This window comes from Myotis lucifugus, unplaced genomic scaffold (assembly GCF_000147115.1).
Source record: "Myotis lucifugus unplaced genomic scaffold, Myoluc2.0 scaffold_30, whole genome shotgun sequence".
NCBI lineage: Eukaryota > Metazoa > Chordata > Mammalia > Chiroptera > Vespertilionidae > Myotis > Myotis lucifugus.
Genome location: NW_005871078.1, coordinates 6,559,254 through 6,621,712, shown reverse-complemented (window position 1 = coordinate 6,621,712; position 62,459 = coordinate 6,559,254). Strand labels below are relative to the sequence as shown.

At 40.8% G+C, this 62,459-nt stretch overlaps 1 protein-coding gene and 1 pseudogene across 2 annotated transcripts; one reads left to right on the top strand and one right to left on the bottom strand.

Annotated features, from left to right (window-relative positions):
- Positions 1-7,718: 7,718 nt before the first annotated feature.
- KIAA1551 (KIAA1551 ortholog) lies at positions 7,719-44,696 on the top strand. 2 transcript variants are annotated; one of them, XM_014454041.2, is made up of 8 exons: positions 7,719-7,786; positions 9,655-9,739; positions 12,653-12,712; positions 28,248-28,308; positions 31,957-36,946; positions 38,012-38,095; positions 38,213-41,193; positions 43,969-44,090. In XM_014454041.2, the coding sequence occupies exons 5-7, from the start codon at positions 32,017-32,019 to the stop codon at positions 40,591-40,593; spliced, it is 7,395 nt and encodes a 2,464-aa protein (XP_014309527.1). In that variant the 5' UTR covers positions 7,719-7,786; positions 9,655-9,739; positions 12,653-12,712; positions 28,248-28,308; positions 31,957-32,016; the 3' UTR covers positions 40,594-41,193; positions 43,969-44,090. The 2 variants fall into 2 exon arrangements, with proteins under 2 accessions (XP_014309527.1, XP_023608077.1); XM_023752309.1 differs by lacking the exon at positions 38,213-41,193 and having other exon boundaries at positions 43,969-44,696.
- On the bottom strand, positions 20,315-20,660 carry LOC111825531 (annotated as a pseudogene).
- Positions 44,697-62,459: the final 17,763 nt, after the last annotated feature.

Sequence of the window (62,459 nt, the reverse complement as noted above, 5' to 3'; positions counted from 1 at the left end):
TCTTGCTCAGAGGTCAGACGGAAAGAAATCTGCTTGGAAAGTCATCTTAGGATGTTCACCTCAGCCTAATTTGACTATATGCCTAGTAAATTGGAGCGGCTTTTGGAGGGACCTGTTATCTACTCATTGTCTTGTCCCATTGTTTTTGGGTTGCCTAGCAAGGATTTGCCTGCCATGGTTGCTCCACTCTCCCTCTACCTGTGAATTGCCCATTTTCACTTCTGAAATCTAAAACCTCTCCCCCCTACCCTTTTCTCCTTTGTCCAAAATATCATCTATATCCAATGTTGCCTCACTGTCTTTGGAATTTTCATGCTGACGAGAATTCCCTAAGGGCATGTATTTCAATTTTGATTTTCTCCTATTAATCTGTGTCTGTTAATTTGATTATTAGCCCAGCCAGAAGAGCTTTGCATGTGGGAGGAAAAGTATTATTATGACATAATAAATTACCGTGAACTGAACTTAAACAACACACTAATTGTAGGGAGCGGATATAGGGTTAAGCCTCAGACTGACCTGTTGGCAAAGCCACAGGCAAGTCCCAGCTTAGAGGGCATAGCCTGCTTAGCATAATTAGGCTTGACCTTATGACGATCCCTAGATCTTATCTGGGAAGCTAATGGGCTGTGGGAGGTGCAGCAAGTGCTGCCAAAACAAGTGAAACTCACAAGAACATTGTAACTATGGTGACTACACCTTGTTTACCTCTGGTTATATAATAAAGGCTCAGCTTGCTGTCTGGATATCCCTCTGTGGCCTCAGCCAGGCACAGGAGATCCACCTAGACCAGTGATGGCGAACCTATGACACACGAACTCATTTTTTTGGTTGATTTTTCTTTGTTAAATGGCATTTAAATATATAAAATAAATATCAAAAATATAAATCTTTGTTTTACTATGGTTGCAAATATCAAAAATTTCTATATGTGACACGGCACCAGAGTTAAGTTAGGGTTTTCCAAAATGCTGACACGCTGAGCTCAAAAGGTTCGCCATCACTGACCTAGACCCAGCTTATTCTCTTTGTCTGTCTTTTCTACATCCTTTGCCACCCCTCCTCAGGCTCACCGAACCCTTGGTTGTGCTGGCCTGGCACAACTAATTATTTTCCAACTCATTCAGGTTGTTGGCAGAATTCATTTCCTTCTCCTGCTTCCATGTGGCCCCTCCACTGAGTTGAGTCCTTCTCATGCTTTCAATCTCAGACCCGCCTTCCTACATCTCTTTGGCCTCCTTTTGTATCTCCCTCTTCTGCTTTTTAAGTTTTTTTAAAAATTATTTTTATTTACTTTTTGCCGGAAGCCGGTCCACGCTTGCTGCTTGACACAGTTGCTGCAGGGAAGAAACATCTGCACAGCTTATGTTTCAAGGGACCTGGTGTATATGGCATATGTTTGCTCCCCCTCTTAGTGCTATGTGTTTTCAACAGGACCACCTCCCCAAGAAAGATTGTTTTCCCAGGTGAGGATTTTTCCCTGGAGTTAGGGATTAACAGGACTAAGGAAGAGAATAAATCAGTGAAACCCCCTAGTGTTACAGAAATACTATGTAGTACTTATGAAGAACTTGGACTAAGACTGTTGGCAATAAATTTGGGACTTGTTGGGCTCACATCCCCAGGTGCCAGAAGCCGGTCCATCCTTGCTGCTTGACACAGTCGCTGCAGCAAAGAAACATCTGCACAGCATATGTTTCAAGGGACCTGGCATATATAGCATACTGTTCTTAATATGTTTGCTCCCCTTAGTGCTATGTGTTTTAACCAACGTCACCTCTCCGAGAAAGGTTGTTTCCCCAGGTGGGGATTTTTCCCTGAGGTTAGGGAGGGGATACAACCCCTTAACTAAGTGCCCGGCGGGTAATTAATCACTTTAACTACAAACAATCACGCTTAAGCTACATAATCTTTACTCCCTGGAATGGAGATAAGGAACACCCTAACCTTTGCAATAGAAATTGACAGGATTAAAATCAACTGGTATAAATACAGATGTAACAAGACAATAACTCACAGAACCTGGCTGGAGATCCTGGCTAGAACCTGGATAGAGAACCTGGCTAGGCTGCTGATCAACTGAATGCTGTCTCTGTGTCATTCCTTCTTCGCCGACTCTGTCCACACCTTTGGGAACCCCTGGACCTGCTGGGGCTGGACCCCAACAGCCAAGGGTCTGCCCACCAGGGAAAGCACCAAAGCCTATACCCCTGGAGATCCACTGACACAGGGCAGTCCCAGGGAAGGCAAGCAGCAAAGCTGGGAGGACATAACCTTTATTGGGTAGGAGAATCTCCTTCAGTCACTTCCTTGTAGCTTATCAGTAGAGCAGCGACCTTGGAATAGCCCTTATAATGGAACACAGAGATTAACCAAGACAAGATTAAAATCAACAGAACTAGATAGAGACAGGATTTTTGGTAAAGGTCAGATAAGAAACTAGAAATGAAACAAGGAACTGTAGAAGGTTACCCAAAACATACCATGATGTGATTATAGAGGCATGCTTATAGGATCAAATGGTATAAATACAGATGTAACAGGACAATAAAGAGAGAACCTGGCTATGCTGATCATCTGAACGCTGTCACCTTGTCATTCCTTCTTTGCCAACTCCGTCCACACCTTTGGGAACCCCTGGACCTGTTGGGGCTGGACCCCAACAATTTTTGAGAGAGGGAGGGAGAGAAAAATATCTGTGTGAGAAAAATACGTTGATCAGTTGCCTCCTGCATGTGCCCTGCTAGCAGGGTTGAAGCCTGCAACTCAGGTATGTGCCCTTGACTGGGAATTGAACCCTTAATCGTGCTCTAACCACTTAGGAACACCATATGTGCCCTGGTTTGATTGAACCGGAAACCTTGGTGCATTCAGATGATACTCCAACCAACCTTGAGCCACCCAGCCAGTTTGGAATATACTGTTTCCTTCAATTATGAGTGTTGGCAACAAAGGCACAGTAACATAGCAGTATTAATAGTAAAATTTTCACCATAATATCACAGGTACAGTGGGGCCTTGACTTATGAGTTTAATTCGTTCCGTGACGGAGCTCGTAACTCAAATTACTCCTATGTCAAATCACTGTGACATTAAAGTGACTGAGTGAGACACGTGATGCTGGGCTGATGTTGTGGCGTTCACTGTGCCGTTCGCTGCGCCAACTAGCGGTGGGGTATCTGAAGCTGGCTCGTAACCCAAATTTTAGCTCGCAACTCAAAGCAAAAAATCGGCGGAGAGACGGCTCGTATCTTGAAAAACTCATTAGTCGGGACACTCATAAGTCAAGGCCCCACTGTATTCTTATATTATCACTAGAGACCCGATGCACGAAATTCGTGCAAGAGTAGGCCTTCCTTCCCCTGGCTGCCGGTACCAGCTTCCTTCTGGCACCCAGGACCTGGGCTTCCCTTCAGCCTCTGGCAGGCATCTGGAACCTGGGCGTCCCTCAAAGTCCTGGCTTCATCAGGAAAGTTGTCCAGAAGGACGTCTGGTCTAATTAGCATATTATGCTTTTATTGTCTTACGCTGAAATTCCTTTATCTTTCTTCATTTGTTAGGATTTGGAATGTAGTCATGGCAGTAACTTAAATTGATCCATGCAAAGGATATAACCCTGAGATAATTTTTCTTTTCAATTTTTTAAAATTTATTGATTTGAGAGAGAGGGAGGGAGAGAGAAAGAGATAAATCGATTTGTTGTTCCACTTATTTAGTATGCATTCATCAGTTGTTTCTTGTGTGGACGAAAGGGGTCACATGCTAACCTAACAAGCTCAGGGAAGGCCTGCATGGCGGTGGTCTTGCAAACTCAGAGACCTAAAAGTAACCACAAAGGATGGTCTGAAGTTTAACTTTAACTAAAAGCAGTTATGGTGGGTAGTTACCTCCTAGGCCAATATCTTCATTGACAAGGTCAACCTTTACCTTAACTGAGCCTATCTTTCTTTTTGCATCTATAACCCTTGAAATGTCTGGGTAACTTGTAACTTCCCTTTTTCCAGACCCCTTGGGGTCCTTCATTGTTATTATTATCATGTTAATTGTTGACTGTTGACTATCCTGCACCCACCTAAGTATGTGTCCATCATTTTAGTTTTTATCCAATCCCAGAATTCCCCCGCCCCCGCCCTTTGCTTTCTACCACCTCTCTAAACTATCATCAATGGATTTCATGTAACCTACCTATGTCCCCTCCTTTGATTGCAATGTATAAAAATAGATGAAAACTTGACATTCTCTGGAGCATTATCTCAATCTGTTGAGGTTCTGCTTCCCAGCAATTGTCGACAGTTTGGCTCAAATAAACTTACAAAAATTCTTTACAGGTTTTAATGTTACTACATTAACACTTGTATGTTCCCTGGTCAGGGCTAGTTTCATTTTTCTAATGCCACAAATCTCTTTGACAGTTTGGTGGAGCCAATAGACTCCTTCTTAGAACGATGCTTTGAAATGCTTAAAATAAAATACATAAGATTACAAAGGAAGTTAATTCAATGTGAAAGTTATCCAAAAAAATTTAATAAATTATTTCTTAACACAATAAGATCTAGCAGCAGATCTAACAACTGTGATTTTGAAACTGATGGACATAAATGATAGTTCTAGTTTATCTTCATTAACTATAATGATGAAAGCATAATATGCTAATTAGACCGGACTTCCTTCTGGACGACCTTCCTGAGAATCATGAACCTCCTGGTTCATGGATCAATGCTCAACCACTGAGTCACACCAGCCAGGAGAGCTATCTAATCTTTTAGGGGAATCTCTCCCCAGCCAGACCAGATAGGTAACAAAGTTCTTTGTTTGACAGAGTTGTAAATATCAGAAGAAAAGACTATGTAAAGCCCAGCCCTTGATTAAGCTTACTTTCAGGTGTGCCCTCCCTTTGCAAGTCTCCTTCCTTAGTGACTTCTCAGGGCTGCTATATGGATGGATTTTTGATACAAGAATGTTGGAAGCATGTAGATAATTTTTATAAGAGCTTATTTGAGACAAAGAACTGACATGCTGGAAAGCAAGATCTCAAGTGCTCTGGAGAATGACAGCTTTGCAGTTCTTTTTAAGCATTTGGAATTAAGGGGAGGGACTGTAAGATTACAAGAAGGTAGGAGAAAGCCTGGAGGGAAATCTCTGTGATTGGATTATAGGATAGTTTACAAAATCATGTGTCCCTTAAGGGTGGTTGCCTGAAGGTCTGGAAAAAAAGATTACTTTTGGCATTTCAAAGGTGTGTTAACCTCGCTGCGCAAGAACAATGGGCAGGGCTTGCTTAAGGAAAAGATAAACATTTTATAGACCTGGGGGATGACTGTCCGCAATGACCTGCCCAGTTAGGAATTTACGATCAGATCACGCTTTGAGATTACTTTCAGTCACTGAATATGTCAGATTTACTACATAGCTCCCTTTCCATTCACAAACCTTTTATTTTTAATCTTTATTGCTGAAAGTATTATATATGTCCCTTTATTTTTCCCATTGACCTCTTTTAGTTCCCCCACCCGCACCCCACCCCACCCCCTTCACCACCCTATTGCATAAATGCATACCAGTTCTTTGGTTGATCTCTTCCCACACACCTCCCCTCCCCCACCTTCCCTCTGAGATTCCACAATCTGTTGGATGCTTCTGTCTCTATTTTGTTCATCAGTTTATTTTGTTCATTAGATTCCACATATGAGTAAGATCATGTGATACTTGTGACAAATCTCAGTTGTATGTTAGGATTGGTGAAAAGATCAAACACTTTTGGGGAATCAGACAGGCTTTATTTATCTAAAGGAGACAGGAGAAAGTCAGTGCAAACACAGACAAGGATGCACTGCAGAGAGATCATTCATTTCATCCCAAATAGACTTGAAGCTTCCTGGGCATTAATCTTGCTGGGCATTAAACCTTCCTGAAGCTGTAAAGGAGCGGGGTTTCTATCAGACTTTCTGGCAACAAAACTCCCTCTCCCTTGGGTTCATTGCTGCTTGCTGACCCTTGTGGCTTAGGTTCTGGAAAACCTCCTATCTGATCTGCTCTAGGTTGTGTATTAACTTATATAACTATCTCCACGATCCTATTAGGTAAGTATTAGTGTTATGCTTGTTTTACAGATGGGAAAACTGGGCAGAGACAGGTTAAATGATTTTCCCCAAGGTTGTATGTCTACTGAGTAAGCAGAGCCAAGAATTGAACCTCAAGGGCAAAGGAATATCCTGCTCTCCCTAGGGCAAGAACTATACACCTCTGCCACGTCTCATTTTTAAGTCACTCAGACAGGATCCCCTTGTTTATTTCCTCCTATAAAAACCCTCCTATAAAAAAAGGCCTTAAAAAAAGAGGAAAATAAAAATAAAGATCTATTCCCCCCCCCCCCTTTTTTTTGAGAAGGTTCCTCTGCATTAATGGATGTTCTCCCTACTGCAATAGGCTAAAAACAAACAAACAACACAAACCCTTAGGCTTCACTTGGTGCACTTTCTTTCACATGCTTGATAGAAAGTTTGCCGACCTCATAACGGACTCACTGGTCCTGAGACCAGCAGCAACAGTGGACCTAATGAATTGGTGATTCCACAGGTGGTGCTTGTTATAGTCATCATTATGGTACTTAACGTTAGGACCTTAGAATGTAAGACTTAAAGCATGTAACCCTGTGTGGACTGTTATAGTAATTATTATAGTACCTAATGTTAGATATAGGAATACTGTGTGAGACCCAGGATTGCACCCTTGTAACCCCACTAGTACTGGTAAACAACCTATCTGATGGGAACGCCCAAAGCCTGTACACACCCATAGATTAACAGACCCCGGGGGGGATCCACACATGGCAGCCGCTGATAACACACACACCAACGAAGACCACGTCTACAGAGGGGTATATAACCAGACAGTCTGATCAACTCAGCAGCACATAGCTCTCCTGTCGACAGAGCCTGAGGACCTGTGTGTGCTCACAGCTCGGTTCCCAGCACGAGACTCTGCCCAATTAACTGTCCATCCACGAAAGGAGCCAGCTGCCAACGGCGCCCTCTACCCCTTTGTGTGTATCAGCCAGCGAGCATCGCTGGGTGGATCCTTCCCAGCGTCTGAGACCCATCAGGAACTGGTAAATAAACCCCCTGTGTGCTTGCATCTAACCTGTTTGTGTGTAATTTCTGCGGCTCGGCTCAGATCTCGGTGCTGTCTCTGTGAAAGTGTCTGACCAGAAGGTACTGTATTGGCACAAGCCTCAACCGGATGGTCCAGACCACCTGTGCATGTCCCACTTAGGAGCAGCACCTGAAGCTATTTGGGACACTTAGGCTTTACTTGGTGCACTTTCTTTCACATGCTTGATAGAAAGTTTGCCGACCTCATAACGGACTCACTGGTCCTGAGATCCGCAGCAACAGACCTTATGAGCTGGTGATTCCACAGGTGGTGCTCTTTGATCCCTTTTTAACCAACAAGCCGCCACGGACGATTCTGATTCACATTAAAGGGAGCGAACCTTGGCTGGAGACGTTTACACCACTGGAAGCGCGGCTACGCTTTGCAAACTTCCGCGAGATCCACTGGAGGGCGGGGCTGGCGGCGGCGGCGGGGTATCCGGGCGGCACTAGGACCGCGGAGGCGCCGGCCTCGCAGCCGCCTTGGTTCTCCTTCGGGGCGGAGCCCAGCTGTTCCGGGAGCCCCGGCCCGTGCTGGACCCGCCCCTGGAGGCGGGCCGAGTTGACTTAAAAAGTCCGGCACCCGGGAGGCCGGCTCGTCTCTCCTCTTACCCCGGCTGGCGCCGAGCTGGTCGGTAAGTGTGGGACCGCGTCGCCCGCTGTCCCTCGCTCACCTTCCCGGGTCGCCGGCCGGGCAGTGGGCCCCGGGAGTTCAGGTGCCCGCGGCAGGGAGCGGGGCGCGCGCCCGGTCCGCCGAGCGCTTTTGTTCCGAGGCCGTGACGAGCCGCGCGGCTGAGGGCGCTGCTGGGGCGGCTCCCGGTTGGGAGGGTCCCGCCGCCCGGGCCGGCCGCCCGCCCGGCCCGCTGACCTGCTCGCGGTGCCCGCGCGGCTGGGCCAGGCCCGCCTCGCGGAAGCCCGAGGGCGCCGCCTCCGCCGTTGGAGGCCGCCGGGGAGCGCCCGCGGAACACGCGTTTGGTTCAACTGCAGGGAGGTGGCTTAGGTGGGGAGTGTAAGGGCAGCTTCTGTTTTTAATTCTTTCCCGTCGGCTGGGGTGAAAAAAAAAAATCTTTGTTTTGCGCTTCGTATCTGTAACTAGACCGTTTCCTTCCGCCCCGCCCCCATTATTAAGCGGTTCCTCCCGAAACAAACGACCCACTGGCACGCCGAGTGGCCGGGGACGCCCGATGCCGGGGATGTTTTCGCTCCTCGTAGTCCTTGGCTCCTGGAGGCGTTTTCAAGTGCACAAGTGCACACTGAGCTCGCTCGGGGGGTGTGGAGGGACGCGGGGTCCCTCGGCACCGGCCCGGAGGGTCCCGAGCTCCGCAGCCAGCTTTCGGGGAGTCGCTCCAGTGAGCATTTATTCGTAATACTTGCAGCGCCTGCCTGCACTGTAAAGAGAACAGGGGATGCTGCAGGAGCTTCGAGCGCATTTTTAAATATACTTTATTGATTTTTTACAGAGAGGAAGGGAGAGGGATAGAGTGTTAGAAACATCAATGAGAGAGAAACATGGATCAGCTGCCTCCTGCACACCCTCCACTGGGGATGTGCCCGCAACCAAGGGACATGCCCTTGACCGGAATCGAACCTGGGACCTTTCAGTCCGCAGGCCCATGCTCTATCCACTGAGCCAAACCGGTTAGGGCTGGAGTGCATTTTAATCGGTCGGGTTGCAGACCTTAATGTGAGCTGTAAATTTAAATTTTATTCAGTATTAACATGCACGAGTGTTTAGGTTTCAGTTACTTACGTATTTTTTCCCCCTTCTACTGTTGGATTCTTTTATTAATCTAATTAAAGAAAATGGTTAAGGTAAAGAACTTTTTTTAAAATTTCACTCGAGGACATATATTTTTATTGATTTTGGAGAGAGTGAGACATCGATGTGTATGTAACATCCTTTGGTTGCCTCGCATACCCCAACCGGGAATGGAACCCGTAACCTCGGTCTGTGCCTTGACCAGGAATGAACCCCGAGTCTTTGGTGTCATGGGGTACACACCAACTAACTGAGCCATCCGGCCAAAGTACTTTTGCTTGGGAATGAAAGGACAGTAGACCTGGAAGAAGGGTACATGAATTCTAACTTGAAAAGTGAGCAGCAATTTAGGCCAGACCTAGGTGGGGTTTTTTTTGTTTGTTTTTGTGTTTGTGTGTTTTAAATGCATTTTTATTGATTTTTCAGAGAGGGAGAGGGAGAGAGATTCAGAAACACCAGTGATGAGAATCAGTGATTGGTTGTCCTGATCCTGGTTCATGGGTCTATGCTGAACCACTGGGCCACACCTGTGGGGCCTGACCTAGTTAGTATTTGTTTCTTTGCACACTTCAAAATTCAAGAAAATTAGTATGCTTTTCGTGCAACTTTAAGTAACAGAGCTTTGCACAGCAGTGTTATCAAGGGAGCAGATGGGCATGTATTTTTATTGTAAATTTAATATAAGTAAAGGTGATATATAAATTTTATATTGAGTAATTATATAGTAGTTTCTTGCTGTCCCAGGATCAAAAAAGTAAACATTGTGGAGGGACACCGACATGTTTGGAGAGAAATGGGAACACATACAATGAAAGAGTAACATTGAAAGGTAAGTATTTTACTTCTAAGTAGCCTAATATATCTGCTGTGGGACAAAATTATTAATTAAATGAATCTGCATTGGCTAAAAATTAAACTAGTACACAATGGATTTGATGACAAAACTTAGAAATAATGTGGTTAGCTTAGCATTGAGTGAGTTATTCATCTTTGCAAGATATGGAAGAGATTCTTTTTTTCCCCAATATATTTCTATTGATTTCAGAGAGGAAGGGAGAGGGAGAAGGGAGATAGAAACATCAATGATAAGACTGCCTCCTGCACGCCCCCTATTGGGGATCCAGCCTGCAACCCAGGCATGTGCCTTGACCTCCTGGTTCATAGGTCCATGCCCAGCCTCTTGTTCAAATTTTTATCTCTTTTTATTCATCTTCAAGAAGACCAACATTTCATGTAATACTGCTTGGTGGTGATAAACTACTTTAGCTTTTTCTTGATTGTGAAGCTCCTTATCTGACTTGAAATTCTAAATGATAGCTTTCTTGGGTATAGTAATCTTGCTTCTAGGTCCTTGCTATTCATCACTGAATAGTTCTTGCCACTCCTCTTTGACCTGAAAGTTTTTGTTGAGAAATCAGCTGACAGTCATATGGGCGCTCAATTGTAGGTAACTAATTCCCTAGTAGGTAACTAAGCTCCCTTGCTGTTTTTTTTAAAATATATTTTTATTGATTTCAAAGAGGAAGGGAGAGGAAGAGAGAGATAGCATATCAATGATGATGAGAGAATCGTTGATCGACTGCCTCCTGCATGCCCCCTCTTGGGAATCGAGCCTGCAACCCAGGTATGTGCCCTTGACCGGAATTGAACCTGGGACACTTGAAGTCTGAAGGCCGGAGCTCTATCCATTGATCCAATCCTGCCAGGTCTCCCTTGCTGTTTTTTTAAGATTCCTTCTTTGTATTAAACCGTTGGCATTTTAATTTTGATGTGCTGCTCTGTTTCTTACTTGGTTGCTTTTATTTATTATTTCTGGCACATGGTGTTGAAGACGTCACAACTTTGGGTGAGCCATTCTATGAGATACCAACCAATAAAGCCAAAGTGATCATCTCCTGGGCTTTCATCTTATAAAATTCAAGAGTGATTGATGATTAAGCCCTGACCGGTTTTGCTCAGTGGATAGAGTATCGGCCTGTGGACTCAAGGGTCCCAGGTTCGATTCCAGTCAAGGGCATGTATCTTGGTTGCGGGCACATCCCCAGTGGGGAGTGTGCAGGAGGCAGCTGATCGATGTTTCTCTCTCATCGATGTTTCTAACAATATCTCTCTCCCTTCCTCTCTGTAAAAAATCAATAAAATATATATTAAAAAAAAAGAGTGATGATTAAAACCACAGTGTTTGCAGTTACACTGCTGAGCTTCAGATCTTGGCTTTACTGAGAGTAAAAGTAACCTTGAGAAGATATTTAACTTTTTTGTCTCAGTTATCTGGTCTGTAAAATGAGGATAACAGTAGTAACTACCTCTTGGATTGTTGTCATAATACACACGCACTTGGAACAGCTCCTAACATGGTAATTGCTTAATAAATTTTAGCTGTTGCCATGTTAGAGGAAATACATTTTATGGCCTAAGACAATATACTAGATATTACACAAAATTCAGTTTGCTAATTTAAGCTCTACATGAACTTACCCAGCTTTGAAGTTTTCACTATCGATTCTATTGTAGGTTCTGTTTTTATAAGGAAGTACCAGAAACAACTCTTGTTTTTACCTGCAGGCCTTTTTGAAATCATGAATGCCTCCATTAAATTCTCCACCTAGGGCTAATTTGCTCCAAAACTGTACTTTTCTATATTTTCTATATTACTTCCCTGAAGTGCTGGAAGCTCCATATCCTTTATATATTTTTTTAAAATATATTTTATTGATTTTTTTACAGAGAGGCAGGGAGAGAGATAGAGAGTTAGAAACATCGATGAGAGAGAAACATCTATCAGCTGCCTCCTGCACATCTCCCACTGGGGATGTGCCCGAAACCCAGGTACATGCCCTTGACCGGAATCGAACCTGGGACCCTTCAGTCCGCAGGCCGACGCTCTATCCACTGAGCCAAACCGGTTTCGGCATATATTCTTTATATTATTACGGTTTTGGACACAATAGTAACATAAATATCTAGAGAATTGATCTAACCTGTTTTAAAAGGCTTTTATAAAGGTGAATTTCAAGACTTTTTTTTTGTCTATCTAGGTTTTTTTTGCCACACCCCTCATCCCCCACTGGAGGCATACTGTGTGAAAGAGACATAGAAAACAATATGAGATAGAGACAATAATTTACCAACCTTGTTTATAGAAATGCAAGTTAAAATTTACTTTGTGCTTGGCCTGTGTGGCTCAGTGGTTGAGTCATGCGTTTGGTTTCCGGTCAGGGCACATGTCCAGGTTGTTGGCTTGATCCACAGTGGGAGGTGTGCAGGAGGCACCCTATCAAGAATTCTCATTGATGTTTCTATCCTCTCCCTCTTCCTTCCTCTATCAGAAATCAATTAAAAAAATTACAAAAGTTTTAAAACATTTACTTTGTAATAAGCCTTGTAAAGAAAGACAAAATCATGTGGACCTTGAAGAATTCTAAATGCTTTGTTGGGAGGCAGCTCTGTAGCTGTTTATTCTTAATATCCTAAGTGTCCTTGTAAATTGAAAAGCAAGTGAGACATTTGTTAATAGTTAATATTGATTGCAGATTTAATGAGAGTCACTATGGTTCTTAAATTACAAGACTTTATTTGTAAATAAAGTTTTTAGCTTGTGATTAAAGTTGCAAACTGTTATAAGGAATTATGGTATTGTTAAATTTTAAGAGAGAAATCATAAATAGATTACTGTGTTTTTTTAAGCCCCCAAAGAAATGTATTGGATCATAATTTAAAGATTATGTAACTTGACCTTCAGGTATGGCCTCATCCTGCATCTCTGAATTGAGCTTGGCTTCAGCATTGACTTCGTTCTCAGGTACAGTTCCCTTCACTATGTGGCCCCAGTATCTCTAGGCATTTATCTGTCAATGAGTGTCCAAACATAGAAAAATTTTATAAGTTTATTTGAGGCTAACAGGACATGCATGGAAGCAAGACCTCAACAGACTAAGAAAATGCTGTGGAGAATGTTAATTATGCAGTTGTTTTTATGCATTTGTAAGAAAAAAGGATTACATGAAATTAATTGGCTGTCCATTACAGAGGCTGGAGAAAGCAAGGAGGGGATCATTGGATAAAAAGTAAAATGGAGAGATACATACATTGCTGGGTACAGGATGTTAACATTTTACAATAAGTAGGGATGATATATAGGTGATAAGATCTTGTGCTCCCTCCAGGTTAGTTCCCCTGGTAGGGGACTGGCAAAATTACTCTGGCATTTCAAAGGTGTGTTGCCCTAGGTGCACAAGAACAATGGACAGGGCTTGCTTAAGGGAAAGATACCTTTTACTGAGGGAGCGTTAAGCCTGGAGTAACTACCCACCATGGCCTGCCCAGTTAGAAATTTTTTATTTTATTTTTTAAATTTATCTTTATTGTTGAAAGTATTTTGTCCTCTTCCCCCGCACCTCCCCCCCGCTTTCTCCCCAGGTCTTCACGAAACTATTGTCTGTCCATGGGCTATCCATATACTAGATAGGAATTTGATGAGATTATCCTGTGAGGTTGTGTTGGTCACTGAGCTTGTTAGGTTTATTTCATCAACCTGCTTTTGTTCACATATCCAATCAATTTCAACTTGCCTTGATCCTGCCCTCTGTCTGCTTGCTCCACCAAAAATTCAAATTCCATTGGCTCTCATTGGGGCATGTGTATGTCTGTTGCTAGTAACAAGAAAATGCTGTATGTATTTTTGTTTTTGTAAAGTAGCTTAGAGATAGAATTCATATACCACGATCATATCCAATTAACCCATTTACAGTGTACAGTGGTTTTAGGTATATTCACATATATGAATATCATATAAATGAAATCCTGTGGTCTTTTATTCTCTTCTCTGACCTAGAACAGTATTTTCAGGCTTTACCCATGTTGACATATATATGTACATCATTCCTTTATATTGCTAAAGAATGCTACATTGTGTAGATAATGCCAAATTTTGTTTTTATCCTTTCATGTTAATAGACATTGTGTTGTTTCTACATTTTCGCTACTATGAGTAATACTGCTGTGAGTATTAATGTACAAGTGTTAGTATAGACATTTTTGGGCCTTGGGTATGTATACCTAGGACTGGAATTGCTCTGTCACATGGTAACATTTGAAAGTTTTTATTTTTATTATTTTTTTAATTAAATCTTTATTGTTCAGATTATTACAGTTGTTCCTCTTTTTTTTCCCCCCATAGCTCTCCTCCACCCAGTTGCAACCCCACCCTCTGCCCTTACCCCTCCCACTGTCCTCATCCATAGGTGTACAGTTTTTGTCCAGTCTCTTCCTGCACCCCCACACCCCTTTCCCCCCAAGATTATCAGTCCACTCCCTTTCCATGCCCCTGGTTCTATTCTATTCACTAGTTTACTCTGTTCAGATTTTTTATTCACTTGATTTTTAGATTCACTTGTTGATAGATATGTATTTGCTGTTCATAATTTTTATCTTTACCTTTTTCTTCTTCTTCCTCTTCTTAAAGAATAGCATTTCATATAATGCTGGTTTGGTGGTGATGAACTCCTTTAGCTTTTTCTTATATGTGAAGCTCTTTATCTGACCTTCTATTCTGAATGATAGCTTTGCTGGATAAAGTAATCTTGGTTGTAGGTTCTTGGTATTCAGCACTTTGAATATTTCTTGCCACTCTCTTCTGGCCTGCATAGTTTCTGTTGAGAAATCAGCTGACAGTCGTATGGGTACTCCCTTGTAGGTAACTGACTTTTTTTCTCTTGCTGCTTTTAAGATTCTCTCTTTGTCTTTTGCTCTTGGCATATTAATTATGATGTGTCTTGGTGTGGTCCTCTTTGGATTCCTTTTGTTTGGGGTACTCTATGCTTTCTGGACTTGTGGGGAGCTGATATAGGGTTAAGCCTCGGACTGACCTGTGGGCAAAGTCATAAACAATTCCCAGCTTAGAGAGCACAGTCCTCTTAGCATAATTAGGCTTGACCTTATGACGCTCCCTAGATCTTACTGGGGAAGCTAATGGGCTGAGGGAAGTGCAACAAGAACAAAAACAAGTGAAACTTACAACAGTGTAAACAAGTGAAACTTACAAGAACTGTGTAACTATGGAAACCACTACCTTGTTTACCGCTCACTATAAAATAAAGGCTCAGCTTGCCTTGGGATCTTTTTTCTGTGGCCTCAGCCAGGCACAGGGAAGATCCACGGAGACTAAGAAAAGCTAGAGAGTTCTGAACGCTGTCTCTGTGTAAAACCTTCTTCGCCGACTCCGTCCACACCTTTGGGACCCCCTGGACCCCCTGGGGCTGGACCCCAGCATGGACTTGCAAGTCTATTTCTTTCACGAGGTAGGGGAAGTTTTCTGTCATTATTTCTTTATTTTTTTTATTTTATTTTTAAAAAAAATATATTTTATTGATTTTTTACAGAGAGGAAGGGAGAGGGATAGAGAGTTAGAAACATCGATGAGAGAGATCGATCAGCTGCCTCCTGCACGCCCCCCACTGGGGATGTGCCCGCAACCAAGGTACATGCCTTTGACCGGAATCGAACCTGGGACCCTTCAGTCCGCAGGCCGATGCTCTATCCACTGAGCCAAACCGGTTCGGCAATTATTTCTTTAAATAGGTTTTCAATATCTTGCCCTCTCTCTTCTTCTGGCACCCCTATAATTCTGATGTTGGTAAGCTTGAAGTTGTCCCAGAGGCTCCTTACACTATCTTCATATTTTTGGATTCTTTTTTCTTTTCCAGTTGGGTATTTTTTTTTTTTTCTTTTTTTTTTTCTTTTTTTTTTTTTTTTAATATATTTTATTGATTTTTCACAGAGAGGAAGGGAGCGGAGATAGAGAGAGTTAGAAACATCGATGAGAGAGAAACATCGATCAGCTGCCTCCTGCACATCCCCCACCGGGGATGTGCCCGCAACCCAGGTACATGCCCTTGACCGGAATCGAACCTGGGACCTCTCAGTCCGCAGGCCGATGCTCTATCCACTGAGCCAAACCGGTTCGGCAATTACTCTTTAAATAGGTTTCAATATTCTTGCCCTCCTCTCTTTTTTCTGGCACCCCTATATTCTGATGTTGTACCGCTTGAGTTGTCCCAGAGGCTCCTTACACTATCTTCATATTTTTGGATTCTTTTTTCTTTTTCAGTTGGGTATTTTTTGTTTTTTCGTATTTCAAATCTTTGACTTGATTCTTGGGATCCTCTTGTCTGCTGTTGGATCTCTCTGTATTATTCTTTATTTCAGTCAGTGTATGCTTAACTTCTAGTTGGTCTTTTTTCATATCCTCCAGGGTCTCACTAAATTTATCGGCTGTTTCCAGAAAATTCGTCAAAAACCTTATAACCATGGTGTTGAACTCTATATACAGTTGTTTGCTTTCCTCCATTTCTGTCATTTGTGACCTGTTCCTTTGTCTCCGCATTTTTCATGCTTCACTGTGTTGGTAGAGTGGCTTTGTGTGCTAGGTGTCCTATAGGGACCAGTGGCTCAGCCTCCCCAATTACCTGAGGTGGACACTCTTGGTGCACCCCTTTGTGGGCTTTGTGCACAGTCTTGTTGTAGTTAAGCCTTGATTGTTGTAGGTATCACTGGGAGGAATTGAGCTCCAGGCCAATGGGCTGTGAGAATCAGCTGTGTCTATGGTGGGAGAACTTCTGTGCTGAAGACACCCTTCTGGGGCAAGACTTGCTTTAGTGGGGCTTTGGTGCTCACTGAGTCTGCCCCCTGAGTGTGTCCCTTATGGATCCGAGGAGTTGTAATCTGGATGGTCCCACTCTGACCACTGGGCACACTGGCTCTTGGATCTAAGGAGGTGCTAATTTAGCCTCTGCCTGAGGCTACCCAACCCGAGCTGCGAAGAGTCTGCAGATTCCCCTTCCTTTTTTGGGATTTGGAGGTGCCCAGATGAGGCCCAGCTGTGAAGCAATGCATGCTGCTGTAGGGCCTTGGGCCTTGGGCCTTCTCTTGGAAGTTCTGGGTCTGTCTGGCCCAGCTGCAATTTGTTAGGTAATTTTCAGATTGCAAAGGGCCAGGGCATTCGTATGCAAAAGCCTCTGCCCCAGCCTGGGTGGGGCGGGGTCTCAGGGAATCAACAGGGCGGAGCTAGCAGCTATGGCTGATTTTCAGCCCTGCCCTAAGGGGCCCTGTGTCTCAGTGTCCTGGTAATCACTCCAAGCACCTTTGAGAGGAAGCCACCCTGAAGTTCCCAGATCTGCCCGCTGCCAGACAGTCCAGTTTCTCCCCGTATGTGTCTGGGTCCCCAGAGACTCACCCGGAATTGGAGTTCCGAGCAGTTGGGGGCTTGTGACTCCCTCCCAATTTAGAAAGACAGCCAAGTCCTCAGTTGCCAGCCCTTGCCATGTCTGCCTCCTTGCCTCTGCACTTACCCAGCTCCTCTGAGTCTCAGTGTGCTTTTCTCTTTCCTTCTAGTTGTAGAATTTCCACTCCGCTAGCCTTCCTGTAGTTCTGGATGATGTCCGTTTTGTCTTTTAGTTGTATTTTTGAATTTGTGGGAGGCAGCAATTTCCAGTGCTTACCTATGCCGCCATCTTGGTTTCTCATCGAAAGTTTTTATTTTCAAATAAATAAAATTTATATGTGTGGAGAGCAGCTATTAAGGTGTTCTTGTGGCAAAGCCACATACAAGTCCCTGCTTGGAGGGCAAGGTCCTCCCAGCACAGTTACAGCCAAAGGCTATGGTTGTACGGAAGCTTGACCTTATAGTCCGACCTAGTAGTCCTAGGTAGCTTAGGGATGTGGGCTGTGGGAGGTACAGCAAGTACTGCCAAAACAAAGCTTGATAGAGAGTTCAGAGAATTGAAATAATAGGAAAGAAGCAGATTTGAAACTCGAAAGAGAACATTGTAAATATCTTGACCACTCCCTTGTTTTCATTTGTGTGATCGGACTATAAAATAATTCTGTTTACAGGCGGGGTCACTGTGTCCTCATCCAGGCACAGTGATCCACCTGGCCCCAACTATATTCTCTTGACTATTTTCTTTAATCCTTCACCCCCCCTCCTCAAGTTCACCATTGGCCATGCTGGACTCGGTTCAATATGAAAGTTTTTAAGTTTTATTTTTAAATCTTCCCTGAGGGTATTTTTTCCATTTGACCTTTTGAGAAACTGCCAGCCTATTATTCAAAGGAGGTGAGCCACTTATATTCTCGGTAGCAAAGCATGAGTTCCATCCAGTTTGCCCACATCCATATCAACACTTGTGTTTTTAATTATAGCCATCATAGTGAGCAAGAAGTGGTACCCCATTGTGAGTTTTTATTGCACTTTCCTGATGATTCATGACTATCATTTTATTTAGCTATTTGTGTATCTGTTTTGGAAAAAAGTGGCTATCCAAAACCTTTATAGACTTTATGTTCTTTAAAAAATATGTTTTTATTGATTTCAGAGAGGAAGGTAGAGGGAGAAATAGAAACATCAATGATGAGAATCATTTATTGGCTGCCTCCTGCATGCTCCTACTGAGGATCAAGCCCCAAACCTGGGCATGTGCCCTCACCTTGAGTCAAACTGTGACCTCCTGTTTCATGGGTTCACGCACATGACCTCCTGGTTCATAGTTTGAAGATCCACACCTGTGGGGCAATACTTTATGGAATTTAAATTTGAGTTGTCTTTGTGTTGTTGAATTGTAAGAATTTGTATATTCTGAATTCTAGTTTCTTACTGGTGACCATAAATCTGAAGTTTTTATTTGGTTTCTATTTCATTGATTAATGTCTCTTCTATGTCAGTACCACATGGTCTTATTTACTGTAGTTTTGTATTATTAAAATTAAGCCAAATAAATTTGAAGATCTGATGTTGAACAATCCCATCTAGTAAATACAGAGGTACTGCAGAAGTAGTAGAAAATTAATATAGTATTACATTTCAACATAATTGAAAAATTAAATAAAAATAGGTGGAAATGGAAGGATTTTATAGGAAACTGTTTGGGGCAGAAAAAAAATTTTTTGAAAAAATTTTTATGGACAGTAAAACATAAGTCCCCCTTTTTCCCCGATTTACCCCTTTAGCCCCCCCCCCCCCCCCCCCCCCCCCCATCAGGCCGTCATCTTGGGGCATGAAATTATTAACAAAAGAAGGAAGGATTGTTTCAGACAAGGTCACCTGACTTGGGTATTTTCAGACAGATTATCTCACTAATTTGTAATTACTTCCCCCAGGGGCTGAAACTGCCATTAAGACTTGATTTGCTGTCTGGGGGCAAGTGGGTTAACATTAGCCTTTTGATTCTTTTTGGCAATACTAATCAGTTTTTAAGTTGAGAAGTATGAGTCCTCCACTTTTATTCTTTTTCAAATTGAATGTTTAGATCAGGTTTTTAATTTCTGCAAAGAAATCTGGGATTTGGGTAAGGATTGCATAATTTGGAGAGTTGCTACCTTAACAGTATTAAATCCTCCTATGAATGTGGATTTTTCTCTCCAGTTATTAGCTCTTTGATTTCTTTTATTAATGTTTTATAATATTCAGAGTATAAAGTTTTTACTTTTAAGTTTGTTTGAAAGTTTTTATTTTTAAATTCTCCCCTGAGGATATTTTTTTTCTATTGATTTCTAGAGAGCTTAGAAGAGGAGGGAGGGGGAAGAGACAGAGAGAGACATTGTAAGAGAGATACAGATTTGTTGTCTCCCACATATGACAGGTCGGGTGAGGATCTAGCCTGGGGAATCTGCACCTGAGGTATGTGCCCTTGACTGGGAATTGAACCCTAAACCCTTGGGTCCACAGTCTGATGCTCCAACTATTGAGCCAAACCAGCCAGGGGAAAAGTTTTTTATTTTATTTTTTAATTTAAATCTTTAAAGAAAAGAAAAAAGTAGTGTAAGCAAGAAAGTAGCACAAAAATACAGAGTTGCATAAAAGACTGGTGATTGCTGCTGAGAAACTAAAGCCAGAGGATGTGGATTTGGGGAACACACACTCATTTACAAAGAGAGTGGCCTGAAGGTCAAAGGACCGGGCTCTTTAGAACTGGGGCCACACCCCAAACACCAATGTGAGGGGAAGCTATGATGAACTCCACCTGCTTCTCCCAAGAGAGTCTGTCCAATGAGAGTGAGCCTGGGATAAGTGCATTAATACGATAAGTGACTGGAGAGCACCCAAAGTCTTAGCATCGCTCCAGACCTCCCTGAGGCCTAGTTCACAACCTGGCCTCCCTTCGCTGTGCAGTTACTGAACATTGCTACTTAACTGCCCTGGCCTGGAATCCTGATTTCCTCCATTATGTTGTCACCATTCTATTGCCAACTCAAGGATGCCAGTGCCTTTTGGCCCCATTTGTGGTACTCTCTCTCAGGACCCACTCTACTAGTTTGGCTAAAAACACAAAACAAAACCTCTCAGCTCTATTCGACTCCTGATCAGTTGAGTTCTCCCTGTTTTCCTAAATGAATATCTCAGAGCTCTTCATTTCCTTTTCTGATTGACACTCTTCAGTTCTTCCAGTTCCTTCATTTGGGATTTGGCAGTGGTCTCAGAACTTGTCAAGCAGGACATCTACGTCCACCTGCAAGAGATTGTTCCTCTTCCGGAGGCATTGAATCTCCCTCTGGTCCACACTTCCACTAATCCCAGTCTCTGCTACCCAGTGGCCATTTCCACACTTCAGGCTTTCTCCCGTCAGGTTCACAATGGGGCTTCTATAGTCGAGGCCCATCTCTACCTCACTTGTTTGTCTATGCAGGTTGGAGAGAGAGGCAGATTTCCAAGGGGGAGTCTTCTTTGGACTGGACGTATTCCCAAAGAGAGGCATCTTTGGCCAGAATGCTTACAGCTTGGTGGTGGACGGGACAGTAGTGGGGACCAAGATGTTGAGGACGTTTTAAGCTTTGCTATCATGCCATCCAAGACACAGTGGAAGGTGCCCTGGCATTGTTTCTGCTGATCTGTCTCAGGAGCCGCGTTTCAGGTTTTTTTAAATTAATGTTACTTTAAATGGAATGTTTTCTAGATACATTTGGCTTTTGTATATTGAGCTTGTATTAGACAACCTGGACAAGCTAATTTTATTAGTTGTATTAGTTTTTTTTTATTGGATTCGTAAACAGTTTTCTTAAAATGCAAGATGTCTTCTACAAGGAGAGATAGTTTTCCTTTTTTGTTTCTAGTCTGGATGTCTTTTGCTTTTCCTTTTCCGTCTAACTGCCCTGGTACAGTATTGATACTAGAACCGGTGAGTGCGAATTCTTTCCTGGTCTTGTCTCAAGGAATTGAAGAATGAAGCAAGGACTAGAGGAGTTCAGGCAAGGCAGGAGTTTATTGTAGGTAAACACAAGCTCTCCACTTGGGAAGGGGACCCAAATGGATTGCCATTAAAGCATTCTGCACTTTCCCCTTATCCTACCTAATAGAGCAATACGCAAATTGTCTTTGCGATAAAGATGGCGGTGCCCACAACCAATAAGGAGGGAATATGCAAATTGATGTGACGAGGCAGAAGGCGGCTCTGGCTGGAGCCATGGCAGAAAGGTGCCTCCAGGCCGAAGTGAAGGCGGTGTGCAGCCAGGGGAAGGAAGGGCAGCCAGGGGAAGGAAGGCCTATTCTGCGTTGGGCCTCTAGTATCTGATAAAGGCCCTTTCTTTGTGTGGCTCTCTGATTGGTTTCTGGCCCTTTTTGCAACATTTCATTTTGCACTTGCAAGAAAAAAATCCTTGTCACAAAACATTCAGTTTTCCTGGAAAACGTTTTGTGGTTTCAGCTCCAGCTGTCACGTCCATGCCTCCTCCTTCTACCCCTAATTCTTTCTTGCCTAATCCTGCTTCAAACTCCTCTATGAATAGAAGTGGCAAGAGCAGACATCATTGTCTCGTTCCTTTCTTATAGGGGAAGCATTCAGTCTTTCACCATTAATTATGAAAGCTGTGGTTTTGTAGATACCTCTTATCAAGTTGAGGTGTCTCCTAACATGTTGCTCTCCCTAGATTTCCTTCTATGTCTACTTTCTGTTTTTATCATGAAAGGTGTTGGATTTTAAGATGCATTAAATGTCATTCACATTAGATGTTGACTTCACTTGCTGTGCTGATCATGTGTGTGTGTTTTCCTTGGTTAGTGTAACAAAAAAAGGTTTACCAATTTAATTGATTTTTTCAAAGACTTAACTTGTGGTTTTGAACCTTTTCTCTATTTTTGTGTTATTTTGGTGAAACTTTATGACATAATATAGACCCAATAGGAAAAAAATATGCACAGGCAAATTCCAGAGATCAGGTGTCTGCTTCCAGCTTCTTCCTGCATAAGAATTACATGGGCATACTCTTTCTGCAGCTGTAAATTACATGGACTCAAGAAGAAAACTCTTCAGGATCCTAAAGAACATTAGTTTATGTAGGTTACAGCAATAGTTACTACATTAGAAACTAAAACTGAGGAAATTTTAAAGTACAATAAAACCTTACATGTTTATATAAATCTTTTCCAAAAATAATAGTGAAAAGAGTAGCACTGTCTTATATTTTTGCAAATCTCTTTAATGCCACATGTAGTTGTGGTTAAAATAGTTGAAAGGTGTTTATTGAGTGATAGAAAATCCTCTCAGGTAGGTGATTGTTTCATTATGGTCCTAAAGATTCACTGCCACGCTATTTTATCAGCTTTCACCTTTTTTTTATTCTACATGACCATGTCATTGGACAAAGTGTGTTGTGGCTAGGGTGACTTAGAGCATGGGATCAGTTAGTTTCACAATTGAGTGATTGCCATCCTTTCTCACCCAGCAAAACTTGCATAGCTCCCAAGTTTGTTAGGGAAGGAAGACAATAGACCCGGGAGAGGGGAGGGTGAGAGGCTCAACCATTAATCTAATTTCCCCAAGATTGTCACCATCCTCAACATAACTGCTGGCCAATGGGAGATCTTAATCCAAGGACACTTAGAAACTTTCAGCAGATGCTGACTTTGGGAGTGAATGTCCTTGGGAGTTGTGTCCTTGGGCAAAGCCCTGAATACCTCATCCTATTAGTCATGGATTTCCTGTGGTTCCTGATTAAGGGAAAGCTGAACACTCTTGTATGTATTAACTAGGCGATAATTATGGCTCTGCATTTAACTGATTGCTGGATCTGTCATCCCTTAATTGGTCCTGCTGACAAGAAAGTGTATTCTGTCCTATAGGTCTCTTCTGGTACTTGAGGTCCCCTTGCATCATTAATCTCACCATTCAGTTTTATGAAGTCTGAATATTAACCCATCCCAATAAAATGCCTGTATTGTGGTTCTTGCTACCCTCTTAACAGAACCAGGACAACTAGAATGTGATTGATAGTGATGGGGTAACTAACAGGGAATAACAGTTTTATCAGGTTTCTCTTCAGTGGCATTTCAGCCTGTTTTATGGGAACTGATCACTTTTATGGAAAGAATTTTTCTATGTCAGGAGGCACAAAATTAGCTCACTCATTTTAATAGGTGATACTTAACATTCCTAATACAGTTTGTATCCTAACAGAATACTGCATCTTATGTAGCTTATACTTGGCTGCTAAACACAAATCTGTTACTTGGAGTTGTCAGAGATTTTTAGAGGTTTGAGACCACCAACCCTCTAATGCAGCGGTTCTCAACCTATGGGTCGAGACCCCTTTGGGGGTCGAATGACCCTTTCACAGGGGTCGCCTAAGACCATCGGAAAACACATATAACTATATATTGTTTTTGTGATTAATCACTATGCTTTAATTATGTTCAGTTTGTAACAATGAAAATACATTCTGCATATCAGATATTTACATTACAATTCGTAACAGTAGCAAAATTACAGTTATGAAGTAGCAACAAAAATAATTTTACGGTTGGGGGTCACCACAACATGAGGAACTGTATTAAAGGGTTGAGGCATTAGAAAGGTTGAGAACCACTGCTCTAATGGATCGTGTTTTTTTGAGTTGGGTACCTAAAGTGAGTTATTAGGCAGAACTCCAAGGAAGGTTAACTGATTCCCTCACGTATATTCTTATCTTTAATTCCCACTTCAGGAAATAACACAACTAGAAAAGGTGGGAAACTACAATTGACCCTTGAACAACATGGGTTTAAACTGAAGACCCATTTATACATTGATTTACTTTTCAACAAATAAAGTAGTATAACTTTGTAAGAATACAGTATGTCATACGTATGACATACAAAGTGTGTTATTAGTAAGGCTTTTCAGTCAACAGTAGACTAGGTAAGGTTTTGGAGTCAAAAGTTATACTTGGATTTTCCGTTTTAGGGGGTGGAGGTGGAATGGGGGTAGTCAGTGCCTCTAACCCCTGGTTGTTCAAGGGTTATCTAAAGTGAAAACTTTGTTACAGAATGGTAGTTGCATTGCTCTGCTAGCTAGTGATGATGGGATATAGTAATTTCAAATATCCCATGCTATACCTGGATTATAGGTATAATCAGGAAAAAGAGAGCAGTTTACTTCCCACTCCTGTTTTTTATGTGGCTCTCACTGGTGAACCAGCATGGTACCTGGGACATACTTAGGTAGCAGGGAGTCTGGTTGTGGGCTGACCTACAAAAAAGGCCTGGTCTTCCTGCTCAGAGTCGCAGTCTAGTCACTCAGCCTGGTGTTGCCTAAGAGAAAGTACGAAATTAGAGTATTTGAGTGGCCTGAGAGTCTGAAGAGAGCATTTAGCTAGATAGATAAAAGATTGGAGAATAGAGGTGTAGGCGAATGGCTTCACCACGTTGCTCTGATGACTTTGCCTTCCCACGCGCTGCACAGTTCATCTCCGTCTGACCCACACTTTGGCAGGGCACCCTGCAAGTCCTCCCAGAACAAATGTTGATACGCAGCCTTATGAGAAATAGCCACAGTGTTGTGTCTTTTGTGCCTGCCTAATTTCAGTTGAGCACAGGATTTTACCACCCTTGCCCTGGGGGGTGTAGCTGCAAGGCTATACAATGACTACAGGTGGCTCCTCTAAAGCCTGTGTTCTCATGGACCTCAGTATGACCTTGTAGGACTGGGAACACCGCTACTAGTTTTGCTGTTTCAGTAAGTAATAAACTGCATGTGAATCCCTTTGGTCTTTCTCCTTTCTATGTGGCAATATGGAGAACCACGAGCTTTACAGCTGTGATAGTAGGACTTCTAGCCCTGCTGAGCATGGTGCTACTGCTTAGGGAAGACTGCTTAACTTCCTTTGTTATGACAATTAAGTGTGATAATGTATTTAGAGCATTCAGGAAAGTTCTTGGCATAAAGTAAGTTCTCAAATGTTAGCTGTTAGTATTAATGAAGTTGTTTTATAAATAATAGTGTTGTATTATAAATATTGTAAAATTTAGAATACTCTAGTCCTCAAAGCCTATTTCAAGGACTGGTAACCTAACTTCTCTGATGATTGAGGATACAGAAACTCAGAGCTACAACAGGTTCAATAAATCATAATACTTCTGGAATTCCTGAAAAGTGGCTCTTACACTTAGAATGTTGGTGTTTGTGGTTTTAGTGAATTGTTTTTAATAGAGGTTTTCAAATATAGCTTTTTTCCAATACAAATCAGTTTTTCAATGAAAAATGCTGGTTTTCCTTAATTTAAGCACATCAGTAGGCACTCTCCAAATAAACTTTGGCTTGTGGAAGTTAGAAAGACATAATAAAAAATTTCAATTAAAAATGCTAAAACAGCCTGGCCTGCATGACTCAGTGGTTGAGCGTCGACCTATAAGCCAGGAGGTCATGGTATGATTCCTGGTCAGAGCACATTTGCTGGGGTTGCCGGCTGGATCCATAATGTGGGGCATGCAGGAACCTATCAATAACTCTCTTTCATCTTTGATGTTTCTATCACTCTCTCCCATTTTCTCTTTGAAATCAATTAAAAAAAAACTTGTTTTAATGCCAAGACAGATTTTCTGTTGCTTTCCTTTTCAGTTGAGAAGTCGTCTATCATGTTAAATGTGTGTGTGTATGTACATACTTTTTTTTTAAAGAAGGTATTGTAATACAATTGAAATCACGATTGGCATAGATGTGAAGAAGGGAGATGCAGGACTGTTTCCCATCTATAAATTAAAATAAGGACTTCTCTTAAATTTGGTTTTCAGCAACTACAGATGTTTATTCATTCATTGAAGCCTGCTAAATATTGTCTAAATATGTATCTTTGTATTTGTGTTACCCTGAGTCAGACTCTTTATGCCTTCCATCTTAGCTATAACTTATTTTTTGCTGTGTAATTTTTATAATAAGGCTGACCTAGAAATAAAGGAAGCTGCTGACAGTTTTTCAATTGAACCACATCCTTTTTTTTTTTTTTTATTTTTTTTTGGTATAGTGGTAGAGAGAGGGAAAGACATAGAAACATTGATGTGAGAGAAACATATCGATTGGTTGCCTCCAGCACAAGCCCCAACCAGGGTCCTGGTCCTGGGCCTGAGAGGAGTCTGCAATTAAGGTACTTACCCTTGACCGGAATAGAACCTGGGATCTTTTGGTCTGCAGGCCGTGACACTATCCACTGAGCCAAATCTGCTAGGTCATAAGTCTTTATTTATTCAAATTCTTTATTGTTTAAAGTATTACACGAATCTTCTTTTCCCCCCATTGACCTCTCCCGGCTGCTCCCACCCCCCAGCACATGTCCTCACTCCCTACTGTCTGTGTCCATTGATTATGCTCATTATCATGCATACAAGTCCTTGATCTCTTACCCTCTTACCCGCCACCTTCCCTCATAGGTTGGACAGTATGTTTGATGTTTTTCTACCTCTGGTTCTATTTTTGTTCATCAGTTTATGTTCATTATATTCCACAAATGAATGAGATCATGTGATACTTACCTTTCTCTGACTGGCTTATTTCGCTTAGCATAATGCTCTTCATTTCCGTCCATGCTGTTGCAAATGGTAAGAATTCCTTCTTTTTACAGCAGTGTAGTATTCCATTGTATAAAAGTACCACAGTAATCACCAGTCATTTGCTGATGGGCCACTTAGGCTGTTTCCAAATCTTAGCTATGGTAAATTATGCTGCTATGAACATAGGGGTGCATACTAGGTGTATCAGTTAATAATGCAGATTTTGTAATAAAAGAAAACATGATAATTTCAAGAGAAACATCCAAAGTGCTTTATTCAAAGTAATGTCCATTGCTGGCTACACATTTCCCCCATCTTTCAGGTAATTTGTGGATAATGTCCCAATAGAACGTTTCTTGTTTTGTGGCAAACCATTCAGAGACCCAATTTTCCACTTCTTCATATGTTTTCAAGTGCTACTCAGAAAGTGCATGTGCCATCGATCAGAACAAGTGATAATCTGAAGGAGCAAGATCTGGTGATTACCGCGGATGGGTTAAATACTTCCCAGGCAATATCTTTTAACGTGTCTTTAACTGGTTTTGAAGTGTGTGATGGTGCGTTACCATGAAGCAAAATTACTTTGCCATGTCTTCTGGCATATTCTGGTCTTGACAGGGTACCTCAGGCTGTGTCATCTGTTTGGATCTAGCCCAAATGGGGGTGGGGCTGGCTGGGTCTGGGTCTTGTGGGATTTTGAGGTGCACGTGGGTGGGCGGGGACTTGACTCTGGTTCCCGTGACACGCCCCAGACTGTGACAGGAGGAAGATTTTTATATACATTTTACTAATTTTCTTTCATCTCTGACACTTCTATTATAGAGAAAGGGCAAACAGCAATATTAAAACATTACAAAAGACAGGAAGGAAGAGGGAAGGAGGAGGAGCAGCAAAAGATAGATTTTGAAATTGTTCTAGGCTGGGAACCAATCAGAGCGGCATAGACAAAGACCAGCTTTTAGCAGATAGAAGGGGGAAGAGCAGAATGCTTTAATGGCAACCTAAATTTGGGTCCCTTCCCTGAGTGGGGGATCGGGGAAGGCCCTGTGTTTGCTTGCAATAAAGTTCTGCCTTGCTTGAACTCCTCTGGTCCATGGCTTCATTTTTCAATTCTGTGAGATGTGGCCTCAGGAAGAATTCTTACTTGCGGGTTCCGTTATCATTGACTGATGTTCTGAATAAGAGAAGCATCTGTGTAGTTTGGAACGTATGGTACTAGGGAGGAGAGGAAAGGTCTCAGTCAGTAAAATTATTTTATTTTTTAAATATATATTCTTATTGATTTTAGAGAGGGAGGGAGAGGGAGATAGAAACATCAATGATGAGAGAGAATCGTTGATTGGCTGCCTCCTGCACATTTGCTACTGGGGATTGAGCCCACAACTAGGCATGTTCTCTTGACTGGAATTGAACCTGGGACATTGTGTCCACAGGCCAACACTGTACTCATTCAGCCAAACCAATTAGAGCCAATGTTAAGTTTCATCTTTAGGTTCATGAAGTAAAATTTGTCTGCTGGCTTAAGTGATTTCTTTTTTGTTTTCTCCAGAAAACGGGCTGCTCCTTTGTAGAGGAGATTCATATGTTCAGTCATAGCTGGCGTTTTCCAGGTGAGTGTCACTGTTTAACAGGTAAGGGTTTGATAAGGGATGCAGGCAAGGTGGAGATTTTCATGCAAAATGATTTCTTTTTCCAAGAGAAATTAAAACAATAGACTGGAAATCTGTCTCTGGTAAAGTTCATTTTTTGCATTTCCATGTAAAAGGTATAAGACTAAGTACATTGTATTTATTCAAAAGTAGAGACTGCAATAAAAAAAATCAGAAAACAGAACACCTTCCCTCTAATTTCAGGGATGCTTTTGCAGCCCTTGGGGGATGTCCACTTGCCAGCGGGGAGCAGACCTAAGCTGCAGTCTGAGGAGGCAGGAGAGGCTCCCACCACCACTGCTGTACTGGCAGCCATCAGCCTGGGTTGTGCCTGAGCAGAGCTCCCCCATGTGGGAGCGCACTGACCACCAGAGGGCAGCTCCTGCAATTGAGGGTCTGCCCCCTAGTGTTCAGTGTGTGTCATAGTGACCAGTCATTCCCAGTCTTTCTGCTGTTAGGGTCAGTTTGCATATTACCCTTTTACTATATAGGATAGAGGCCTGGTGCACGGGTGGGGGCCGGATAGTTTGCTCTGAAGGGTGTCCCGGATCAGGGTGGGGGTCCCGCTTGGGTGCCTGGCCAGCCTGGGTGAGGGGCTGATGGCTGTTTTCAGGCTGGCTACACCCCTTTTAGGGTGGGGGTCCCCACTGGGGTGCCTGGCCAGTCTGGGTATAAGGGGATGAGGGCCGTTTTTAGGCTAGCTGGCGACTGAAGCTCTCAGCCTCTCCTTTTTTCTTTTTATTTTTTATTCTGGGTTCTATAATTGAAACTTTGTTGCTGTCACTGCTCTGAGGCCACGGCCTTCTGAAAGCAGGTATCTGAGGTTTGTTTAGCTTCTATAATTGAAACTTATTGCTTTCAGAGCTCAGAGCCAGGCTGCAGCAGGCAGGGAACGTTTGCTTCCTCCATCACTGGAGCAAGCAAATCTCCTGCTTGCTTCAGCTGTGTGGCTGCCAGCCGCCATCTTGGTTGGAAGTTAATTTGCATATTGCCCTGATTAGCCAATGGGAAGTGTAGCGAAGGTATGGTTAATTATGTTTGTCTATTATTAGATAGGATATTTATAATTTTAATGTTGTTTAGTGATAGCCTTCTTCTCTAATATTGTGTTGTCTTTTTTTCATGATCAGTGTTAGAGCTGAAGCTTTTAATGATTTTGGTTTTTTTTTTAAAGAATCTGAGTTTGTTGAATCTCTGTATTTTTGTTTGTTTTTTTGTTTATTTTACTGTATTTCATTTCTATGGTTCAATTTATTTTTCTCAGTTCTTTTGATGTCCCGATTATTTCTCACTTTCTTTTTTCTAGTATGTTTAATGCTATAAATTATCTTCTGGTCTTTTTAAAAAACAATCTTTATTTCTGAAAGTATTACTTAGGGTTCCCCATTAACTTCTTCCAGCCCCTTCCCTTCCCCTTACCCCTCTCCCAGTATTCAGGTCTTACGTGAACATTGGGATGATAGAGTATTATGAACTAAATTGTGTTCCCACACTCCCAGCCCTAACATCCAATGTGATAGTATTTGGACTTGGGCCTTTTAGGGATGTAATTAAATTTAAATGAGGTCATAAGAGTAGGTCCTTAATCCAAAAGGAGTGGTGTCATTGTAAGTAGAATAAGAGACGCCAGATTCATTCTCTCTCTCCCCTCAAGTGTATCAAGCTTTCTTTATTTCTCAATTATTTTGCAATTTGTAGTTACCTTTGCTCCATAATTTCTTGGTCATTTCCAGTGAATTAATCTAAATCATTTTTAATCCTTTGAAATTTGAGATTTATTTGTTGCATAACCATATGATCAATATTGACAAAAATTCATGTGCACTTCAAAAGAATGTATATTCTGAAGTTGTTGGGTATACTATTAACACCTTTCATACTTCATAGAAATCTCTTAAGACATATGCCAGGGACCGCATGTTTTCAGGCAAACTGCACGTTATTTAAATCATCATAATGCACTTTAGGTGCAGTTACAATCGGCCCGAGTTTACACGTTTCCCGCACTCCACCGCAAATCTATATGAACCGAGTTAAAGACGGCTCCCGCGGAGTACGCGCAATTCACGCGAGCCGACTTAACTCGTTTCCCGCACTCCAAGTGTTAACACCTTTCATACTTCATAGAAATCTCTTAAGACATATGCCAGGGACCACATGTTTTCAGGCAAACTGCACGTTATTTAAATCATCATAATGCACTTTAGGTGTCGTTTTTTCAATAATTATAACATTTTTATTTACAAAAACAATTAAACAATTAAAGTGCCTAGTACTTTTTTAACATATTGTACTGCGTAAAACATTTTCCTTTATGAAGAGGGACCAAACAAAATTTACATAAGTATCTAGATTCGCTTCTTTTCCCATGGGTGTGAGAGAAAACTCGAGCGGTCCTTAACAGATGGCACGCGAAACACGAGAAAACTCGTGAGCAGTACGAAAGGTGTTAATAAGGTTGTTTAATTTTATTTTACCTGTCTTTTTCCTATTATGTAGTTTGGTTATGATGGAGCCTCTTCAATATGTAATGCAATAAAGGAAAGTGCAAAAAATTTATGAGGTACACCTGTATTTGGTTGATATATAAATGAAGACTCATTATTTAAACAAATGGAATCCTACCAAACTGTCCACAATTTGCCTGATTTTCATTACTGTACACCTAGGATATCTTATTATTTCACTAACATATCTATCTCATTGTCTAGGTAAGATTCTACTTCATGGTTGCACCACCATTTAACCAGTCCTCTATTAGTTTTTTATTTTTTTAAATATGTTTTTATTGATTTTTCTAGAGAGGGGAAGGGAGAAAAGGGGGGGGGGGAGAGAGAAACATCAAGGGGTTGCCTCCCTTCTGCACCCCTCATTAAATACGTTGTGAAGATTCCACAAGAATCAAACCTGCAACCTGATTATGACTCAGGCACACCAGCAAGGGCTTTGTATTAGTGTTTTTTTATTGTATCAAAATTTTCTGAAAGAGGAGGTGTTACAGCTGATATTCCCTTATGGTGTATAGAAAGTAGTGTTCATATAGATTTGCGGTGGAGTGCGGGAAACGTGTAAACTCGGGCCAATTGTAACTGCGTATTACCAAATATTTGTTTGTAATCCACCCTTTTGGTGGATGGAACAAAACCAAAAGACAGAGCCATCTTATATTTTGGCGGGAAATTCACCCGCACTCCAAGTGTTAGTGTTTTTTTATTGTATCAAAATTTTCTGAAAGAGGAGGTGTTACAGCTGATATTCCCTTATGGTGTATAGAAAGTAGTGATAGATAGTAACATTTTTTGTCATTTTAAAATAGTGAATATGAATACTTAGAATAAAGAGATACTTAATAAAAATAAAATCAGAAAGTAATCGCCACTTAAATGTAGGATGAATTCCTGTTAAATATTATTGACATTTATCATGTTTATTGTTGCATCCTCCTTTTCTATTTCTCTTTCAGAAATTAAAATGAGGATTTGTGTAATCTGAATTTTCAGGAATTACGATAGATATAGTCAGCATTGGTGTTCAGGTAAACTAATTTTAAAAGATGTTCTGTTCAGTCAAACAGCTTATTAATAAGCGCCTTTATTTTTTTTTTTACAGATTCCTGACATTCAAAAAACCTAATTTTTAATACACTTCTACTACTTTAATCAATCAACAATGGATTGGAATGCTAAACCGAATAGTGTCACCTTACAACCAATGTATCCTAAAAAACAGTCATCTTTTTTGGAGCCGAGTGTAATAAACACACCATCTCAAGTTCCTTTAAACCCTCCTGGAAGTAACCATCCTGCATGTATGTTTCGGAGTAACTCAAATCCAGTTTCACAGTCACCTCTCAACATCAGAAATACAACTTCCCATCAAATCTCTGCTTCTGATATACATAGTAGGACAATTTTTGCCTCACAAGTTTCTTTGGAAAGAAAAACTTATGCAAATGTAAAAGGACCCAGTCAACTAAATAACAGTTTGCAAATGTCTCCAGGAGTTGCACAAAATGTGTGGACAAACTCACCAGGGAGGAATTCAATGTTTTCTCATACAGGGGCAGCTGTTTCTCAACAAACTGGTTTTAGAACTAATCCACCAAATGTAAATGCACTACAGAATCAATTTGTAACATCAGAAGTCTATTCTATGCAAGGACAGATGGTCCCTTCTAATCCTGTAAGAGTTCCTGTAACTTATCAAGGAAACCAGAGACTTACCTCATCTTTATCAGAGCGACAGGCTGACTGTGCACAACAGTATACATCCAATGGACTGACTTATGCAGATTACAGACCACGTCCAGAGCAATACAGTTATCCACCACAAAGCTATTTGCAAAGTCCTACTCTTCAGAAACAAAGTACTATGCAACTTACATCAGTACAAGTTAAAAATAGTCATCATTCAAATTCTGCACTGACATTACAGTCAAAGCAGGCTGCATCTTTACCGTCCTATCAAATTGCAGTTATTCAGAATGAAAACAGACTTCTTCCTCCTTATGACTGTAGGTACGCAAGCCAAACTTTGCAAAATTCGCAGCATGTTATTACTCACTCTTCAGAAGTTCCTCAGAGTCAAGAAGTTCATACTTCTGAAATGAGGAAAGACTTTTGCAGGGGCCTTCAACAGCAAAACCTCAATGAAAATGTCAGTATGACTGGAAATTTTTGTAACATGAAAGTAAATACTAGTACCAATCAGTCTTTTAGTGAGCCTATTAGATCTGTTGACGATGTTCAGATTCTTCCTCAAAATAATCAAGAAGAAAGAGTAGATTTTTCTAATCTGACTCCAAGTCAAGTACTGGACACAAATATTGCAAAAGAGAAGTTAGTGAAGGATATTAAACAATTAGTAGAAATGAGAAAGAAATTTTCTGAACTGGCAAGGAAAATTAAAATTAATAAAAATGTTTTAATGTTAGCAGGTTGTATTAAGGCTAATAGTGAAACACCTCAAAATTCTGAACTGTCTCTGAAACAAACTGGCAAAACCCAGTTTGGACCACATGTAACCCCAGCCGCTCCAGAGACTGCAGTGGATAAATCACCAAAAGCAGTGGAAATAGCTGAAGAAACAAATAGAATGCACAGTTCATTGAATTCTAGTCAAGAGACCAATTGCAGGAATTCTAACCAGGTTAATTCGATTTTACTAAATTCTGTGTGTTCGGGAAAGGGTCCAGTGCCAGACCAGTTACATAATTTAAAACATACCACTTCTTTCAAGATGCCAACTATGGAGAATACCCAGTTTTCATCAGGAAATATAGTCAATGTTGAAGAAAATGTGCAAGCCAATTCTGAAACAATTTTAGTTCCTCAGTCTATGGCCTCTGAGTCATACGCTTCAAAATATCTAAATGAAAATAGGCTACTTATCAGTCTCCTTGCACATGGAGATGAAATTGAAAAAAGGTTAATGAAAGATGGTTGTGAAACTATTAAGGATTCTAATCCACACAATTTTGAAATGAAAGCTAATATCCAAATCACTAATAACCAACTGAACTTGAAAACCGTGGAAACTCCAAGCTCTTATAATATAAATGCCAATGTATCAGAAAATTCTTCTTGCATGGACCATAAATTTCCTAAAACTGGAGCACCTCTGAATGCTGACAGTCATTTGGAATTGCTAGCAACATGTCTTAATCTGTGGAAAAAAACCCCTTCTGAACCTACAGAAAAAAAACAGTGTAATGAGTTAACAGCACAGAGAACAGCAGTTAGAATCTCAAAAGCTGGGGAAATCTGTGATAAAACTCCAGTTTCACTTGTGGGAAATTCTCAGAATAAGATGGAAAACTGCTCACAAGTAACAACTCTGCCAATGGTAGTGCAAAGTTATGAATCTCCAGGTGCAACTACTATTAAGGGAACAGAACTTCAGATTGCTGTGGTGTCACCCTTAATTTCAGATATCAAAACATTGCCTGTCAAAGGAATAACACCTGATTTACCTGAAACAGGCTATCCGGTTATTAAAGAAGGCAGTGTTTGTAGTTTACAGAATCAATTGGCAGAAAACAGAAGAGTGACTGCTGTATTGAAAGTGAACGAACCAGTTACAAGTACAACAAATAAGGTTTTGCCACTAATTCAGAAGGAAAAGCGAAATACTTCAACTAATGGTAATTCAGAAGATGCACCTAATACCAATCAAGGAAATCCAATAGAATCTGAACCAAATATTCACTGTCCTGTGAGTGATCAGCAAGCCTCATCTAACTCCAGGGACGATGATACTGTGAGTAGTGAGTTGTTGCAGATTGACAATATATGTTCTCTGGTTGAAGGTGATACATCTTATAATTATCAAATAGCAAAGATATTCAAGTCACCTCCTATTGAACAAATTGAGTCACAGAAATCATTACCTAGTCTCCAAGTGATTAGTACTAAAAAACAAAAAGAACAATCAGACAATATCACTGAAAAGATAGAGCTTGGTTTACAAAAAGATAATTTTTTACAGTACACAGATGTTTTACATAAAAAACCTGATCAATCAAAGTCACCACAACCTCTAGAGTCATTTTTGAAGAATGTTGATTCAAGTAGTGAAAATCCAGAGGAAAGCAATTTGAAGCATTATAGTAAAAAAGTAAGCACAGCTAAAGATATGTGTTCATCAGCTGCTCTTCATCAGAGCAGTAACCCCCAGGAAATTGATGTGTCCTGCAATCACACTGCCCAGGATCCTGCAGTAAATGAAGTTCTTGATGACACTTCCATTTTCTTCCCACACGATCAGCTTTCAGAACTCTCAAAAGATTTTCCCTATGGTATTGAACCTGTGACTACACATGAAGATTCTCCAGCAAAACAAATAACAGACAAAAACTCTAAAGATGAGTCTTGTGATAAAACCATCTGTGACTCCAAAGATGCAACTGACCACATAAAAATTACAATATTAAACTCAGAGCAAATGAAAGAATTATTTCCCGAACAGAATGATCAATCTTGTGAGTTAGACAAATTTACAAAATCAGAGAAAGAAAACCCTGTCACAAAAAAAGGAATCCACTGTGACTCACCAGTACATACAGATGGAGAAAGTTCCAATTTTGTTATGGATTCAGAGAAAGACGATGTCCGTTGCTGTGCATTGGGTTGGCTCTCTAATGTTTATGAAGGAGTTCCCCAGTGCCAGTGTAAGTCCATCAATAACTTGACTTCAAAGGTCGAAAATGGGAAAGATCGGTGTTCTCTGGAGACCAACAGTTGTAAGCAAGGAGAGACTACTTCTGATAAAGATTATTCCATGTTATTTAATTGTTCTCCAAATAACAATCCAAAGATTGCGATGACTGTTCCGATTGGGAAAAACCCTTTTTCTGAAACAGAACAAGGCAAGACTATGAAAGATCTATCAGAACCAAAATGCAGCTCACTAAGGACAGAACAAGAATTATCCGCTCCATCTTTTTCTAAAGGGGATAAAAAACTAGATTCCTTAAAATGTCACAAAAAGAAAAGAAAACTGAAATTTCATGAGATGACTTTTCATTCTAGTGCTAAAAGAAAGTTTTCTCAAGAGAGTTTGCAGAGAAAGATCATAGCACAAAATTCAAGTCCACCTAAAGGAAAGCCAGGTTTTTGGACAAATAAAAATAAAGACTTGCATATAAAAAATGGTTCTCTTGTACAGAAATTATTGCCAGAAAAGATAAAATTGAAAACAGGTGATCATCAGCAAAAAGTTTCAGCAAAAAGGAAGTTAGGTGAAGGGAGCATACTTAATTCAGAGGTAAAGAAGATGAAGTATTTTAAACAAGAGCAAAATAAAAATGGAGATGGTACTTTGAAAACGTGTTCTCTTTTGTCAAAACCCGATGATAGAGCCAAAGAAAAGACAGTATCTAATGTTAAATCATTAGGCTCTACGTCTAAGGATAATTCGCCTAAAGTTGTTATAACGCTAGAGCAGTATTTGCAAAGGCAGAAGCATAAAGAAGCAATGGGTGTCAAAGCATCAAAATTAAACTGTGAGAAAAGTATACCATGTGATTCTCAATCCATGAGGTCCAGTAAACTTGCTATGCAAATAGGGAGTTCTGGCAAATCAAATGAGAGACACAGTAGCAGTGTGCAGACTTCTGAAGAATCATTAAGTATTTATTCAAGCCATGATAAAAACACAAAAATTCACCATTCTCATGTGTCTAAATCATACCTTTTGGGGAATGCTAAAGAAACAGTTGGTGGAAAGCAACCTGATAAAATGCTCATTGATAAAACCAAATTAGATAAAAATTTAAACAACATAAACAATGGAGGTGAACGCAACCACTTGTCTCCCCAAGCAAAGGAGCAAAGGAAACAATATCTGAACAGAGTTGCATTTAAATGTATTGAACGAGAGAGCATTTGTCTCACAAAACTTGACAGTTTGCCGAAAAATATTGAGAAGAGTGTGGAAAATAAACCTAACACCACTTTACCTAAGAAAAATACCACAGAAAAGCAAAGCATGCTGGAGTTTAAATTATGTCCAGATGGACTGATTAATAAGAAGATAAACTCCACTGAAGAACAGAAGGATCTGCAACCTTGTCCTAGGAAGGAGCAAGCCCCTGTGCAAGGTCCAGTATGATAGTCCTCTGAATTTGAAATTTTGATTTAAACATTATGAGATATGTAATCATTATTAGTGATAGCTTTTACCATCTTTGAAACAGTGGTAACATCCATTTTACTCATATGAGGGAGGCATATGAAGCAAACGCAGGGTGGCAAAAAGGTCTTTTGTCATGACTGTTGGTTAACTGAATTATAGCATTTTCAACGTAGAGGAAGAAAGAAAATAGATGACTAATTATTTGTGGTAGAATGGAAACAGGAGTGACAGTTATTATGTAAAAAGTATTGTGCTGAAAAATTCAGATTGAAAAACTGAAGGATCTGAATTTAAATGTTTCTCTTCTGCTTTTCAGACAAGTGTCTGTTAAGTTGCATAAAGTTATAGCTGAAATAGGCACATTTTCTTAGAGGGTCAGAGAGATGTATTTTAAAAGTATGGGTAATTTCACTTCCTGCTTTTAACCAGGTGCATAGAATTTGAGGGATGGAAGTAATGCTAATATTGAAAGTGGGTGGAGGCAATGTGAATTACGTTTGTCATGTGCCCTTTAATAACTTGAAATGTGATGGATTTTCAACCAAAGTGAAAGTAATTGCATAGTGCAGGTGAACTTTTGAAGTAAATTTTTTTCCAAATTTGAGAAATTAGGCACTTTAAATATGAGAAAGAATTTTCCTTGTGCCACCCCCTCCCTTTTTTTCTAATTTCTTACCTGAGGATATTTTCCGTTGATTTCCACAGAGATTTGAAGGGAGGGGGTAAAGATGGAGAGAGAAAAGTCTATGTGAGAGACACATTGATTGGTTGCTTCCCACACATGTCCTGAATGTGGCTGGGGTTTTGAGCCTACAACCAAAGTATGTGCTCTTGACTGGACTCGAACCAGAACCCTTCAGTTTATGACCAATGCTCTATCCCTGGAGCCAAACCAGGTAGAGCTCTTGAGCCGTTTTAGATTGATGTGAATATAATAATACTTTTTAGGCTTAATCTAAATTTTCTTCATTGTAGTACTAAAATTGGTGGTTAACAATATCTGGATATCTCAAAATGAATATTTAAATAGTTACAGGAATAAAAAGTTCCAAAGAAGACTGGATAAAAGGTGCACCTGAGGAGAAAAGGATTCCAGAAGCCAACCAAGAAATAGGTAAAATCATAAACTATTTAATATTTTTTAGTTAGTCTGACATATATAAGCTGGATTACATTTATGGTACTATTGTGAAGTTTTATTTTTATTCATATTCATTTAAAAATGATTCAGGAGTCTGTAACTCAGAGCCGTTGTTGGTGCGGTCCCGGCGCCTCCACTCCAACCCCCGTGGGTCTCTTCTGTATGGAACGGATGGCATTGTCCTAGACAAAGCAGCTGGTACAAAGCGGGGACCTGATGAGCTCTCCTCTGCCTGCATAACTACAGGACCTAACTCAGCTTCTGCAGCAAATGGAAATGACAGGAAGAAGTTTAAAGGTGATAGCACCAAGTTGAAAGATGATAGCAAGAAGTTGAAAGGTGACAGCAAGAAGTTGAATGGTGATAATAAGTTGAAAATTGACAGCAAGAAGTTGAAAGGTGACAGCAGTAAGTTGAATGGTGACAATAAGTTGAAAACTGACGGTAAGAAGTTGGAGTTGAAAGGTGATAGGGAGAAGTTGAAGTTGAAAGGTGACAGCAGGAAGTCGCATGGTGATAAGTTGGAAATTGACAGTGAGAAGTTGAAACGTGATAGCCAGAAGTTGAAAGGTGATGGCAGTAAGTTGAACGGTGACAGCAAGAAAATGAAAGGCAACAGTAAGAATTCCAAAGGTGACAGTAGAAGTTCAGGTGTTCCCTCCAGAGTGATCTGCATCGAGAAGCTCCCTGGGGATGTCACTGAGGATGAGGTCATTTTTCTGGGACTGCCATTTGGGACTGTCACCAACTTCCTGATGATGAAATGGAAAAACCAGGCATTCATTGAGATGAACACAGAGGAGGCTGCCATCACCATGGTGAACTACTATACCTCCATGAAACTCATGCTTCGAGGCCAGCCCATCTACATCCAGTTCTCCCACCATAAGGAACTCAATACCAGCAGCTCACACAACCAGGCGCAGGTCCAGTCAGCCTTGCAGGCTCTGAACTCAGTAAAGTCCAGGAACTTGGCTCTGGCTGCCTCGGCTGGTGCTGTGGATGTAGGCACTATAGAAGCAGGTCCTGTTGTTGCTATGAATGCGGCCACTGTGGATGTTGGCGCTGTGGATGCTGTGGATGTGGGGGCGGGCCCTGTGAGCTCAGTAGCAGTGAGTGCAGGCTCTGTGGGCACGGGTGCTGTATGCTCAGGCACTGATGATGCAGGCCCTGTGGACGCAGCTGCTGTGGATGCAGGTACTGTGATGACTAGCCAGAGCCCAGTGCTCAGGATTATCTTAGAGAACCTCTTCCACCCATTCCCCCTGGACATGCTTCACCAGATCTTTTCCCATTTTGGCAAAGTTTTGAAAATCATCACTTTCACCCAGAACAACATGTTCCAGGCACTGCTGCAGTATGCTGAACCATTGAGCGCCGTGCTCGCAAAGGTGTTTCTGGACAGTTGGAACATCTTCGGTTGCACGGTTCGCATCAGCTTTTCCACCTCTTCCATCCTGAACTTGAAGTACAACAGCAGCAAGAGCCGAGTCTACACCTATCCTGACCTGCCCTGGGATGACAGCCAGTCCTTACAGGACCAGGCCATGGCCTCGGCCTTCAGTGCTGCTCTGATAACGTCAGCCCCGGTGAAATCAGGAGCTGGTTTTCCTTCCACCCTTGATATTCCTCAAGCTGCAGGCCTCTGTGATCCCAATGAGCTCCAGGCCCTGCCCCCTGTGGCCATCCCGTTGGTGTCAGGGGCAGCAACAGCAGAAGCAGGCCAGATTGCCATCGCAGACCCTGCACCTGTGGCCAACCATTCGGTGTCATCAACAGCAGAAGCAGAAGCAACAGGCCAGGTTGCCATCCCAGGCCCAGCAGGGGCTGGAAATTGTGTCCTGCTGGTCAAGAACCTCAACCCTGAGAGAATCACAATCCAAAACCTCTTCATTATTTTCGGTGTGTATGGAGATGTCCAGCGGGTGAAGATTTTCTTTAAAAATAAGACGCGAGCTCTGGTGCAGATGGCTGATGGGATCCAGGCCCAGCTGGCCTTGAGCCACCTCAACAGGCATAAGCTGCATGGAAAGCCTATGCTCATCACGGTAACCCCGTACAAAAATGTGCATCTGCTTCATGAGGGCCAGGCAGACCTGGGCCTCACCAAAGACTACAGCAACTCACCCCTGCACCGCTTCAGGAATGCATGCTCCAAGAAGTTCCAGAATGTTTTCCCACCCTCAGAGAACCTGTACCTCTCCCACATACCATCCTTCACATCCGCGCACAACCTCAAGGCCCTCTTCTCCAGCAACGGCAGAATTGTTAAAAAATTCAAGTTCTTCAAGAAGCACAGGAGCATGGCGCTGATCACAATGGGTTCAGTGGAAGAGGCAATCCAGGCGCTCATCGACCTGCACTATTATGAACTGGGAGAAAACCACCACCTGTGGGTGACCTTTGCCAAAATACCTGGTGACAACTTTCATCCTTCCAGAAAACAGCCACTTTCAAAGCAGCTAAAGTGACCTTAAAATACCAGAGATTTTTAAAAGACAAATCAGTTTACCTGTTTTTTAATATAATTCACATTGCTCATTTTGTGGACATGGGGTGCCAGCCTCAGGTTTTCAGTGACACGTGGAAAGGATACCTGCTCCTCCCTGGTGCCCCCTTGCCTGTTGCTTTTGCAGCCTATGCCGTGGGCATTCCCAAACCTCCAATTGGCCTTTTTGTGCCTTAACATACACTGCTCTTGCCGGGCTTTCTTGGTGGTGGTAATGCTCAGGCGTTTGGGGACTGCCTCCCTCAGGGATCATGTACCTGACATGGCAAGAGGCTGCCAGCTACAGGATGTGCCCACATTTCAATCTTCCTTTTTATCAAGTGTGTCATTCTCCCCACCCCTGGCTTAAGATATCCCCCCTGTGATGAGACACCTGAAGGTGTGTGTCCCTGGTGCTTCTTTAGCTTGTAGCTTTGTTTCATCATAAATCTCTTAATTGTGCTTTGATGCAGTTGCAGACATCTGCTCCTAGCAATATTTCCAGTTGACCAAATATTCTAGTCTTCATTTATATGTAAAAGAAATAAGGAATAATTTTCTATATAACAAGATAATAAATATGGTATGTGTGTAAATCTATTTTCTCCTTATATGACCTTTTGTATTGTACCTTTTATTTTATTCCTCGGAGTGAAGTTGCAGGGCAGAATCTAGTTTCCAGGGTAGACACAGTGGGGGCCACTGAGAAGCCTTGGTTCTTTCTAGAAATCCCCAGACTTGAGTCTTCTGGATGTTTATGCCTTACACCTAACCTGTCCTCTGGGAGGACCAGGGTTCTTTGAACTTGCATGGTTTCTTTTTTCATGCAAATTTTGGACCAAAGTTTTCTGGGAATTTTTTTGCCTGCCTCTTGAGCTGTTTCCTTTACCTTGTGCAGTTCTGCGTTCACAGGTCCTAGGGTCTTCCCTCTGCACAGACCAGACTTCATGCTGGCTGGACTGGCCCATCTTTTTAGTGCCTGGAACCCTGAACTTTCATGTATGGGTGGGGACAAGGGTATAAATACAAGTTTTTATACAAATTGTAAGACATGAGGTGCAGCATGTATTTTTTTATAGTGCTACAAATATGTATTTTTTTATTTTTTTTATTTTATTGATTTTTTACAGAGAGGAAGGGAAAGGGATAGAGAGCTAGAAACATCGATGAGAGAGAAACATTGATCAGCTGCCTCTTGCACACCCCCCACTGGGGATGTGCAGGTACATGCCCCTGACTGGAATCGAACCTGGGACCCTTCAGTCCGCAGGCCGCTCTATCCACTGAGCCAAACCGGTTAGGGCTAAATATGTATTTTTATATCAGCTATTTACAGGCTCAGGATTGTTAATGTGGAGGGAAAATGGCACTTTCCACTGCCTGCCTGACAATTTGTAATGTGGAAAGAACTGAATGAAAGTGATTTTGTAACAACTTTGCCTTTTCCCCAGGCTCTCTGTTCATGTTGTTGAAGGCAGTTTGGCCAGTATGTACTGGACTTTGAATAAACTCTGTATCCTGAAAAAATAAAAACAAAAGATTCAGTGTTTGTGTTTATCAGTAGTAGAAAGATATGGGGAGAGAAGCAGTAATCCATTTCCTATGTGTGGAATTGAGTTATTTTCATAATGAGACGATGCTGATTTTTATATCTGGGGGAGGTATTTGGGCTGAGGACCAACCATAAATACCAGAGCTTTTAACATTCAGTTTAATTGGTGGAATGAATCTAGTTGATTTTTAGGGTTTTGCATTGAGGAGTAGAAGCTTGGGTTCTGGAGTTTTATTTTGGTTTTGATTTATTGAATTTCAAGGCAATAGTTTTAGTCTCTTGAAAACAAAAACAATTTCACCAGAATCAACAAGAAAGGAAAGCACATTTTCAGAAAAGAATGACAAGTTGAAAAAAAGGCTGAAAGCACAAATACTTACAGAAATTGAGTCATACACATTGAATGTGCAATTAGGAAAAAGTTGAATCAAAGGAGAAGTGAACTCTTATTAATCAGAATTGGAAAACAACCAGAAAAGAGGACCCGAGATTAAAATTTTTTTGAAATTGGAACACCAAAAGTCAAAAATAACAGTGATAGAAATGAGCATGTAAATGAAGGCACGAATGGTCCATAGAAACAGGAGACATAGGTATCACTCGAAAGAGAAGGTGAGAGCCATACTTGATATCTGAATATGAAAATATTCAGAAGATGGATGCACGGGTTGTCCGACAATCTTCAGGCAAGAGATAAGTAACGGATAAAAACAACCACCAACAGGATGAGCAATAAACAGTGAAACACCAATACCTAGAATCATGATGGAAAAAAAACAGGAAAAACATAAGCCAGGGAAAAAGCACAGTGAGATTTGCAGTTGTACAAGTGAATGGTTGGAAGATATGCTCTCCTAATTTCTCCATATGTGGAGAGGGGACCAGTGATCTATTTTAATGATGAGGGGAGTCCCAGTCACAGAAGTTTTAGACCTCTGTTCATTCTGATGAGACTCCATGAGAGAAGAGAGATGAACTGAACATATGTGAAGTGAGATAAGGAATGCTACGTCTCCCAAAGAGCTATAAAATAACCTTTTAGGAGGATTATTTACCTAATTTTGGTATCAACTTTCCTTATGTGGTTGAAGCAATCTATAAAACTTTCAGTCCAGGGTATTGTAGAAAAGGAAGTAACTTACTCGAATGGAAAGCAGCAGAGAGACACCCCTAAGGCAGCAGAAATTCTGTCCCCATGAGAAGAATGAGGGTGGAGAAGAATTAAGAAGAGGATAGATTATTTGACCCACCCAGGCTTAGAGAATGTAAAACCTACCTCATGTGGAAAGGTATGGCTGGAGCTGGGATGAAAAGTATTGGAATTTTGCAGCTGGGGAACCATTAGTGAAATAGAGGCACATCAAGAAGTACACATGAAAAGCTGGGCCCAGGATTTAAAGGAATAGTGAGGCCAATAGAGCACTGAAACTGTTTGAGTTAAAGTACAGGCATGTTATGGAATGCCTAAGCCAGAATTTTAAAACTGGAATTGGCTGGTGTTTGTGCTGATCAAATAGCAATGAAGAAGATCATGTAGTTGTGTTCAAATGTCAAATTAGATTTTTGTTGGGCAAGGGAAAAAGCGGAACAGCCTTACGTTAGGAGTGACGATGAGAGTAGAAAACAACCCAAAGGACAGGCAAGAAAGAAGTTCTGTGTGTAATTTGTTTAATTTGAGAAAAGCCATAGTTATCAAACTTATAACTCGTCCTAATTTTTTATACCAGAGAAGATTGTGTTTCTCTGTTTTGCTCACTAACATTAAGAGACTAATAAAGTAAATAAATGAAATTTCTGTTTCCGTAGATGACAATGTCTTGGCTAATTCAAGAAACACCAACAGAACCTTCAGTGCAGATGGACTTGAGACGCTAAAAAACCCAGTAAAGGATTCAAAAGCAATATTTCAAGCCTACCAGAAATTGTATCTGGAGAAGAGAAGCAAAAGCCTTGGTAGCAGTCCTTTAAAAGAATTCTGAGACTTTAATTCTTACGATTTTGTAACTGGCATGAAAGAATTTTTATCATTTTCTCTTCAGAATATTTTGTTGGAAATATACAGAATTTCTGTGATAAAATGCCTCAGTCAGAGTTAGTTACGATTTAGGTTATGTATGTCATAGAGGGCCTTATTTGTGGGTAACAGACAAAACTAAATGCTATTTTCAGGGAAACCATAAGGCATGGAATTACAAAAGTATTGAGCCAAGTATACCATTATTTTAAAAGGAGTTCTTTTACAAATCTTATTTTGAAATGCTAATTTACCTTTTGTAAGGCAAAATATTCTTCAGTTAAGGACTCGGTGATTTTAGGCAAGACTTTAAATATGTTTTTGTTTCGAAAACTTACTGGCAGAACTTAGTTTTCAAAAGTGCTCTCTGAATGTCAAAGTATATCCTAAGTATTTTATACCTAATTGTTAACTTTTTTGTCAGAAGTCTTGTTTTATACTTAGTAAACTGACAGATGTTTGGATAATATTGAAACATTACTTTTTATACTTGAAATAAACTTTTAAAAAAACATTTGAAATCAAAATAGATTGTGTTTGATTTTCTACCTTTATGAGAGGATACACTTTAGGAAGGTGTTTAATTTTTAATTTATTAAAGTAACAGTTCTTATTAATGTAAATTTCATATTTTCTTTATTAAAGACTTTTTTATTGACTTCTGAGAGGAAGGGAGAGGGGAGAGATGAAAACATCAATGATGAGAGAAAATCACTGATCGGCTGACTCCTGCATGCTCTCAACTGTGGGCCAAGCCCGCAACCTGGCCATGTGTCCTTGACTGGAATCGAACCTGCTACCTTTCAGTCCACAAGCTGACTCCATCCACTAAGCCAAACTGGCTAGGGCAGTGGTCTGCAAACTATTAGTCAACAGAGCCAAATATCAACAGTACAACGATTGAAATTTCTTTTGAGAGCAAAGTTTTTTAAACTATATAGGTAGGTACATTGTTATTAACTTAATTCAAGTACTACTAAGGCTTAGGAAGAGCCACCCTCAAGGGGCCACAGAGCTGCACGTGGCTCGCGAGCTGCAGTTTGACGACCACGGGGCTAGGGCAATTATAATACTGAAGATCCATCCATGTTACAAAGTGCAATATTTAATCTATATTATGATTGAGTAGTCCATCATGTATATATCAGGTATACGGGTAATGCGGATTTTGTAATTAAACACAATTTCAAGAGAAACTTCAAAAGTGCTTTATTTAATGTCCATTGCTAGCTACATATTTGCCCCATCTTTCAGGTAATTTGTGGATAAATACCAAAAATTTTAATAGACTTTTCTTGTTTTTGTGGCAAACCATTCAGAGACCCAAATTTTCCACTTCAAATGTTTTGAAGTGCTGCTCTGAAAGTGCATGTGCCATCGATCAGAACAAGTGGTAATCTGAAGGAGCAAGATCTGGTGATTACCTCGGATGGTTAATAATTCCCAGGCAAGATCTTTTAACATGTCTTTAACTGGTTTTGAAGTGTGTGATGGTGTGCTGTCATGAAGCAAAATGACTTTGCTGTGTCTTCTGGCACATTCTGGTCATTTCACGATCAAAGCATGGTTCAAATTGATTATTTTGTTGTTGATAGCGATCAGTATTAACACTACGGTGTCGGGTGAATTTCCCGCCAAAATATAAGATGGCGCGGGCAATTATTTAGGTTTCCCGCGCAAAATCAGAGTTAGTTTAAAATGCCTATATCTTTTGAAGTATGGGTTCGATTGAAATGAAATTTTCGGTTTCTTGTGTAAAAAATGAAAATTTATTCAATCACAGACATTTTTTTATCTATTCAGTACATAAATAATTCGATATATATAAACTAAATACGAAAAACCCAAAAAATACTTATTACCTAAAAATATACACATATTTTTAAAGTTTAAAATAAAATTTTCATAATAAATCAAAACAAATAGAAATTAATAGTTTTTTAGCGTATGATATTTTTCAAAACACGCCCCTTTATGTAGAGGTATATTGCAAAATTTGCACATGTAGCGTGTCTCACTGCGCAATTTATGAACGGAACATACGCGACACCTTCTCAAAATGTTTTTCTTTTTTCCACTTCCGACAATTGCCTGTAACGTATGCTTTCTCATGTCCATCAATAGCCTGCATGGTGGATCGGATGTAGGTGGTTTAGCCCGCATTCCAGAAGTAGACGGTACTGGTTGAAGGTCTGGAACAATGTCCATGTCCTCTGGAATATCATCCGTCAACCAGTGGATAGCTGTTTGTTTCAAAAACATTTTAAAACCCATTTTTCTTTGCCTCACTGATTTGTAAACTGCATAAGAATTAAATAATGCGCAATTTATCATATACATTGCCAACCTTTTTGTCCATTTGACCGTCCTCCGCAATATCGAATAATATGAAAGGTATTGGTCGGCCCGGTCAACACCTTTCATATGTTTATTGTAGTCAATGAGTGCATTCGGTTTGACAATTTTCTTTTTTGATGTTCTGTCAATATTCTGACTTTCTTCCATCTCCGCAGAATGAATCGAAGAAATCAGGTATACAGGCTTTTTTGATTGCCACACTTGTAACAATATATCATTTTTCCTTATAAATTTTGTTTCACCTTTTTTAAAGAAATTGTTTGAAAATCTTTAGGTATACCTCGATTTTTCCGGATTGTTCCACATATTCTGAATTTGTTTTTCATAAGTGCTTCACAATTTGCGACGCTATTATAATAATTGTCCATATATATATGGTACCACGAATCAGTGTATGGAGACACTACTGTTTGTATCGTTTCCAATAATCGCTTTCCTTCGCCGCAATAAATTTCCATGTTACAGATATATCCTGTATCACTTTCGCACAACAAACGAACCAATATTCCATATTTAACGATCTTGCCAGCATTATATACCCTAAAGAATAATCTTCCCCTCCAAGGTACGATCCCTTCATCTAGTGATAATTGCTGATGAGGTTTGTAAATATTTATAAATTTAGGCACAAAATAATCTAGTACTGGTCTCACTTTGCAAAGTCTATCTGATTCATTTACGATATCCGCATTATTATTGAAGTGCCAAGCTTTCCATATCTGTCGGAACCTGTCTCTCGTCATCGTTTTACCAAAATATGGCGTCTCCGTCCATGGCTCCGTGGTCCAATAGTCATCTCTTCTATCTTTGCGCACCTGTCCCATGAGAACAATTAACCCTAAAAACTTCTTCATCTCTTGAGGGGTTATATCTTTCCACTTTAGGCTTTTTTTTGAAAGTTTGAAATTATTCCTATTTTGATTATAATACCTGTTTGACTCCTCTACAAGAAATTCAAAAAAATCATCTCCGATAAATAATTTCACGGCATCTTCTATATTATTTATAACAGCATCTGTGTTTAATCCTTGATGCCCTAAAAAATCTTCTAAGACCGGTGGATTATCAACATGCGACCATTCTTCTCTCCCGCCTTCTATATCTGACTCTGAGTCAGAGCTGGAGCTCGAAATTCTTCGTCGCCTCAATGTCCTGGGACGCACCATTACTTCATCATCACTAGAATCTTCATCACTTGTACTCGCATTTTCAAGATCGCTATCACAAGAATAATTGGACAACTTGTCTGCACAAAACTCATCATCACTATAGTCTGAATGCTGCGACATTCTAGGTTAAAGCAAATAAAAATAATACTAACTGAAAATAGCGGTACTCCGATAGATATCTGATATAAAAAAATAATTATGCGAACACTTTGCGGAACGATTTTATTTTATTTGGTTAAAAAATTCTATATGAATGTCTTTATCACAATATATTTAAATATTTAAACACGTAATAATATTCACAAAACTCAAAACTAAAGACGTCCGGACACAAGAAGTATTTCTCAATAACTATTCTCTTTGCATGGTGAGATATCCAGGGATATCGGTTATAAAATGAGAAAACAATACATTGGTACCCTAACGGTATTGTACTCGACCAGCGCCATAAAGTGTTTTCTACTTACAAGGGATTTTTATGATACCTATTACCCCAATGGGTATGAAACGGTTTGCATACGCAGGTAGGTATCTTTGTGAACGGCAAACAAACACATATTTGGTAATACGCAGTTACAATCGGCCCGAGTTTACACGTTTCCCGCACTCCACCGCAAATCTATATGAACCGAGTTAAGACGGCTCCCGCGGAGTACGCGCAATTCACGCGAGCCGACTTAACTCGTTTCCCGCAATCCAAGTGTTAACAGTTTCACCTGGTTTTAGAAGTTCATAATACACCACACCTTCCTGATCCCACCAAACGCAGAGCATTGTCTTCTTTCCGAAGGGATTTTGCCTTGCAGTTGATGTTGATCGTTGACCTGGGTTTTGTGCGTTTGGGATTCTCAAAATAAATGCACTTCTCATTGCCTGTCACAATTTGATGGAAAAAAGACTTTCGTGCTGTTGAAGCAACATTTTACTGATGACTTTTAGGGTTTTCCATTTGTCTTTCGTTCAGTTGATGATGTGGTATTCATTTTCCTTCCTTTAATGTCTTTCCCATTGCTTGCAAGTGATCGGATATTTTTGGCTGAGCAAGGTTTAATCTTTTTGCACGTTGTTTTTGAGTTTGACACGAATCTTCATCCTATAATGCTTGTAATTGTTGGTCTTCAAACTTTTTTGTCTGATCTGGATGTTTTTGTCTTTCACATCGAAATTATCACTTTTAAAGCGTTTAAACCAGCGTTAATAAGTATCTTGAGATGGAGCATGTTCACCATAAGCTTCTCAAAGTATATGATAACTTTTAGCAGTACTTTTCAAAATGAAGTAATGAATTAAAACTTCCCATAAATGCTCTTTTTGGGGGGCACTTAATTTGACATTTTTAAGCATAAAAATATCTATGATAACACCTTCAGAAAATTTGATGTGAAGTTTTGAAGCTCGCTGTCAATACAACAAAATAGCATACATATCAAATGGCATATATGTCAACACTAGTGGCCTGGTGCATGAAATTCATGCAGGAGGGGTGTCCCTCAGCTCAGCCTGCACCCTCTCCAGTCTGGGACCCTTTGGGGGATGTCCGACTGCTGGTTAAACTGGCATCACTCTCGCAATCTGGGACCGCTGGCTCCTTATCGCTCACCTGCCTGCCTGAAAACCCCCTACTTCCCCCCCTTCTGGTCTAATAACCCTTACATCCCACCAACAGTGTACAAGGATTCATTTTCCTCTACATCCTTTTTAACACTTATTTCCTGTCTTTTTGATAACCATTCTAAGAGATTTGAGGTGTTACCTCATTACCTTAATAATAAGTTGTGGTGAACATCTTTCCACATGTCTGTTAGCTCTCTGTATGTCTTCTTTAAAAAAAAATGCTTTAACATTGTTTTTGGTTGTGGAGTTGTATAAGTTATTTATATATTTTGGATTTTAGTCCCTTCTTGGAAATATCCGTTACAGATATCTTTTCCAAGATATTATGTTTCCTTTTTTGTTGTTTTCTCTTGCTATGCACTAACTTTTATGTAGCCGATTTTTGTTTTGTTTTATTTGCCTTAGTATATAAGTTCACAAAAGCACTTCTTAGACCAGAGCCCATAAGCTCAGTGTTTATGTTGTCTTGTATGTATTTTACTGTTTCAGGTCTTAAATTCAAGTCTTTAATTCACCTTGAGTCATTTTTTGTGTATAGTTTAGGGTAGTAGTTTAGTTTTATTGGTTTTTATATAGCTGTTCAGGTTTCCAACAAATTATTCACGAGACTTTGTATTCTCCATGTTATATTCTTGGTTTCTTCATTGAAATTAGTTTTCCATGTATATTTGTTTATTTCTGGGGCCTTAATTCTCTTCCATTGTTTTGTGTGTGTGTGTGTGTGTGTGTGTGTGTGTGTGTGTGTGTGTGTGTGTGTTTTCTGCCCATTCCATACCATTACTAGAGCTTTGAGTATAGTATATATTATTGGTTAATCGTCACCTGAGGATATTTTTCCAATTGATTTTTTTTTAAAATATATTTTATTGATTTTTTACAGAGAGGAAGGGAGAGAGATAGAGAGTTAGAAACATCGATGAGAGAGAAACATCGACCAGCTGCCTCCTGCACATCTCCCACTGGGGATGTGCCCGCAACCCAGGTACATGCCCTTGACCGGAATCGAACCCGGGGCCTCTCAGTCCGCAGGCCGACGCTGTATCCACTGAGCCAAACCGGTTTCGGCTTTCAATTGATTTTTAAAGAATATATTTTTATTAATTTCAGAGAGGAAGGGAGTGGGAGAGAGAAACATCAATGAGAGACAATCATTGATTGGCTTCCTCCTGCACACCCTCTACTGGGGATCAAGCCCACAACCCTGGGTATGTGCCCTTGACCTGAATCAAACCTGGGACCCTTTGGTCCACAGGCCAGTGCTTTATCCACTAAGCCAAACTAGCTAGGGCTCAATTGATTTTTTAAAAAAAATACATTTTTGTTGATTTTTACAGAGAGAGGAAGGGAGAGAAGGATAGAGAGATAGAAACATCGATGAGAGAGTAACATCATTGATTGGCTGCCTTCCTCATGCATCTCCAGTGGGGATTGAGCCAGCAACCTGAACAAGTTGGCCTGTCAGGAATTGATCCCGTGACCGCCTGCTTCTAGGGTTGATGTTCAACTTCGGAGCCACACCAGCTAGGCTTCAATTGATTTTAGAGAGAGTAGAAAAACAGGTGAGAGATAGAGAAACATTGATGTGACAGAAACATGTAGATTGGTTGCCTCCTTCACGCACCATGACGGCCGGGGATCAGGCTTACAACCCAGTATGTGTCCTTGATAGGAATCAAATCCAGGAACCTTCAGTCAGCTGGCTGATACTCTATCCACTTACCCAAACCAGCTAGGGCATGTAGTAGTATATAGTTTTAGATTGAATTCTGGGTGTGGGACACCTAGGCCTTTTTTCTCAGGATTGCACTGGTTATTCAGGGAATTTTGTGGTTCCATACAAATTGGAGGATTTTTTTTGTTCTATTTCTGTGAAAACTGCCATTGGGATATTGGTAGAGATTATATTGAATTTGTAGGTTGCTATAGTTAATACAGATATTTTAACAATACTTATTCTTCTAATCCATGAGCATAGAATATCCTTTTTTTGTGGGTCTTCAACTTCTTTCACAATACCTTGCAGTTTTTGGTGTATAGGGTTTTCATTGTTTTTAAATATATTTTATTGATTTTTTTGAGAGGAATAGAGTTAGAAACATTGGTGAGAGAGATGTCTTATCAGCTGCCTCCTGCACACTCCCTACTGGGTATGTGCCTGCAGCCAAGGTACATGCCCTTAACTGGAATTGAACCTGGGACCCTTCACTCCACAGGCTGATTGATGCTCTATCTACTGAGCCAAGCCAGTTAGGGCCAGTGTATAGGTTCTTTACTTCCTTTTTAATAATTGAATTTATTAGGGCTACATTGGTTAATAAAATTATATAGGTTCCAAGTGTAAAATTCTATAATACACCATCTTTAAATTGTTTTGTGTGTTTATCATCCTATGTGTAATCACCTTCCATCACCATTTATCCTGTATACAGTGGGGCCTTGACTTACGAGTTTAACTCGTTCTGTGATGGAGCTCGTAACTTAAATTACTCATATGTCAAATCATTAAAGTGAACGAGTGAGACATGTCATGCTGGGCTGATGTTGCGTTCACTGTGACGTTCGCTGCGCCAACTAGTGGTGGGGTATCTGAAGCTGGCTCGTAACCTGAATTTTAGCTCGCAACTCAACGCAAAAAATCGGCCAAGAGACAGCTCGTATCTCGAAAAACTCATTAGTCGGGACACTCGTAAGTCAAGGCCCCACTGTATACCCTATTCTACCTGTTCCCACCCCCATTTCCCTCAGGTAACCACCATATTGTTTTTTGTGTCTATTATGTTTTTAAAAAAATATTTTTATTGATTTCAAAAACAAAGGGACAGAGAGATAGAAACATCAGGAAGGATAAGAGAAACATGGACCAGCTGCTTCCTGCATGCCCCCTCCTGGGCACCAAGAGCAGAACCCAGGCATGTGCCCAACACCAGCCTGATGGTTTTTTGTTGTCTTTTTGCTTGGTTCCTTCACCTATTTTTCCTAGCCCTCCAAATCCACCCCCTTGCTTCCATGACAACTGTCAGTCTGTTCTCTATATTGAGAACTGAGTCTGTTTCTATTTTGTTTGTATACGTTGTTAGATTCTAGATATAAGTGAAATCATATGGTATTTGTATTTTTCTGACTGGCCTATTTCACTTGGGATAACTTCTAGGTCCATCCATGCTGTTGCAAAAGGCCAGATTTCCTTCTTTTTTACAGCAGAGTAGTATTGTATTGTGCAAATGTGCCACGACCTTTTTTTTTTTTTTTACATTTATATTGATTTTTTAGAGCAGGGGTCCTCAAACTACGGCCTGCGGGCCACATGCAAATACAAATATTGTATTTGTTCCCGTTTTGTTTTCTTACTTCAAAATAAGATATGTGCAGTGTGCATAGGAATTTGTTCATAGTTTTTTTTAAAACTATAGTCTGGCCCTCCAATGGTCTGAGGGACAGTGAACTGGCCCCCTGTTTAAAAAGTTTAAGGACCCCTGTTTTAGGGAGAGGCGAGGGAGAGAGGAAGAGAAACATTGATGTGAAAAAAAGAACTTGGAGCCTCTGCCTTCTCTACACCTCCTACCAGGAATTGAACCATTTTGGCACAATGAATGTCACCCAACCCACTGATCCACACCAGTCAAGGCACCACAGCTTTTTCATCCACTCATCTACTGTTGGACACTTGGGCTACTTCCCAATGTTGGCAATTGTAATTAGTGCTGCAGTGAAATTTTTGAGAAAAGTTCATGCTGTTTTCTACCATTGCTGCACCATCTACATTCCCTCCAACAGGTGCAAGGATTCCCTTTTCTCTACATCCTCACCAACACTGGTGATTTGTGGATTCATTGATGATAGCCATTCTGACAGGTGAGGTGATATCTCATTGTGGTTTTAATTTGCATTTCTCTCATTATTTTTTTAAAATATATTTTTATTGATTTTTTACAGAGAGGAAGGGAGAGGGATAGAGAGTTAGAAACATCGATGATAGAGAAACATTGATTAGCTGTCTTTTGCACACCCCCTACTGGGGATGTGCCCGCAACCAAGGTACATGCCCTTTCTGGAATCGAACCCGGTACCCTTCAGTCCCCAGGCCGACGCTCTATCCACTGAGCCAAACCGATCAGGGCAGCATTTCTCTGATTATTAGTAACATTGAGCATCTTTTCATATGAGATTTTTGGATATTGCCCTGGCCAGGTAACTCTTGGTTAGAGCATCATCTGAATATGCCAACATTACTGGTTTGATCTTCAGTCAAAGCACATCAAATCCATGTTTCTCCCTTAAGCTTTTTCTAAAATCAATACATTAAAAAAATTTTTTTTTTGGCTATTAACCCGTTATCAGCTGTATCATTGGCAAATATGTTCTCTCATTCAGTGGTTGTTGCTTCATTTTGTGATGGTTTCCTGTCCTGTGCCCCTTTAGTCTTTTGTTAAGCTTACTCCTAGGTATTATATTGTGTTGGTTGCAATTGGAAATGATCTTTTCATTTATCTTTAGGTTATTTTGTTCTTAGTATAATAGAAATGCAACAGAATTTTGTATATTCATCCTGTATCTTTAAACATTACTGTATTTGTTTATTTTAGGTATTTGATGGAGTCTTTAGGATTATTTTATATATAAAATCAGGTCATCTGCAAATTGCAGCAATTTTACTTTTTCCTTTGCAATTTGGATGCCAATTTATTTATGCCTAATTTTTCTGGCTAGGACTTCCGTACTCTGTTGAATGCTAGCAGCTAGAGTACACATCCTATTCTTAGAAGCAAAGTTTTCAATTTCTTACTGTTGAATATGATGTTAGTTGAAAGTTTGGAAGATGACGGCATAGGTTAACGCCGGAGTTTGCAGCCTCAAACAACCACTTCAAAAATACAACTAAAAGACGGAACGGACATCATCCAGAACCACAGGAAGGCTGGCTGAATGGAAGTTCTACAACTAGGAGGAAACAAGAATCAGAGGAGGCGCAGTGCTGAAGTAAAATACTAAGGTGCGGAGTGCGCGAGGCGCGGGCTGGTGGCTGAGGGCGTGGTTGTCTGTTTCAATCCGGAGGGAGCCTCAGACTCAGAGCTCCAGATCCGGGCGAGTCTCTAGGGACCCAGACTCAAACGGGAGAAGCAGGACTGTCTGGCTACGGTCCCTCCGAGGTTTGCAGCTGTTGCTGGGACAGAGAGGCAGAGCCCCTGGGGACGGACTGAGAGCAGCCATAACTGCTCCCTCCTCCGCCCTGTTGATCCCGTGGGACCCGCCCCGCCCAAGCCCTGCACAAAGACATTTGCCGGATAACCTCAGGCAAAGGCTAGATTAGCACCTCCCTAGAGGACACAAGTTCTTCCACTGCAGACACAGCTGATTATCACAACCAGTCGGCCTGGAGGTCAAATCCCTCTAGTATTAACTATAACAATCAAGGCTTAACTACAAGACTGCGCACAAAGACCACTAGGGGGTGTACCAAGAAAGCGTAAAAAATGCGGAGACAAAGAAACAGGACAAAACTATCAAGGGAGGATATTGAGTTCAGAACCACACTTTTGAGGTCTCTCAAGAGGCTTCTAGAGTCTGTCGATAAACTTGATGAGATGTACAGGAAATCTAATGAGACCCTTGATGGTGTGATAAAGGACCATCTAGAAAGTAAGCATACACTGACTGAAATAAAGAATATTATACAGACTCCCAACAGCAAACCAGAGGAGCGCAAGAATCAAGTCAAAGATTTGAAATGTGAAGAAGCGAGAAACACCCAACCGGAAAAGCAAAATGAAAAAAGAACCCAAAAATACAAAGATAGTGTAAGGAGCCTCTGGGACAGCTTCAAGCGTACCAACATCAGAATTATAGGGGTACCAGAAGATGAGAGAGAGCAAGATATTGAAAACCTATTTGAAGAAATAATGGCAGAAAACTTCCCCCACCTGGTGAAAGAAATAGACTTCCAAGTCCAGGAAGCGCAGAGAACCCCAAACAAAAGGAATCCAAAGAGGATCACACCAAGACACATCATCATTAAAATGCCAAGAGCAAAAGACAAAGAGAGAATCTTAAAAGCAGCAAGAGAAAGAGACTCAATTACCTACAAGGGAATACCCATACGACTGTCAGCTGATTTCTCAACAGAAACTTTGCAGGCCAGAAGGGAGTGGCAAGAAATATTCAAAGTGATGAATACCAAGAACCTACAACCAAGATTACTTTATCCAGCTAAGCTATCATTCAGAATTGAAGGTCAGATAAAGAGCTTCACAGACAAGGAAAAGCTAAAGGAGTTCATCACCACCAAACCAGTATTATATGAAATGCTGAAAGGTATCCTTTAAGAAGAGGAAGAAGAAGAAAAAGGTAAAGATACAAATTATGAACAACAAATATGCATCTATCAACAAATGAATCTAAGAATCAAGTGAATAAATAACCTGATGTACAGAATGAACTGGTGATTATAATGAATGAGGGACATAGAAAGGGAATGGACTGACTATTCTTGGGGGGAAAAGGGGTGTGGGAGATGTGGGAAGAGACTCGACAAAAATCGTGCACCTATGGATGAACATAGTGGGTGGGGAGTGAGGGCGGAGGGTGGGGTTGGAGCTGGAAGGAGGGGAGTTATGGGGGGGAAAAAGAGGAACAAATGTAATAATCTGAACAATAAAGATTTAATAAAAAAAGAAAAAAGAAAAAAAAAAGAAAACGTCCCTGTTTGGGGGAAGAAAAAAGTCACACAAGCAGAGAGTTCCAAACAAGATGAACCCAAGCCCTGACTGGTTTGGCTCAGTGGATAGAGCGTCGGCCTGGGGACTCAAGGGTCCCAGGTTCGATTCCAGTCAAGGGCATGTACCTTGGTTGTAGGCACATCCCCAGAGGGGAGTGTGCAGGAGGCAGCTGATCGATGTTTCTAACTCTCTATCCCTCTCCCTTCCTCTCTGTAAAAAATCAATAAAATATATTTTTAAAAAAAGATGAACCCAAAAGACCACAACAAAACACATCAATAAATTCTCAGAATCTCTACATCAATCGGAAAAAAAAAAAAGTTTGTCATATATGGCCTTTACTATGTAAAGGTAACTTTATACTCAGTTTATTGAGAGTTTTCCCCCCCATATATCTTGTATTTTGTCAATGCTTTTTGTTGATCTATTTAGATGATTTTATACTTTTATCTTTTTTTTAATGCATTGTATAGTATTGATTTTTGGATATTGAACCATCCTTACATTCCTTGATTTATTTTGGTGTATGATCATTTTATTGTAATGTTGTATTTGATTTGGTACTATTTTGTTGAGGATTTTTACATCTATATTTATTAGAGATACTGGCCTATAGTTTTTTGTGTGATATACTTTCTTGGTTGATATCAAGGTAATGTTGGCCCTATAAAATGAGTTGGAAACTATTCCTTCTTCATTTTTCTTGAAGTATATGAAAAGGCTAGGTATTATATCTTTGATTGTTAGCTAGAATTTACCAGTGAAGCCATTTGGCCCTGGACTTTTGTTTTTTGGGGGAAATTTTTTATTATTGCTTCTATTTCCCAACTAGTGATTGGTTAACTTGGGTTTTCCATTTCTGTATGCTTCTAAGATTTATCCATGTCTTCTAGGTTGTCCAATTTAGGTGGCATATAGCCTTTCATCGTATTTTTATATACTCCTCTCTGTTTTTGTGGTGCTCATTGTAACTTTCATTTCTTATTCATTTGAGTTTCCTCTTTTTTCCTTAGTGTGTCGGGGTAGAAGTTTGTAAAATATGTTTTTGTGGGGGGGGGTGTGTGTGTTTAAGGATTCATCTCTTCATTTCAGTAATTTTTTAAATCCTCCCCCAAGGATCCCAGTATTTTTCCATTGATTTTTTTTTAAAAGAGCGGTTGAAAGGGCGGGGGGGGGGGGGAGGGGGAGAGAGAGAGAGAGAGAGAGAGAGAGAGAGAGAGAGATCAATGTGAGAGAGACACATCTCTTAGTTGCCTGGGCCAGGGATTGAGCTTGTAACTGAGGTACATGACCTTGACCAGAAATTGAACGTAAGACCCTTCAGTCTGTGGGCTGACAATCTAACCACTGAGCCAAACTGGGCTAGGGCTCATTAATTTTTTTCTATTGTCTTTTCTGTTTATTTCTACTAATTTTTATTGTTTATTTCCGACTTTTGGCTTTGTTTTTTTTTTCTGTTTCTTTACAGTGTAATGTTAGATTGCTCATTTGAGATTTGTCTCAATTTCTTCATATAGTTCTGTATTACTATGTAGGCTATAGTATTATATTTCTGCACCTTAAACTATTTGGTATGTTGTATTTTTGTGTCTCTTTAAATTTTCTAAAATATATTTTTTTATTGAATTCAGTGAGGAAGGAAGAGGGAGAGAGAGAGAAACATCAATGATCAGGATCATTGATTGCCTCTTGCCTGCCTCCCCTACTGGAGGTCAAGCCCTCACCCAGGCATGTGCCCCTGACTGGAATTGAACCTGAGACCCTTCAGTCTGCTGGCCGGTGATGCTCTATCCACTGAGCCAAACCAGCAAGGACTTGTCTCTTTTTTTTAAATTCTCATCTGAGGATATGTTTATTGATTTTTGAGAGAGTAAGGGAGTGAGAGAAACATTGATGTGAGAGACAAACACAGATTGGCTGCCTCTCGTTTGGATTGTATCCACAACCTACAACTGAGGCGTGGTCCCAACTGTGAATCCAACCCACGACCTTTCCTTGTATGGAACAGCGCTCCACACTGGCCAAGGTGTATTTTTCTTTGACTTTTGTTTCTTCAGTAACATATTGTTTAGTCTCTACATATTTGGGGTTCTTCTGCTTTCTTTTTGGAGTCCATTTTTAGTTTCATACAGTTGTGGGTGCATAATATGTGTGGTATGATTTCAAACACTTAAAATTCATTGAGACTTGTTTTGTGTCCCAGCAAATGGTCTTTCCTTGAGACTGTTTATATGTGCACATGAAAATAATGGGTCTTCTATCCTCTTGGGATGGAAAGTTCTCTAACGATCAAATAAATCCACATGGTCTAATGTGTCTTTTAAAGTTGATACTTTCCTGTTGACTTTCTGTCTGGATGATCAATCTCTCCTGTAAGTTGGGTATTAATTTCCTCTACTATTGTGTAATTGTTATTATTGTAACAATTTGTCTCTTGTCTCTTACCATTTTTTGTTGTTGTTATTAATCCTCAACTGAGGATATTTTTCCATTGATTTTTAGAGAGTGGGAGAGAGAAGGAAAGACAGAGAGAAACATCAATGGAGAGGAAACAACCATTGGCTGCCTCCTGCAGGAGCCTTGACCAGGGCCTGGGCCAGGGAGGAGCCTGCAACTGAACCCCCAGGGCCCTTTGGTGTGAAGGCCGAGGCTCTATGCACTGAGCCAAACCAGCTAGGGCTCTTTTACCTTTTTTAAAAAAATCTTGTAATCTGTTCTGTGTGATACAAGTTTCGCTACACCACTTTTTTTCTGGATGCTAATTGCTTGAGGCATCATTTTCTACCCTTTCACTTTGAGCCTGTCTTTGTCTTTTGAGCTGAAATGGGTCTCCTGAAGGGAACATATAGTTGAATGTTGTTTGCATGCTTGGCTCACCGAGAAGTCATGGAAAGGGGTGCCTGAGGGATGGGTTCAAGTGTTTAGCCCGAGATAAGCTGCTGCTGCTCATTGCTCTCCGGTTGCAGGTCCCATGGGCCTCCTTAGAGTTTAGAAGATGTACACATTTTGGAGAAGAAGACTGGGAAAGGAAAGGTGTGAGTGTGCTTCCAGGATGGAAGGCACACTGTCATTATGGTTTGACAGTTTTAATATAATGCATCTTAGAGAAAATGTTTTTCTATTGAGTTACTAACTTGGTGTTCTGGTAGGTTGTATTTGAATGTACAGCTTCCACAGGTTTGGGAAGTTCTGATCAATTATTAGCTCCCTCTCTACTGGTGTACCCATTATCTTTATATTGCTTTCTTTTTGGGTCAGATTGTTCTGATTGTTCAGTTTTCTTTCTTCCTCCCCTCCCACCTCCTTTCTTCTTTTACTTCTTGAGAGTAAGGGAGAGAAACACCAATTTATTTTGTTTATTTTTTTAATATATTTTATTGATTTTTTTTACAGAGAGAAAGGGAGAGAGAGAGAGAGTTAGAAACATCAATGAGAGAGAAACATCGATCAGCTGCCTCCTGCACACCTCCTACTGATGTGCCCGCAACCAAGGTACATGCCCTTGATTGGAATCAAGCCTGGGACCTTTCAGTCCGCTGTGCAAAAGCTTTTTATTTTGATGTAGTCCCATTTGTTTGTTTTCTCTTTAGTTTCCATTGCCCTAGGAGCATTATCAGAGAAGAAATTCCTTTGGCATATGTTTGCGATTTTGCTGCCTGTGGATTCCTCTAGTATTTTTATGGTTTCTCAACTTACGTTTAAGTCTTTTATCCATTTTGAGTTTATTTTTGTGTATGGTGTGAGTTGGTGGTCTAGTTTCATTTTCTTGCATGTATCTGTCCAATTTTCCCAACACCATTTATTGAAGAGACTGTCTTGACTCCATTGTATGCTCTTGCCTCCTTTGTCGAATATTAATTGGGCATAGTGGTTTGGGTCGATTTCTGGGTTCTCTGTTCTATTCCATTGATCTATATGTCTGTTCTTGTGCCAGTACCAAGCTGTTTTAAGTACAGTGGCTTTGTAATACAGTTTGATACCTGGTATTGAGATCCCACCTACTTTGTTGTTCTTTCTCAGGATTGCTGCAGCTATTCGAGGTCGTTTTTGTTTTGTTTTGTTTTGTTTTTAAATTAAATCTTTATTGTTCAGATTATTACAGTTGTTCCTCTTTTTTTCCCCCCATAGCTCCCCTCCACCCAGTTCCCACCCTACCCTCCGCCCTCACCCCCCCCGCCCCCCACTGTCCTCATCCATGGGTGCACAATTTTTGTCCAGTCTCTTCCTGCATCCCCCACAGCCCTTTCCCCCCCAAGAATAGTCAGTCCACTACCTTTCTATGCCCCTGATTCTATTATAATCACCAGTTTATTCTGTTCATCAGATTATTTATTCACTTGATTTTTAGATTCACTTGTTGATAGATGTGTATTTGTTGTTCATAATTTGTATCTTTACCTTTTTCTTCTTCCTCTTCTTAAAGGATACCTTTCAGCATTTCATATAATACTGGTTTGGTGGTGATGAACTCCTTTAGCTTTTCCTTATCTGTGAAGCTCTTTATCTGACTTTCAATTCTGAATGATAGCTTTGCTGGGTAAAGTAATCTTGGTTGTAGGTTCTTGCTATTCATCACTTTGAATATTTCTTGCCACTCCCTTCTGGCCTGCAAAGTTTCTGTTGAGTAATCAGCTGACAGTCGTATGGGTATTCCCTTGTAGGTAACTGACTGTCTTTCTCTTGCTGCTTTTAAGATTCTCTCGTTGTCTTTTGCTCTTGGCATTTTAATGATGATGTGTCTTGGTGTGGTCCTCTTTGGATTCCTTTTGTTTGGAGTTCTCTGCGCTTCTTGGACTTGTAAGTCTATTTCTTTGAGCAGGTAGGGGAAGTTTTCTGTCATTATTTCTTCAAATAGGTTTTCAATATCTTGCTCTCTCTCTTCTTCTGGCACCCCTATAATTCGGATGTTGGTACGCTTGAAGGTGTCCCAGAGGCTCCTTACACTATCTTCGTATTTTTGGATTCTTTTTTCATTTTGCTTTTCCGGTTGGGTGTTTTTTGCTTCTTCGTATTTCAAATCTTTGACTTGATTCTTGCGATCCTCTAGTCTGCTGTTGGAACTCTGCATAATATCCTTTATTTCAGTCAATGTATGCTTACTTTCTAGTTGGTCCTTTTTCATAACCTTGAGGGTCTCGCTAGATTTCTTGAGGGTCTCACTACAGTTATCGGCGGTCTCACCAGACTTTTTGAGGGTCTTACTAAATTTATCGGCGGTTTCTAGAAAGTTCTTGAAAAACCTTAAAAGTGTGGTTTTGAACTCTAAATCCAGTAGTTTGCTTTCCTCCATTTCTGTCATTTGTGACCTGTTTCTTTGTCTCCGCATTTTTTATGCTTCCCTGTGTTGATAAAGTCGCTTTCTGTGCTAGGTGTCTTATAGGGCCCAGTGGCTCAGCCTCCCCAATTACCTGAGGTGGACACTCTTGGTAAACCCCCTTGAGGGCTTTGTGCACAGTCTTGTTGTAGTTAAGCCTTGATTGTTGTAGTTATCACTGGGAGGAATTGAGCTCCAGGCCAATTGGCTGTGAGAATCAGCTGTGTCTGCAGTGGGAGAACTTCTGTGCTGGAAACACCCTTCTGGGGCAAGACTTGCTTCAGTGGGGCTTTGGTGCACACTGAGTCTGCCCCCTGAGTGTGTCCTTTATGGATCTGAGGAGCTGCAGTCTGGATGGTCCCACTCTGACCACTGGGCACACTGGCTCCTGGATCTCTAAGGAGGTGCTAATCTAGCCTCTGCCTGAGGCTACCCAGCAGGAGCTCAGCTGTGAAGCATTGCGAGTTGCCTTGGGCCCTTTCACCAGCTGTAGTTTGTTAGGTAATTTTCAGATTGCAAAGGGCCAGGCCTTTCATATGCAAAAGCCGGCACACACAGCTTGGGCGGGGAGGGGGTCCCAGGGTATCAACAGGGCGGAGCAAGCAGCTATGGCTGCTCTCAGAGGCCCCGCTTCTCAGTGTCCCGGCAATCACTGCAAGCACCTCCGAGAGAAGGCTGCCCTTGAGTTCAGACCGATGCCAGACAGTCCAGTTTCTCCTGTATGAGTCTGGGTCCCCAGAGACTCGCCCGGAACTGGAACTCAGAGCTTGAGACTCCCTACCGATTGAAAAAGACAACCCGTCCTCAGCCTCCAGCCCTCTCCGCATGCACCTCTGTACCTCTGTACTTTACTTCCACACCGCACCTCCTCTGAGTGTCGGTATGCTTTTCTCTTTCCTTCTAGTTGTAGAATTTCCACTCAGCCAGCCTTTCTGTGGTTCTGGATGATGTCCGTTCCGTCTTTTAGTTGTATTCTTGAAGTGGTTGTGCTAAGCAGCAATCTCCAGTGTTTACCTATGCTGCCATCTTGGTTGTTTCCCCCTAGGTCAGTCTCGTTTTTTATTCCAGATGAATTTTTGGAATGTTCGTTCTATATCTATGAAATATGCCGTTGG

Excerpts from the sequence above, each read along its gene's own strand:
- KIAA1551 (XM_014454041.2), top strand. The coding sequence starts at position 32,017 with ATGGATTGGAATGCTAAACCGAATAGTGTCACCTTACAACCAATGTAT. Across the intron at positions 36,947-38,011 it reads GGAGCAAGCCCCTGTGCAAG|TTACAGGAATAAAAAGTTCC; the intron begins GTCCAGTATGAT and ends ATATTTAAATAG. Across the intron at positions 38,096-38,212 it reads AGAAGCCAACCAAGAAATAG|GAGTCTGTAACTCAGAGCCG; the intron begins GTAAAATCATAA and ends AAAATGATTCAG.